The sequence below is a fragment of the Salvelinus alpinus genome, chromosome 3 (genome assembly GCF_045679555.1).
Source record: "Salvelinus alpinus chromosome 3, SLU_Salpinus.1, whole genome shotgun sequence".
Taxonomy (NCBI): Eukaryota; Metazoa; Chordata; class Actinopteri; order Salmoniformes; family Salmonidae; genus Salvelinus; species Salvelinus alpinus.
In genome coordinates this window covers 33,866,082-33,938,170 of record NC_092088.1, presented here as the reverse complement: position 1 = coordinate 33,938,170, position 72,089 = coordinate 33,866,082, and the positions used below count along the sequence as shown (strand labels likewise).

The 72,089-nt window shown below is 42.3% G+C and overlaps 3 long non-coding RNA genes across 3 annotated transcripts; 1 reads left to right on the top strand and 2 right to left on the bottom strand.

Moving 5' to 3' along the window:
* Positions 1 to 37,919: 37,919 nt before the first annotated feature.
* LOC139569722 (uncharacterized) lies at positions 37,920 to 38,283 on the bottom strand. The gene is made up of 2 exons (XR_011673939.1): positions 38,191 to 38,283; positions 37,920 to 38,088 (listed from the first exon to the last, which is right to left on the bottom strand). It is a non-coding gene; the product is annotated as an uncharacterized lncRNA (long non-coding RNA).
* Positions 38,284 to 46,191: 7,908 nt separating this feature from the next.
* Positions 46,192 to 47,950, top strand: LOC139569721 (uncharacterized). The gene is made up of 3 exons (XR_011673938.1): positions 46,192 to 46,408; positions 46,823 to 47,261; positions 47,378 to 47,950. It is a non-coding gene; the product is annotated as an uncharacterized lncRNA (long non-coding RNA).
* Positions 47,951 to 64,043: 16,093 nt separating this feature from the next.
* On the bottom strand, positions 64,044 to 65,083 carry LOC139570585 (uncharacterized). Its single transcript, XR_011674117.1, has 2 exons — positions 64,609 to 65,083; positions 64,044 to 64,203 (listed from the first exon to the last, which is right to left on the bottom strand). It is a non-coding gene; the product is annotated as an uncharacterized lncRNA (long non-coding RNA).
* Positions 65,084 to 72,089: the final 7,006 nt, after the last annotated feature.

Here is a 72,089-nt window from a genome sequence, read left to right as displayed (position 1 = left end):
CGTCCTGACAAGGGGGTGGGGTCAGCTCTCCAATCATCAATGGGGGCCGACCAATCAGCTGCTTGGGGAGAATTTCAGGAAGCACACTCACAAATACACAATCTACAACACAGAAACTGGGGAACGTAACAGTGGGGCAGACAAGAGACAAGCAGTCATCATCATGAATCAAGTCGACAATCTACTGGCAAATCCTTGTCATATGTGACTCATTTCAGGAAACTAGGCGTACGTCGCACATCACTACTTCTTCACAGGAGCAGCATTTGAACGTAAATTTTTTATCAAAATGCATTCTTGGGCAGAAATGCCTTCTGGAACATGTGAACTTTCATGTGCCTTAATAATACACTTGTATTCCATCCATAAATATGAATAACATTTTTAAATTACAAGCCTAGTTGGTTTACCCATGGAAAAAGACAGGAAACTTCCCACTAGCCATGATTGGCTGAGATAATATATGGGCCGGACATGCCGGGATATCAGTTTGGATTGGTCTGCCATGTAGCCCGCTTCTGTCTATAACGTGATCTGTTCAGTATGTGTTGACAATACTTTCTACCGCACCGTTTTTGAAACATATAACATTAGCCATCGAGAACTACAAACGTTTTGCTACTTTTTTCAACAACATTGATGCCCTGAATTTAGCAGGCGCTATCGACAGATCAGTATGAAAAAGTGATGGGCTACTTTCTGCACATGCCACAGTCAGTGTGAACCGGAGTATTTGACACAAAGCTGGCCAAACAAGATGTAGCTACAAACAAAACTGAGTTAAATGGCTCAAGTCTGCCGTAAAGCATTCCTCCATGTATACGGGTAAGATTCTAGCTACATTTTCCAGATATGTTCCTAATTTAGTCAGAAAGTCGTTTTTATTGCAAGTTAGTAAAACATACTGTTAGTTGGCTAGCACACGTTAGCTAGCGAGCCAGCAAGCTAACGTGTGCTAGCCAACTAACAGTATGTTACTGTATGATCTGTGTAGTTATTCAAATCAGAAATCCATTTGCATTGCAAGTTATAGCCTAATGTTAGCTAGTTAACATTGAACCTAGTTTGTTCGCTTTAGCTACCTGCAGATTCATACTACAACTATGACAATGTTTGTATTGGTAGTAGTATGAGTTGAGGTTATGCTGGTTCATTGTATAGCTAGCTAGCAAGCTACGTGTCTAAACAAAAGACTCCATTTCGACCGGATTATTATATGACCTACCAAATTAGCAGGTGTGTCTGGGGGTGATTACGGCCATTGATTGTATTTCATGAACATGTGTACATTTCTAGATAATAGTGACCCATCCACTTAACTAGATGTGGGTGATGGGTGGTTATAGCATTTCCTTCACATCAATTTAGACAAGTGTGTCAGGTAAGCGTCATCTAATAACCATACAATATTTAAGAAAATATTTTTATCGGGACACGGTCAGTCACATATGAAGATAAATAATTGATAAAATGTATCGGTGCTCATCGGCCATTGGACATAAACATTACACAACAAGTTGGAAATCGCAAATTCAACAAATTCAACAAATTCAAGGAATCAGTGGCTAACTGCAAATGTTGCAAAGCAATCACTAGCCTGCTATTCAGTGGAGTGGGAGTGTGGTCCAAGTCTGGGTTTAACTTTTTCATACGGAAATCCCGAGTTTCTCTAACAGTTGCCCAGCGTGAGTTGTTTTATGCACATGATATCAGAATGCACTCACTGTTCCAAAATGTGATTATTAGACAACAGGACAGTTAACACGCGCTGCCTATTAATTATCTATAGGCTATGTTGCAATTTGTCAATTTCAAATGATTTTCTAAGAAGTTGTATTTTCTAACAACAGTTTGAATTGAGGTGTGTTCCGCCTCCTCATTAATTTGCATAGAAGTAGCCCATTTCAGGGACATTTTATGTTTGAAGCTTTACTGAGCCTGGCAAACTACTCTCTTCGAGGAGAGCTCACGCACTTCACCAATGTTTCACCAATGCAGATCAAGTATGCAAACATGTGCGCAGGTTTGCACGAATTGGCACAATTCCTGGCTCACATTGCCTTCTTTGATGTTTTCGTTACTGTAAGAGGTGCGTAACTGGTGGCAGGGAAGTCAAACGCGGAGAGCAGAACTTGGTGAATAGCTGGAGCAGTTTAATATTTGAAACTAACGGCATTCAAAACAACAAACACATGGGTACAAAACTCGTAGCGCACCAGTAACACATAGCACGAGTACTTACAAATAAACAATTCCCAACAAGGACATGGGGGGAAACAGAGGGAAAATATACAACATGTAATTAGGGAATTGAAACCAGGTGTGTGTGAAAACAAGACAAAACAAATGGAACATGAAAAATGGATCAGCGATGGCTAGAAGACCGGTGACGTCGATCGCCGAACACCGCCCGAACAAGGAGAGGAACCGACTTCGGCAGAAGTCGTGACAGTTACAAATAATATTCTTTGGACATGTGTACGTTCCTATCAAAGTAAGTGCCTTATTTTCTGTATATTGTGTTGTCATTTCTACTGTAGCATATGTATGTACACTACTGGTTAAAAGTTTTAGAACACCTACTCATTCAAGGTTTTTTCTTTATTTTTACTATTTTCTACATTGTAGAATAATAGTGAAGACATCAAAACTATGAAATAACACATATGGAATCATGTAGTAACCAAAAAAGTGTTAAACAAATCAAAATATATTTTAAATTTGAGATTCTTCAAATAGCCAACCTTTGCCTTTATGACAGCTTTGCACACTCTTGAAATGTTCCTACCTGGAATGCTTTTCCAACAGTCTTGAAGGAGTTCCCACATATGCTGAGCACTTGTTGGCATCTTTTCCTTCACTCTGTGGTCCAACTCATCCCAAACCATCTCAATTGGGTTGAGGTCGGGGGATTGTGGAGGCCGGTCACCTGATGCAGCACTCCATCACTCTCCTTCTTGGTAAAATAGCCGTTACACAACCTGGTGGTGTGTTGGGTCATTGTCTTGTTGAAAAACAAATGATAGTCCCACTTAGTCCAAACCAGATGGGATGGCGTATCACTGCAGAATGCTGTTGTAACCATGCTAGTTAAGTGTGCCTTGATTCTAAATAAATCACAGACAGTGTCACCAGCAAAGTACCCCCACACCATAACACCTCCTCCTCCATGCTTCATGGTGGGAAATACACATGCAGAGATCATCCGTTCACCCACATCGCCTCTCACAAAGACACAGCGGTTGGATCCAAAAATCGGCAATTTGTACTCCAGACCAAAGGACACATTTCCACCGGTCTAATGTCCATTGCTCATGTTTCTTGGCCCAAGCAACTCTCTTCTTCTTGTTGGTGTTCTTTAGTGGTGGTTTCTTTGCAGCAATTCGACCATGAAGGCCTGATTCACAGTCTCCTCTGAACAGTTGATGTTGAGATGTGTCTGTTACTTGAACTCTTGAACTTATTTGGGCTGCAATTTCTGAGGCTGGTAACTCTAATGAAATCCTCTGCAGCAGAGGTAAGAGGTTTGACTTGCATAAACTTAGGTTTGTTTGATTTTCATGAAATTAACTTCTCTGGATTGCGTGCTTGTCTTTATTGTGAAAAATGTCCCCACTTGGACAAACTGGATCACTTTGTTATATTGTACTGAAATAAACTTGAAAGAATCTGGTATTAAACATGGAATTAGAAACAGCTTCATTTTACAGCCCTCTTACCTCATACAGTATCTATCTGCCCTTTAAGTGTGAAGGTGGTGCCATGTAAGAACAGGTTAAGATCATGGACAGATCCTCCAATGTGCTGGTACTTAACAAGTAACTACATTGCAAATACTGTATGTGGAAACAGACACCATTTCATTTTACAGCCCTCTTATCTCCTACCTACAATGTAAGTGTGAAGGTGGTGCCATGTAACAACAGGGTAAGATCACGGACAGATTTGCTGTTGTCTTCATTGGAATGAAGTCTTCCAATACAGTGGTACCTCACAAGTAACAACACTGAACAAATATACAAATATAAACACAACATGTAAAGTGTTGGTCCCATGTTTAATGAGCTGAAATTAAATAAATCCCAGAAATGTTTCATACGCACAAAAAGTTAATCTCTACCATAAACTGCCCCCAACATCGTTTTAGAGAATTTGCCAGGAGTCCATAATGGCGCCCAGCCTTCCTTCACAGCACCCTTGGGTGAGTGATATATGGCGTGGAGCTATGACATTTTTTACCTCCCTTCTCGCGTCCTCTGTCTCTCCGTGTCTCTTTTGTATGTTATTGCCATCAGTGTAGCAATATACCTTTGAGCAGTTTGAGGGTGAGATTAAAGTTTACATGAGTGTGTACTGTATTGTAGGCCTATGTGTTAAATGTGTCCAATGGTCATCCACATCAATATGCTCTATTACAGTGGCTTGCGAAAGAATTCACCCCCTCCCTTGGCATTTTTACTATTTTGTTGCCTTACAACCTGGAATTAAAATAAACAATTTGGGGGTTTGTGTCATTTGATTTACACGACACTCCTACCACTTTGAAGATGCAAAATATTTTTTATTGTGAAACAAACAAGAAATAAGACAAAATAACAGAACTTGAGCGTGCATAACTATTCACCCAGAAAGTCAATACTTTGTAGAGCCACCTTTTGCAGCAATTACAGCTGCAAGTCTCTTGGGGTATGTATCTATAAGCTTGGCACATCTAGCCACTGGAATTTTTGTCTATTCTTCAAGGCAACACTGCTCCAAGCTCCTTCAAGTTGGATGGGTTCCACTGGTGTACAGCAATCTTTAAGTCATACCACAGATTCTCAACTGGATTGAGGTCTGGGCTTTGACGAGGCCATTCCAAGACATTTAAATATTTCCCCTTAAACCACTCGAGTGTTGCTTTAGCAGTATGCTTAGGGTCATTGTCCTGCTGGAAGGTGAACCTCTGTCCCAGTCTCAAATCTCTGGAAGACTGAAACAGGTTTCCCTCAATAATTTCCCTGTATTTAGCGCCATCCATCATTCCATCAATTCTGACCAGTTTCCCAGTCCCTGCCAATGGAAAAACATCCCCATTCCATGCTTCATTGTGGGGATGGTATTCTCGGGTTGATGAGAGGTGTTGGGTTTGCGCCAGGCATTTTCCTTGATGCCCAATAAGCTCAATTTTCGTCTCATCTGACCAGAGTACCTTCTTCCATATGTTTGGGAAGTCTCCCACATTACTTTTGGCGAACACCAAACGTGTTTGCTTATTTCTTTCTTTAAGCAATGGCTTTTTTCTGGCCACTGTTCCGTAAAGCCCAGCTCTGTGGAGTGTACGGCTTAAAGTGGTTCTATGGACAGATACTCTAATCTCCGCTGTGGAGCTTTGCAGATCCTTCAGGTTATCGTTGGTTTTTTTGTTGCCTTTCTTGATTAATGCCCTCCTTGCCTGGTTTGTGAGTTTTGGTGGGTGGCCTTCTCTTGGAAGGTTTGTTGTGGTGCCATATTCTTTCCGTTTCTTAATAATGGATTTAACGGTGCTCCGCGGGATGTTCAAAGTTTCTGATATATTTTATAACCCAAATCTAATCTGTACTTCTCCACAACTTTGCCCCTGACCTGTTTGGAGAGCTCCTTGGTCTTCATGGTGCTGCTTGCTTGGTGGTGCCCCTTGCTTAGTGGTGTTGCAGACTCTGGGGCCTTTCAGAACAGGTGCATACAGTTGAAGTCGGAAGTTTACGTACACTTTAGCCAAATACATTTAAACTCAGTTTTTCACAATTCCTGACATTTAATCAGAGTAAAAATTCCCTGTCTTAGGTCAGTTAGGATCACCACTTTATTTTAAGAATGTGAAGTGTCAGAATAATAGTAGAGAGAATGATTAATTTCAGCCTTTATTTATTTCATCACATTCCCAGTGGGTCAGAAGTTAACCTGTTTGGGGTGCAGCCCGACACCGGTACACTTATGACAACATCCAGCTCAAGTGCAGGGCGCGCAATTCAAAAGCTATTTTTTTTTTATATTTAACTTTCACACATTAACAAGTCCAATACAGCATATGAAAGGTTTTGAAAATGTTTTACAGGGAAGACAAAATATGTAAATCTATTAGCTAACCACGTTAGCAAAAGACACCACTTTCTAACACCATCAGTTTTTACCTCCATCACCAGCTATCACTAATTCGACCAAATAAAGATATATATAGCCACTAACCAAGAAACAACTTCATAAGATGACAGTCTGATAACATATTTATTGTATAGCATATGTTTTTTTTGAAAAATGTGCATATTTATGGTATAAATCATAAATTACATTTCAGCTACAATCAGAAATTGCACCGAAAGCAGCCATAACATTTACAGACACCAACATCAAATACCTAATTACTCCTCATAAAACATATCTGAGAAATACATACTGTGCAGCAATTGAAAAACAGGATTCTTGTGATTCCAGACAATATTTCCGATTTATTAAATGTTTTACAGCGAAAAACAAAATGTAGCGCTATATTAGCATAGCCACATTAGCCAGACACACTTGGGCGCGCACGACCAGTTGACATGCACGACAGATATATGAAATAACATTATAAATTGGGTCTTACTTTTGCTGATCTTTCATCAGAATGTTGATCAATGTGTCCTTTGTCCAGATGAGTCGTTGTTTGGATTCATAATGGCAACTTTCCACCTTAATTTAGCATGGGTACCGGTCCACTGGCACGGATCTGTCCAACATAAATAAATTCAGAGAACGGAACACGGCAAAACTCCCGAAAAAATTCAAATAATCTGATTAAACTATATTGAAAAAACATACATTACGATGATATGGTCTCATTTATCAACTAAAAACCGAGCCGGAGATTGTTCCCGTCCAAAACGGCAGCAAAACAGAACCCAATGTCACTCCCAAGTCGCGCGTTTCAGACTTCCGGAATTGGTCGGTCACGCCAAAGAAATAGCTATTATTCAACCTCTAAACAAGATGAACACAAAATTCCTTCTCTCACACCCTCTTGACACCCAGAGGAAGGCGTCTGAAGTGTCCGTAGGGTCCTACGTCAAATGACCATGTATAAGCATAACGTTGAAGAGAGCAGAGATTTCTGACATTCTACTTCCTGGTCAGGGAAAGTGCTGCCAAATGACTTCTGTTCCACTCAGAGAAAAAATTAAAACGGTTTTAGAAACTAGAGACTGTTTTCTATCCAATAGTATTAATAATATGCATATTGTAAGAGCAGAAATTGATTAAGAGGCCGTTTGAAAATTGGCACATATTTTCCAGTTTTTCCAATACGCCCCCTGCAGCCATAACAGGTTAACCTCTAATTCCTCCCAAACCCGGATCCGGGAGCACCCCCCACAGTAAAAAAGCTGACTAGCATAGCCTAGCATAGCGTCACAAGTAAATACTAGCATCTAAATATCATTAAATCACAAGTCCAAGACACCAGATGAAAGATACATATCTTGTGAATCCAGCCATAATTTCTGATTTTTAAAATGTTTTACAGGGAAGACACAATATGTAAATCTATTAGCTAACCACGTTAGCAAAAGACACCACTTTTTTTACTCCACCAGTTTTTTACTCCATCAGTAGCTATCACAAATTCGACCAAATAAAGATATAAATAGCCACTAACCAAGAAACAACTTCATCAGATGACAGTCTGATAACATATTTATTGTATAGCATATGTTTTGTTAGAAAAATGTGCATATTTCAGGTATAAATCATAGTTTACCATTGCAGCCACCATCACAACTCTCACCGAAGCGACTAGAATAACTACAGAGAGCAACGTGTATTACCTAATTACTCATCATAAAACATTTCTTAAAAATACACAGCGTACAGCAATTGAAAGACACAGATCTTGTGAATCCAGACAATATTTCAGATTTTCTAAGTGTTTTACAGCAAAAACACAATATAACGTTATATTAGCTTACCACAATAGCAAACATCACAACAGCATTGATTCAAGCAAAAACATAGCGATAAGTATAAGCCACCAAAATATATTAATTTTTTCACTAACCTTCTCAGAATTCTTCAGATGACAGTCCTATAACATCATATTACACAATGCTTATAGAGTTTGTTCGAAAATGTGCATATTTAGCGGTACAAATTGTGGTTATACAATGAGAATAGTGACCAAAACTTAGAGCAATCTGTCCGGCGCCATCTTGGAGAAGCACCTATTCTAATCGAAAACTATTCATAAACTTGACTAAAAAATACAAGTTGGACAGCAAATGAAAGATAAATTAGTTCTTAATGCAATCGCTGTGTTAGATTTTTAAAATTAACGTTACTGCGCAATACAGCGTGCGCTAAAGCGAGACCGCACCATAATTCATGGCGGAATTATTATATGACATTTGTCAACATAAGTACGAATTAACAGCATAAAGACTGCTTACTATTAGCTGAGCTTCCATCAGAATCTTGGGCAAGGTGTCCTTTCTCCAGAACAATCGTCTTTGGGTTGAAAGATGTCCTCTTGTCCTGTCGAAATAGCCGCTAACGTTAGCCACCCACTGGAGAGGTGTCCAACTCGTGAAAGCGCATCACAAAGAAATCCAGGAAAATCGCAATAAACTGCTATAAACTGCTATAAGTCGGTTTAAATTAACTACCTTATGAAGTTTTTAAGACAAAAAACAAATTAAATCAGAGCCGGAGATAAAGAACTGCTGAACCGAAAGCTTTTGAAGAAGCCATGCTGATGTCCTTCATGCGTCAGGCGCCCGGTCGAAAAGGTCGATACTTCCGTTCCAAGAGGTTTTATACTCCCCCAGATGGTGCTATCCGCTCCATTCAAAGTCTCACCGCTTACTGACATCTAGGGGAAGGCGTATGCAGTGCATGTAGCCCCATACCTTATAAGGGAATTTATAAACCGACCCTGGAACAGAGACCTCAATTTCAGAAATCTCACTTCTTGACAGGAAGTGAGCTGCAGAATGACTTCTGTTTCACTCAGAGAAATAATTCAAACGGTTTTAGAAACTAGAGAGTGTTTTCTATCCAATAGTAATAATAATATGCATATTGTACGAGCAAGAATTGAGTACGAGGCAGTTTAATTTGGAACGATAAATGTCGAAGTTGAAACAGCACCCCCTATAGTGGCAAGAGGTTTTAACATACACTCAATTAGTTTTTGGTAGCATTGCCTTTAAATTGTTTAATTTGGGTCAAACCTTTCAGGTAAACTTCCTCAAGCTTCCCACAATAATTTGGGTGAATTTTGGCCCATTCCTCCTGACAGAGCTGGAGTCAGGATTGTACGACTCCTTGCTCGCAAAACACTTTTTCAGTTCTACCCACACATTTTCTATGTGATTGAGGTGATGGCCACTCCAATACCTTGACTTTGTGGTACTTAACCTCTAACGAGCCTCTACCCCGGGTCCGGGATCACCCCTCACCCCCCCACACACTGATTAGCATAGCTAGCATAGCTTCACAAGTAGATAGTAGCATCTAAATATCATTAAATCACAAGTCCAAGACACCAGATGAAAGATACAGATCTTGTGAATAAAGCCACCATTTCAGATTTTTAAAATGTTTTACAGGGAAGACAAAATATGTAAATCTATTAGCTAAACACGTTAGCAAAATACACCACTTTTCTAACTCCATCAGTTTCTTACTACTTCAGGTGCTATCACCAATTCGGCTAAACTAAGATATTGATAGCCACTAACAAAGAAAAAACCTCTTCAGATGACAGTCTGATAACATATTTATGGTATAGGATAGGTTTTGTTAGAAAAAAGTGCATATTTCAGGTAGAAATCACAGTTTACAATTGCACCTACCATCACAAGACGACTAGAATTACTATAGAGAGCAACGTGTATGACCAATTTACTCTTAATAAAACATTTCATAAGAATAGACAAAGCATAGCAATGGAAAGACCCAGATCTTGTGATTCCAGACAATATTTCAGATTTTCTAAGCGTTTTACAGCGAAAACACAATAAATCGATAAGTTAGCATACCACATGTGAAAACGTTACCAGAGCATCGATTCCAGCCAAAGAGCGCTATAACGTAATCACCGCCAAAATATATTAATTTTTTCACTAACCTTCTCAGAATTCTTCCGATGACACTCCTGTAACATCATTTTACAACATACATATACAGTTTGTTCGAAAAGGTGCATATTTAGCCATACAAAACCGTGGTTACACAATAAAAATACTAGGAAATCAAGCCTCAATATGTCTGACGTCATCTATCAGAGTGATCTAGTTTAATTGAAAGCTAATCATATACTTGACTAAAAAATACAGGGTTGACAGGAATCGAAAGACAAATTAGTTCTTAATGCAACCGCTGACTTACATTTTTAAAATTATCCTTACTTTTCAATACAGGGTTCGCCAAGTGACGCGATAACAAACAAAATGGCGAAATATGCGTTTAAAATATTTCGACAGAACAACGATTTATCATATTAAATATTGCTTACTTTGAGCTGTTCTTCCATCAGATTCTTGGGCAATGTATCCTTTCTATGTTGTAATCTTCTTTTGGTCGATAGATGTCCTCTGTCCTTCGAAATATCCACTAACGATCGAACGGGACCACAAAACGTGTCCAAAGTTTCAGAGTGCACAACAAAGAAATTCCTCAAAATCGCACTAAACGGATATAAATTGCTATAAAACGGTTCAAATTAACTACATTATGATGTTTTTAACAACTATAACGACTAAAAACATGACCGGAGAAATATTACTCTCTAAACAACGATTTGGAAGGAGGCAGGTCTGATGCCCATCTTGCGCACGGCGCATGCAGGAAGAGAGCGGTACTTCTACGTTTTCGTGTTTTATAGTGGCTGTGATTGTGCAATCGACTCCATTCAAAACGTGATGACGTACAGACACCCAGAGGAAGACGTAGGCAGTGTCGGTTTCTTCATAGCATTCACTGTCGCCTTAAAAACAGACTCCAGATCAGGGGTAAAAATTTCTGAAATCTGACCCCTGTCATGAAAAGTGCTGTAGATATTGTTCTGTACCACTCAGAGACAAAATTCCAACGGCTATAGAAACTAGAAAGTGTTTTCTATCCAATAATAACAATAATATGCATATTGTACGATCAAGAATTTAGCACCAGGCAGTTTAATTTGGAGACCCAAATATGCTAATGCGGAACAGCACCCCCTATAGTTCCAAGAAGTTAAACCATTTTGCCAAAACTTTGGAAGTATTCTTGGGGTCATTGTCCATTTGGAAGACCCATTTGAGATCAAGCTTTAACTTTCTGACTGATGTCTTGAGATGTTGCTTCAATATATTCACATAATTTTCCTCCCTCATGATGCCATCTATTTTGTGAAGTGCACCAGTCCCTCCTGCAGCCAAGCACCCCCACAACATGATGCTGCCACCCCTGTGCGTCATGGTTGGGATGGTGTTCTTTGGCTTGCAAGCCGCCCCCTTTTTCCTCCAAACATAACGATGGTCATTATCGCCAAACAGTTCTATTTTTGATTCATCAGACCAGAGGACATTTCTCCAAAATGTACGATCTTTGTCCCCATGTGCAGTTGCAAACCGTAGTCTGGCTTTTTTATGGCTGTTTTGGAGCACTGGCTTCTTCCTTGCTTGCGGTTATGTTGATTTATGACTCGTTTTACTGTAGATATAGATACTTTTGTATCTGTTTTCTCCAGCATCTTCACAAGGTCCTTTGCTTTTGTTCTGGGATTGATTTGCACTTTTCGCACCAAAGTACGTTCATCTCTAGGAGACAGAACGCGTCTCCTTCCTGAGCGGTATGATGGCTGCGTGGTCCCATGGTGTTTATACTTGCGTACTATTGTTTGTACAGATGAACGTGGTACCTTCAGGCATTTGGAAATTGCTCCAAATGATGAACCAGACTTGTGGAGGTCTACAATTTATTTTTCTGAGGTCTTGGCTGATTTATTTTGATTTTCCCGTGATGTCAAGCAAAGAGGTACTGATTTTGAAGGTAGGCCTTGAAATACATCCACAGGTACACCTCCAATTGACTCAAATGATGTCAATTAGCCTATCAGAAGCTTCTAAAGCTTAATCCAGCTTGGAATAATCCAAGCTGTTTAAAGACACAGTCAACTTAGTGTATGTAAACTTCTGACCCACTGGAATTGTGATACAGTGAATTATAAGTGAAATAATCTGTCTGGAAACAATTGTTTGGAAAAATTACTTGTGTCATACACAAAGTAGATGTTCTAACCGACTTGACAAAACTATAGTTTGTTAATAACACATTTGTGGAGTTTAAACAGCTTGGAAAATTCGAGAAAATTATGTCATGGCTTTTGAATCTTCTGATAGGCTAATTGACATCATTTGAGTCAATTGGAGGTGTACCTGTGGATGTATTTCAAGGCCTCCCTAGGTTGGGCAAAACTAAACATGGCAGTGCCTCTTCTATTATTCTGACAGTTCACATTCTTAAAATAAAGTGGTGATCCTAACTGACCTAAGACAGGGATTTTTTACTAGGATTAAATGTCAGGAATTGTGAAAAACTGAGTTTAAATGTATTTGGCTTAGGTGTATGTAAACTTCCGACTTCAACTGTATGGACGCACCACTTTTCCATTTTATTATTATTATTATTTTCTCCATTTCACTTCACCAATTTTGAATATTTTGTGTATGTCCATTACATGAAATCCAAATAAAAATCTATTTATATTACAGGTTGTAATGCAACAAAATAGGAAAAACGCCAAGGGGGATGAATACTTTTGTAAGGCACTGTATGTCTGTGTCTGAGCCCTGCCTGCAGCTCTATGTGCTAATGGTATGCAGGCTCTGATCATTCTCTCTCTCTCTCTCTCTCTAGCTCTAGCTCTAGCTCTCTCACAAGTGTACTGTCTCTTTTTGGAGGGTCACACAGGGATAAAACTTAAAATCCTTGAGATGCATTATGTGTAACTCTAACAAAGTTTCGAAACATTCTCCCATTGACATCTATGCATGTGAGGTTCACACACATTTCCCAAATTTTGGATTTGACCCAGAGAGAGAAAGCATTGGGAAATGTTGAACCTGACCACCCAGGGCCACACTAAATTGCAGTTCAATTGCACAACGTCTCCACATAAAACAATGCACAACAAACAAACCCCCCAAAAATTCTAAACATGCAAAGCTATGTGTTAAACAGGACGAATTGACAACACACTGAACGGCAACATTTGCAGAAAGTCTGAAGATCATCCATGCTTATAAATAATGCTGTTGTCAATTCATTTAGTTGGTGGAGTCATACTGACAGACCCCTTAGGCATAAATCACAGCTTGAATATGTGAGAAAGGATGCATGTGTTTTGTGGGATCAATAAAAGTTTATTGGCTTTGAGCAGACCTGGGTTTACGTAGAATTCAAATGTTTTTCAAAAACTTTTAGCATTTGCTTTAGTCTGCATGGAGTGCCAGATGGGCAGGGTTTGCACTTTGCAACTATTCCATTAGTTATATTACATCAGGCAAGCTCAATCAAGCCCAGATACATAATTTTAAATGATTTCAAATAGTATTTGAACCCAGGTCCTGCTTTCAGTATAGGCCTCCCCTTTCATTCTCTAAAGTTCCTGTGGCAACGCTTGTTATCAAATGAGAGACTTCCACTCAGAGCTAACAGAAAAACAGTTTGTGTGCTGGTTAGTGGAAGACACGGAAAGCTGAATTATGAAAAAGACACAACAAAAACATGGCTTGGTAAGTAAAAGGCCATTCATTGAACAAAGGTTTTATGAATAGAGGGTATTTTCAAGAGACTGAGGAGGCAGGGAAGGGAAATGAACTAAGCTTCACTCCGATCAGGCTATTGTTTGTTTAACTTAACCCAATCCAGCCATATCCCTTATCAAGATCGAGAAGATCAGTTTTAACTTAGGCCCTATTCCCATTACGAGATATGAAGGAGAGTCTGAGGAGCGGGGTGGCGAAAGAGAATTCTACTTTTCAATTGACATTACATCTTTGCCTTACCTTTCGTTGTGGCTGGCAACGCAACATTCTTGGAGCGCAGCTCAAATTGACAGGAGCCATCAGCACAAACAATGACAGAAACGTTTCTTCTAAAACATATTATACTATTGAATAATGCAACCAAACCATATTACACTCTTCAATAATGCAACAATTCATAAGCATGTATGTGCAGACAATATAAGGGTTTATTTTCTCATCTGTATACATTTTAATTTTATTTAACCTTTATTTATCTAGGAAAGTCAGTTAAGAACAAATTCTTATTTACAATGACGGCCTAAACCCAGCCAAACCCAAATGACGCTGGACCAATTGTGCGCCGCCCTATGAGACTCCCAATCACGTCCGATAGTGATACAGCCTGGAATCGAAACAGGGTCAATAGTGACGCCTTTAGCACTGAGATGCAGTGCCTTAGACTGCTGCGCCACTCAGGAGCCCTGCATGCATATGTTACACTCATTACATTTTAGCTTCAAGACAAAGTTGCTAGAACATCATGTCTTCATAAAGTAATGTTAGTCTATCAAAAATGAAATTACATGTGGTAATTACATGTGGTAAAACATTTTTTTGACTGAAATTGTGGGTATAAGTGAATTCATCGCAACAAGATGTTTTAAATGGAAGCCCATAGATGTTTTTTATAAAATGTTTCAATATTTGTTAACATGCACAAACAGTCTGATCAACTGAAGCCTACTAATAACAACCACAGCTGCAGGAAGCCATTGCGCTCTGAGCCAGGGGATAATTTAACATCAGGTTTTTAAATAAATGGGCGCATTTAAGCTTATACCTACATAGCGTAGGTTTTGTGTTCTGAGAAATTGTGAATGTGATCAAATTTTATTTATATTCACACTTTGGGTTAGCTAAGCTACCTAGGCCTTTTTAATAAAAAATTATTGACTGGAATTAATCACCACAATAGTGAGGACATACTGTATGAGTATATTTTTTATTGTGGAGGCAAAGGCCTACACGATGCAACTCTGTATACAGCGAGTTCATTTTTGCCCAATTGAAGTTGTCTCTTTATCTGTGTAAAGGGTTTTCATCCTCCCTGCGCCAGGAGCTATTCCAATAGTTTTTTAAAACCATATGACCTGAATAGAAAATTTATCTGGTCCCATCATAGCCATATAAAACGTTTTTACAGCTGATTTATTACTATGACATATGCTACAACTAGAGTCTGGAGTTGGTTATGTACTACTACCAGATCAGGAAAGACTGGGCCCCAGGAATACAATTCCCCCCCTCCACTCTGGGACCTGTTGTGCCACCTCTGAAATCATCACAGAATGTTGAAAAAACATATCCTATTTGTATGGTCTATGTTGCGTTAAGTACTGCAGTGCATCTCCTCCTCATGGACTGCACCAGATTTGCCGGTTCTTGATGTGAGATGTTACCTCACTCTTCCACGAAGGCACCTGCAAGTTCCCAGACATTTCTGGGGGGAATGGCCCTAGCCCTCACCCTCCGATCCAACATGTCCCAGACGAGCTCAATGGGATTGAGATCCGGGCTCTTCGCTGGCCATGGCAGAACACTGACATTCCTGTCTTGCAGGAAATCACGCACAGAACGAGCAGTATGGCTGGTGGCATTGTCATGCTGGAGGGTCATGTCAAGATGAGCCTGCAGGAAGGGTACCACTTGAGGGAGGAGGATGTCTTCCCTGTAACGCACAGCTTTGAGATTGCCTGCAATGACAACAAGCTCAGTCCAATGATGCTGTGACACACCGTCCCAGACCATGACGGACCCCCCACCTCCAAATCGATCCCGCTCCAGAGTACAGGCCTCGGTGTAATGCTCATTCCTTCGACAAATAAACACGAATCCGACCATCACCCCTGGTGAGACAAAACCGTGACTTGTCAGTGAAGAGCACTTTTTGCTAGTCCTGTCTGGTCCAGCGACGGTGGGTTTGTATAGGCGACGTTGTTGCCGGTGAGGACCTGCCTTACAACAGGTCTACAAGCCCTCAGTCCAGTCTCTCACGGACAGTCTGAGCACTGATGGAGGGATTGTGTGTTCCTGGTGTAACTTGGGCAGTTGTTGTTGCCACCCTGTACCTGTCCCGCAGGTTTGATGTTTGGATGTACCGATCCCGTGCAGGTGTTGTTACACGTGGTCTGCCACTGCGAGGCTAACCACGTCCATCTTGTCTCCCTGTAGCGCTGTCTTAGGCGTCTCACAGTACAGACATTGCAATGTATTGCCCTGGACACATCTGCAGTCCTCATGCCTCCTTGCAGCATGCCTAAGGCACGTTCACGCAGATGAGCAGGGACCCTGGGCATCTTTCTTTTGGTATTTTCAGAAAACAGTGACCTTAATTGCCTACCGTCTGTAAGCTGTTAGTGTCTTAACCTTTTGTCAATAGGGGGAGCTGTTAGCATTATTTTTTTTTTTACATTTCCAAATTAAACTGCCTCGTACTCAATTCTTGCTCGTACAATATGCATATTATTATTACTATTGGATAGAAAACAATCTCTAGTTTCTAAAACCGTTTGAATTATGTCTGTGGGTGAACCAGAACTCTTTCTACAGCGAAAATCATGACAGGACATGCGAAGCTCTGAAAAATAGTCTCTGATCTCGGATCAGTTTTAAGCTCTGTGTATGCCCTATGGATCGAAATGAACTGCACCCGCCTTCCCCTGGATGTCAGTAACCAATGAGAAGTGGAATGGCGTCTCTACGTGTTTCTCAGAGTTTATAAAACGCAATGGAGTGAGATTTCCCTTCTTTTGGACGCTCGCCAGGACGCAAGGGAGGACATCAGAATGGCATGCTCAAAAGCTCTCGTTATTGATCAAAGATATATCCGTCTGTGATTTAATTCGATATAGGTGTTAGAAACATCATAACGAAGTTATTTGAAACCGATTTATATCAGTTTATGCGAGTATATTGCTAATTTTCGGAATTTCCTTAGTATTGCGTTTGAGGATTTGGACATGTGTGTGCCGTGTAGCTATCGTTAGCTGCTAGTTCCGAAGTTGAAGAGGTCGTTTTACAACAAAGCAACGATTCTTTTGGACAAAGGACACATTGCCCAAGATACTGATGGAAGCTCGTCCAAAAGTAAGAGTTATTTATGATTTTATTCCGTATTTATGTGGAAAAATGTAAACGCAGTTGTCGGCCATTTTTTGCGGCACTAGTCTGGCTGTAACTCACAATGTATGTCTTGTAACGTTAATTTAAAAAATCTAAATCAGCGGTTGCATTAATAACCAATGCATCTTTCATTAGCTGTCCAACCTGTATTTTTTTTGTCAATCTAATCGATAAATAATCGTAAACATAGGTGCTTTTCCAAGATGGCGCCGGCCAGAATGCATGCCATGTTTTGACAGATTACATTGCATAACCACGATTTGTGATGCTAAATATGCACATTTTCGAACAAACTCTATATGCATTGTGTAATATGATGTTACAGGACTGTCATCTGAAGAATTCTGAGAAGGTTAGTGAAAAAATTAATATATTTTGGTGGCGATAACGTTATCGCCCCTTTTGCCTTGATTCAATGCGGGGGTGATGTTAGCTCATGTGGTATGCTAATATAACGATATATTGTGTTTTCGCTGTAAAACACTTAGAAAATCTGAAATATTGTCTGGATTCACAAGATCTGTGTCTTTCAATTGCTGTATGCTGTGTATTTTTCAGAAATGTTTTAGGATGAGTATTTTGGTAATTGACGTCGGTCTCTGTAATTATTCCGGCTGCTTCCAACGCTATTTCAGATTGCAGCTGCAATGTAGAACTGTGATTTATACCTGAAATATGCACATTTAAAAAAAAAAAAACATATGCTATACCATAAATATGTTATCAGACTGTCATCTTATGAAGTTGTTTCTTGGTTAGTGGCTATATACAGTGGGGAGAACAAGTATTTGATACACTGACAATTTTGCAGGTTTTCCTACTTACAAAGCATGTAGAGGTCTGTAATTTTTATCATAGGTACACTTCAACTGTGAGAGAAGGAATCTAAAACAAAAATCCAGAAAATCACATTGTATGATTTTTAAGTAATTAATTTGCATTTTATTGCATGACATAAGTATTTGATACATCAGAAAAGCAGAACTGAATATTTGGTACAGAAACCTTAGTTTGCAATTACAGAGATCATACGTTTCCTGTAGTTCTTGACCAGGTTTGCACACACTGCAGCAGGGATTTTGGCCCACTCCTCTATACAGACCTTCTCCAGATCCTTCAGGTTTCGGGGCTGTCGCTGGGCAATACGGACTTTGCGGCTCCCTCCAAAGATTTTCTATTGGGTTCAGGTCTGGAGACTGGCTAGGCCACTCCAGGACCTTGAGATGCTTCTTACGGAGCCACTCCTTAGTTGCCCTGGCTGTGTGTTTCGGGTCGTTGTCATGCTGGAAGACCCAGCCACGACCCATCTTCAATGCTCTTACTGAGGGAAGGAGGTTGTTGGTCAAGATCTCGCGATACATGGCCCCATCCATCCTCCCCTCAATACGGTGCAGTCGTCCTGTCCCCTTTGCAGAAAAGCATCCCCAAAGAATGATGTTTCCACCTCCATGCTTCACGGTTGGGATGGTGTTCTTGGGGTTGTACTCATCCTTCTATTCCTCCAAACACGGCGAGTGGAGTTTAGAGCAAAAAGCTCTATTTTTGTCTCATCAGACCACATGACCTTCTCCCATTCCTCCTCTGGATCATCCAGATGGTCATTGGCAAACTTCAGACGGGCCTGGACATGCGCTGGCTTGAGCAGGGGGACCTTGCGTGCGCTGCAGGATTTTAATCCATGACGGCGTAGTGTGTTACTAATGGTTTTCTTTGAGACTGTGGTCCCAGCTCTCTTCAGGTCATTGACCAGGTCCTGCCGTGTAGTTCTGGGCTGATCCCTCACATTCCTCATGATCATTGATGCCCCACGAGGTGAGATCTTGCATGGAGCCCCAGACCGAGGGTGATTGACCGTCATCTTGAACTTCTTCCATTTTCTAATAATTGTGCCAACAGTTGTTGCCTTCTCACCAAGCTGCTTGGCTATTGTCCTGTAGCCCATCCCAGCCTTGTACAGGTCTACAATTTATCCCTGATGTCCTTACACAGCTCTCTGGTCTTGGCCATTGTGGAGAGGTTGGAGTCTGTTTGATTGAGTGTGTGGACAGGTGTCTTTTATACAGGTAACGAGTTCAAACAGGTGCAGTTAATACAGGTAATGAGTGGAGAACAGGAGGGCTTCTTAAAGAAAAACTAACAGGTCTGTGAGAGCCGGAATTCTTACTGGTTGGTAGGTGATCAAATACTTATGTCATGCAATAAAATGCAAATTAATTACTTAAAAATCATACAATGTGATTTTCTGGATTTTTGTTTTAGATTCCGTCTCTCACAGTCGAAGTGTACCTATGATAAAAATGACAGACCTCTACATGCTTTGTAAGTAGGAAAACCTGCAAAATCGGCAGTGTATCAAATACTTGTTCTCCCCACTGTATATCTTTATTTAGTCGAATTAGTGATAGCTACTGATGGAGTAAAAAAATGGTGGAGTAAAAAAAGTGGTGTCTTTTGCTAACGTGGTTAGCTAATAGATTTACATATTGTGTCTTCCCTGTAAAACATTTTAAAAATCAGAAATGATGGCTGCATTCACAAGATCTGTATCTTTCATCTGGTGTCTTGGACTTGTGATTTAATGATATTTAGATGCTTGTATTTACTTGTGACGCTATGCTAGGCTATGCTAGTCAGCTTTTTTACTGTGGGGGGTGCTCCCGGATCCGGGATGAGTACCAAGTAAAAGTTAACGACGGTTTCACAGGTGCATGTATGGGAAACAGTGTTTAACCTCTAATTCCTCCCAAACCCGGATCCGGAAACAGCACCCCCTGTAGTGTCAAGAGGTTTTAAACCCTTTACAATGAAGATCTATGAAGTTATTTGGATTTTTAAGAATTATCTTTGAAAGACAGGGTCCTGAAAAAGGGACGTTTCTTTGTTGTTGAGTTTAATTAAATTTTTTGGGTAATTAAATTTTTTGGGGGGGAATGAGGGAGTAAAAAAACGGGTTATCTCACATGGGTCTATGGGTGGTATTGGCTGGAGTGCAGGTGTTAGCGTTTTAGTTGCTCACTCAAAATACACACGTGAGGTAATGGGACGGCAAAAATAGTTATCAAAATGAAAACAAATGTATGAATAATAGACATGGCCAAAAGAATCATTCCAAAAATGCTCCTCATTCCAAAAATAATGTGCATTAATATGCAGTTGGTCCTCCATTTGCTGCTATAACAGTCTTCAGTCTTCTGAGAAGGCTTTCCACTCGATGTTTTAACTTTGCTGCAGGAACTTGCTTTCATTCAGCCACAAGACCATTACTGAGATCGGGCACTGATTTTGGCGATGCGGCCTGACTCGCAGTCGGTGTTCCAATTCATACCAAAGGTGTTCGATGGAGTTGAGGTCAGGGCTCTGTGCAGGCCAGTCAGGTTCTTCCACACTGATCTAGACAAACCATTTCTGTATGGACCCTACTTTGTGCACGGGGGCATTGTCATGCTGAAACAGGAAAGGGCCTTCCCCAAACTATTGCCACAAAGTTGGAAGCACAGAATCGTCTAGAATGTTATTGTATGCTGTAGCATTAAGATTTCCCTTCACTGGAACTAAGAGGCCTAGCCCGAACCATGAAAAACAGCCCCAGACCATTATTCCTCCTCTACCAAACTTTACAATTGGCACTATGCATTGGGGCAGGTAGCGTTCTCCTGGCATCCGCCAAACCCATATTCGGACTGCCAGATGGTGATGGGTGATTCATCACTCCAGAGAACGCATTTCCACTGCTCCACAGTCCAATGGCAGTGAGCTTTACACCACTCCAGCCGACGCTTGACATTGTATATGGTGGACTTAGGCTTGTGTGCAGCTGCTCGTCCATGGAAACGCATTTCATGAATCCTCCAACGAACAGTTATTGTGCTGACAATTCTTCCAGAGGTAGTTTGGAACTCGGTAGTGAGTGTTGCAACTGAGGACAGTTGATTTTTACGGACTACGTGCTTCAGTACTCGGTGGTCCCGTTCTGTGATCTACCACTTTGAGGCTGAGCTGTTGTTACTCCTAGACGTTTCCACTTCACAATAACTGCAATTACATTTGACTGGGGATGCTCTATCAGGGCAGAAACTTGACAAACTGACTTGTTGGAAAGGTGGCATCCTATGACGGTGCCACATCGAAATTCACTGAGCTCTTTAGTTAGGCCATTCTACTACCAATGTTTGTCTATGGAGATTGCATGGCTGTGTGTGCGATTTCATACAGCTGAAATAGCCAAATCCACTAATTTGAAGGGATGTCCACATACTTTTGTATATATAGTGTATATCAAATTCAGGGAGCCGTAGAGATATTGTAGGTGGACTTCTGGAGTCAACAAAGTTGGACTTGACTGAATCACTATGAAACAAGTGCATGCATACAGTACACACACACAAATTCAGACCAGAAATTGGTCTTGGCATTTCTAACACACTGGCCCATTTTTCCTTTGAAGCCCCCATTATTTATTATCTCTCTCTCTCTCTCTCTCTCTCTCTCTCTCTCTCTCTCTCTCTCTCTCTCTCTCTCTCTCTCTCTCTCTCTCTCTCTCTCTCTCTCTCTCTCTCTCGCTCTCTCGCTCTCTCTCTCGATGCCTAGTATAGACATTCAACACAAGTTCTATAGCACAGTAAGATTTCATTTTTTTGACAGGTAATGTTTCACAGTTTAAGCGACGGTCTGTATTCAGTATTCAGCCAGATCAGACTGTTTTTGCTTTGAATTCTTCAGTACACTCTTAGAATTAGTGGTGATTCGAGGAACCCTGGAGTTCCTCAAGGAACCATTGCAATGGTTCATATTTGCACCTTCGGTTAGTTGAGGGGTTCGTGGAGGAACTGAGCAATCGGGGGCGAAGGGCCTTGGTCAGGGAGGTGACCAAGAACCTGTTGGTCACTCTGACAGAGCTCCAGAGTTCCTCTGTGGAGATGGGAGAACCTTCCAGAAGGACAACCATCTCTGCAGCATTCCACAGAAGCAACTCCTCAGTAAAAGGCACATGACAGCCAGCTTGGAGTTTGCCAAAAGGCACCTAAAGACTCCCAGACTATGAGAAACAAGATTCTCTGGTCTGATGAAACCAAGATTGAACTCTTTGGCCTGAATGCCAAGAGTCACGTCTGGAGGAAATATGGCACCATCCCTACGGTGAAGCATGGCGGTGGCAGCATCATGGTGTGGGGTTGTTTTTCAGCAGCAGGGACTGGGAGACTAGTCAGGATCGAGGGAAATATGAACTGAGCAAAGTACAGAGAGATCCTTGCCAACCTGACAGAGCTTGAGAAGATCTGCAGAGAAGAATGAGAGAAACTCCCCAAATACAGGTGTGCCAAGCTTGTAGCGTCATACCCAAGAAGACTCGAGGGTGTAATCGCTGCCAAAGGTGCTTCAACAAAGTACTGTGTAAAGGGTCTGAATACTTATGTTAATGCAATATTTCAGTGTTTAAAATTTTTTTATCAATGTGCAAAAAATTATAAAAACCTGTTTTTGCTTTGTCATTTATGAGGCATTGTGTGAGGATTGATGAGGGGAAAAACATGTAAGGCTATAACGTAAACAAAATGTGGAAAAAGTCAAGGGGTCTGAATACATTACGAATGCACTATATAGTATGCCTACTTATCTAGTGTATTTCATATAGTTTTTTTCCCTAGTAATACGTTGTTATTGATTATTGCATTGTTTGGCTTTGAGTTTGCAAGAAAGGCATTTCACTGTACTTGTGCATGTGACATGAAAACCTGAAACTATTAAACCCCCTGAGCCAATACATGTTAGAATCCCCTTTCTGGGTTGCTAAGAGCTTTCTACACCCAGATTGTGCAATATTTGCCTATTATTCTTTTCCAAATTATTCAAGCTCTGTAAAATTGGTTGTTGATCATTGCTAGTCAACCATTTTCAGGTCTTGCCATAGATTTTCAAGCAGATTTAAGTCAAAACTGTAACTCGGCCACTCAGGAACATTCACTGTCTTCGAAAGCAACTCCAGTGTAGATCAGGCCTTGTATTTTCGTTATTGTCCTGTTGAAAGGTGAATTCATCTACTAGTGTCTGGTGGGAAGCAGACTGAACCATGTATTCCTCTAGGATTTTGCTTGTGCTTAACTCCATTCTGTTTGTTTTTTATCCTGAAAAACAACCCAGTCTTTAATGATTACAAACATGCCCAAAACATGATGCAGCCACCACTATGCTTGAAAATATGGAGATTGGTACTCGGTAATGTGTTGTATTGGAAAGTTAATTGCTTTGCCAAAATGTTTTGACGTATTACTTTAGTGCCTTGATTCAAAATTGGGAAAACTAGAAAACAGGAACAATAGAAAAATGGGGAAAACGTTGGTAGGTTTGATGGACAAAATGAACTGGCAACAGACAGAGAACAAATCTATAAATAGTCATTCAGTCTCCTCAATTTGTTCAAAACCCACACCATTCATTACCAGATTCAACTGAGGTCTAGCACTTGATGATTTGTACCAAAATACAATGCTCTTAGTTTTAGAGATGTTCAGGACCAGTTTATTTCTGGCCAACCATTCCAAAACAGACTGCAAATATTTTGTTAAATTCTCTGGGATAGGTGGGACGGTAGCGTCCCACTTGGCCAAAAGCCAGAAAAAAATGTAGCGCGCCAAATTCAAATATATTACTATAAAAATCTATCTTTCATGAGATCACACATGAAAGACACCAAATTAAAGCTACACATGTTGTGAATCCAGCCAACATGTCTGATTTAAAAAAGGATTTACGGGGAAAGCACACCAAACAATTATGTTAGCTCAGTACATAGCCACAGAAAAACACAGCCACTACACAGTAGTCAGAAAAAGCAGAAATAGAGATAAAATGAATCACTAACCTTTGATGATCTTCATCAGGTGACACTCATAGGACATAATGTTCGATAATGTTCGATAATGTGCATATTTATATCCACAAATCTCGGTTTACATTGGCGCCATGTTCAGAAATGCCTCCAAAATATCCAGAGAAATTGCAGAGAGCCACGTCAAATAACAGAAATACTCATCATGATGAAAGATACATGTTTTACATATAATTAAAGATACACTTGTTCTTAATGCAACCGCTGTGTCAGATTTCAAAAATACTTTACGTAAAAAGCACACCATGCAATAATCTGAGACGGCGCTCAAAAATAACAAAATTTCTCCGCCATCTTGGAGTCAACAGAAATACGAAATTACATCATAAATATTCCCTTACCTTTGATCATCTTCATCAGAATGCACTCCCAGGAATCCTAGTTCCACAATAAATCGTTGTTTTGTTCGATAATGTCCACTACTTATGTCTAAGTAGCTACTTTTGCTAGCATGTTTAGTGCACATGTCCAAACGCTCTTGCAGATGCAGGCGAACTCGGACGAAAACTTAAAAAAGTTATATAACAGGTCGAATAAACTGGTCAAACTAAGTAGAGAATCAATCTTCAGGATGTTGTTATCATATATATCCAATAACGTTCCAACCGGAGCATTCCTTCATGTCTGTAGAAGTTATGGAACGCAAGGCGATATCATGAGGAAAGCGCATGACCAGGAAGTGGTAATCTGCCAGACCACTGACTCATACCCCTCTCATCCATTCCCACAACACAGCATAAGCTTCATTCCACGTTCTACAGACTGTTGACATCTAGTGGAAGGCGTAGGAAGTGCAAACAAATCCATATCTTACAGGGAATTAAATAGGCGATGAGTTGAACGTTGACCAGTCAGAATTCTCACTTCCTGTTTGACATTTTTCTCAGGTTTTTGCCCGCCATATGAGTTCTGTTATACTCACAGACATCATTCAAACAGTTTTAGAAACTTCAGAGTGTTTTATATCCAATAGTAATAATAATATGCATATATTAGCATCTGAGACAGAGTAGGAGGCAGTTCACTATGGGCACACAATTCATCCAAAAGTGAAAATGCTGCCCCCTATATCAAAGAAGTTAAATTGTTTAACTTGGGTCAAATGTTTCGGGTAGCCTTCCACAAGCTTTCCACAATAAGTTGGGTGAATTTTGTCCCATTCCTCCTGACAGACCTAGTGTAACTCAGTCAGGTTTGTAGGCTTCCTAGCTCGCACACGCTTTTTCAGTTTTGCCCACAAATGTTCTATGGGATTGAGGTCAGGGCTTTGTGATGGCCACTCCAATACCTTGACTGTGTTGTCCTTAAGCCATTTTGCCAAAACTTTGGAAGTATGCTTGGGATCATTGTCCATTTGGAAGACCCATTTGCGACCAAGCTTTAACTTCCTGTCTGATGTCTTGAGATGTTGATTCAATTTATCCACATACTTTTCCTACCTCATGATGCTATCTATTTTGTGAAGTGCACCAGTCCCTACTGCAGCAAAGCACCCCCACAACATGATGCTGCCACCCCCGTGCTTCACGGTTGGGATGGTGTTCTTCGGCTTGCAAGCCACCCCCTTTTTCCTCCAAACATATCGATGGTCATTATGGCCAAACAGTTGTATTTTTGTTTCATCAGACCAGAGGACATTTCTCCAAAAAGTACGATCTTTGTCCCCATGTGCAGTAGTGTGGCTTTTTTATGGCGGTTTTGGAGCAGTGGCTTCTTCCTTGCTGAGCGGCCTTTCAGGTTATGTCAATATAGGACTCATTTTACTGTGGATATAGATACTTTTGTACCTGTTTCCTCCAGCATCTTCACAAGGTCCTTTGCTGTTGTTCTGGGATTGATTTGCACTTTTCGCACCAAATTACATTCATCTCTAGGAGACAGAACGCGTCTCCTTCCTGAGCGGTATGCCGGCTGCGTGATCCCATGGTGTTTATACTTGCGTACTATTGTTTGTACAGATGAATCTGGTACCTTCAGGCGTTTGGTAATTGCTCCCAAGGATGAACCAGACTGGTGGAGGTCTACAATTTATTTTCTGAGGTCTTGGCTGATTTCTTTTGATTTCCCCATGATGTCAAGCAAAGAGGCACTGAGTTTGAAGGTAGGCCTTGACATAGATTTACAGGTACACCTCCAATTGACTAAAATTATGTCAATTAGCCTATCAGAATCTTCTAAAGTCATGACATCATTTTCTGGAATTTTCCAAGCCGTTTAAAGGCACGGTCAACTTAGTGTATGTAAACTTCTGACCCACTGGAATTGTGATACAGTGAATTATAAGTGAAATAATCTTTCTGGAAACAATTGTTGGAAAAATGACTTGTCATGCACAAAGTAGATGTCCTAACCGACTTGTCAAACTATAGTTTTTCAACCACTCCACAAATTGCTTGTTAACAAACGAGTCTTAATGACTCCAACCTAAGTGTATGTAAACTTCCGATTTCAACTGTAACTCTGAATCCACGATATCGCTTTTCAACAACAGGTTATGGTAAATAATATCAAAGGCTGCACTGAAATCTTAAAATACAAAGATGAGTCTGTGACAGTAGTTTTTGGAGGACCCTTGCCTTTTGGCTGATCCATTTGTGGTATCAGGGTGGGTGAAAACAGAGTTGGGTGCTGTGGAATCAGTGAAGGTAACCAGAAGTGGTCTTGTGATAATTGTTTGTGTTTCTGCTGGTTAGATGGAGAAGGCGCTCTGCGTTAAACGAATGGGGGCAAGAAATGTGAATTGTTTTGCTCTCAATTAAAGGGCGCCATTGAAAGGAATGATTACTAGGGTAGCAGTACATTTAAAAGTTGACCAACTGAAGGGGATTCCCGTTGTTTGTGATGCTCGTCATTAGGTGCAACGCAGACAGGGTGGCGTGAGTGGTGAAACAAAAGAGTCATTGTCTGTTCTTTTGAGTTTTGATGTTGAGTCTTTGCCTGACAAAGTGATGTTAGTGTATATATAAGTTATCCTATACAAGCTTTTGTGCCGAATACATTAAGTTGTTACAGGTGTCAAGCTTATGGGCATGTGGTAGCAGTGTGTAGGAGGGAGGTTCCTAGGTGTGATAACTGTGCAGAAGGGCATGAGACAAAGGAATGTGTAGCATTGGGGAAAGTAGTGTTATGTGTTAATTGTAGGGGTGCCCATGGGGCTGGGGATCAGAAATGTCCTGTGTGAGAGAGGCAGGTTGAGGTTTCCAGGGTTAGACTAGTACAGAAGTTGTCATATGCTGGGGCAGTGAAGAAATTAGAGGATGATGGGTCAACGGGGAGAGATCCTGAGTGGAGTGGTGTGAGTAGTAGATCTGTACCAGTACAGAGGCCAACAAGTAATAGATATTTCAGTAAGATTGGATTTTTATCATTTATAGCAATGCTTATCAACTGTACATCAGGGATGGAACATAAGTCGCAGAAAATTGAGGTTGTGGTGGCAGCTGCAGAGAAGTACTTGGGTGTGCGAGACTTGACATCAGAAGAGTTACAGGGTGTGTTAAGTGGTGGTGTCCCATCCTTTCATGTTGTTGTCCTGAGGTAGGACTAAATAGATTTAAACCTAAATATGTATGGCCTAGTGGAGTAGGGTGGTGTTATTTTAAATGATATATGTATATATGAATTTTTTTATATTGTATTTAATTTTTTTCGTTATTATTTGTTGGGGTGAGTGTTGTGTTAGATGGAAGGGTATTTGTTTATTTATTTTTTTCAAGCAAAGTATAAGGGAGTTGTACTCCAGTCTAGGGGCCTCCCGTGTGGCGCGGTGGTCTAATGCAGTGCTAGCTGTGCCACTAGAGATCCTGGTTCAAGTCCAGGCTCTGTCGCAGCCGGCCGTGACCGGGTGACCCCTGGGGCGGCTCATAATTGGCCCAGCGCCGTCTGGGTTAGGGAAGGGTTTGGCAGGCAGTAGTGGCAGGCAGTAGTGTTCCTGTCCCATTGCGCACTAGTGACTCCTGTGGCGGGCTGGGCGCAAGGCACACTGACACAGTCTCCAGGTGTGTGGTGTTTCCTTCAACACATTGGTGCAGCTGGCTTCTGGGTTAAGCAGGCGTTGTGTAAAGAAGCAGTGCGGCTTGGCTGGGTTGTGTTTTAAAGGACGCACGGCTCTCGACCTTCGCCTCTCCCGAGTCCTTACGGGAGTTGCAGCGAGTTCTACAGCAAGTTCTACCACTTGGGGAGAAAAAGGGGTACAAAAATAATTATAATAATAAAAAATAAATAATATTAAGTCCAGTCTAGTAGATGGCGGTAATGCAACATTTATTGGATGCCAACCGCCATTAAACCTCAAAGAAAAAGAAGACAGTGAAACTCAATCTCCAATGATTCAGTAGTACCTGAACTGACGTTTTATAATTTGTACGGGAACTGACTGTTGTGTTCGTTCTTATTATACCTGTGGTTGTATTGAATACCGCACCCAACTTAAAATAAACAATTACTCTGCACAGAATACATAACATATAACAGAAAAAAATATTTTGCCTTTTAATTAGATTTTTGATGTCGTAGCTAGTTTATTTCTGGCCGGTGTGTATCCCATAGAAATATGATTACATAGCTACACAGGTGTCTGCACATTCTAAACTGTGATTCTCTTTTTGCTGTCTGTATACCAATTGTGTAAATACACATCTAGTTCATAAATAATAATAGCAGCTTTGTTCGCACCTGAGATGTTAATGAATTTGCTGGTAAACCTAGCTTAGGTGGCTGGTTGTAGCTTGCCTTTTAGTAGTCATATCTACGACTAAAAAGAGAATACAATCGAGATACAAAAGATCTCAGATTATAAAACCTCCTCTATTTTTTGTCATAGATATGGCTACTGGCGGTAGTTCGCCCAGTAGAACAATTTTTCGATTTCCCTCCACACTGTAACACATTAGTATGTTCGCAATAACACCTGAGATGTTAATGAATTAAAGCAGATAAATAACAAAACCATTTGAGTGTTAACTGTGGAGGCATTGCCTTTTGCTTTGGCACAATATAACGCAGTTCCCACGATAATGAAAATCAACCATCCACAATGTATATCAATTTACTTGTATCATGTGTGAATCTACTATATACACTGCTCAAAAAAATAAAGGGAACACTAAAATAACACATCCTAGATCTGAATGAATTAAATATTCTTATTAAATACTTTTTTCTTTACATAGTTGAATGTGCTGACAACAAAATCACACAAAAATTATCAATGGAAATCAAATTTATCAACCCATGGAGGTCTGGATTTGGAGTCACACTCAAAATTAAAGTGGAAAACCACACTACAGGCTGATCCAACTTTGATGTAATGTCCTTAAAACAAGTCTCAATGAGGCTCAGTAGTGTGTGTGGCCTCCATGTGCTTGTATGACCTCCCTACAACGCCTGGGCATGCTCCTGATGAGGTGGCGGATGGTCTCCTGAGGGATCTCCTCCCAGACCTGGACTAAAGCATCCGCCAACTCCTGGACAGTCTGTGGTGCAACGTGGCGTTGGTGGATGGAGCGAGACATGATGTCCCAGATGTGCTCAATTGGATTCAGGTCTGGGGAACGGGCGGGCCAGTCCATAGCATCAATGCCTTCCTCTTGCAGGAACTGCTGACACATTCCAGCCACATGAGGTCTAGCATTGTCTTGCATTAAGAGGAACCCAGGGCCAACCGCACCAGCATATGGTCTCACAAGGGGTCTGAGGATCTCATCTCGGTACCTAATGGCAGCCAGGCTACCTCTGGCGAGCACATGGAGGGCTGTGCGGCCCCCCCAAAGAAATGCCACCCCACACCATGACTGACCCACCGCCAAACCGGTCATGCTGGAGGATGTTGCAGGCAGCAGAACGTTCTCCACGGCGTCTCCAGACTCTGTCACGTCTGTCACATGTGCTCAGTGTGAACCTGCTTTCATCTGTGAAGAGCACAGGGCGCCAGTGGCGAATTTGCCAATCTTGGTGTTCTCTGGCAAATGCCAAACATCCTGCACGGTGTTGGGCTGTAAGCACAACCCCCACCTGAGGACGTCGGGCCCTCATACCACCCTCATGGAGTCTGTTTCTGACCGTTTGAGCAGACACATGCACATGGAGGTCATTTTGCAGGGCTCTGGCAGTGCTCCTCCTTGCACAAAGGCGGAGGTAGCGGTCCTGCTGCTGGGTTGTTGCCCTCCTACGGCCTCCTCCACGTCTCCTGATGTACTGGCCTGTCTCCTGGTAGCGCCTCCATGCTCTGGACACTACGCTGACAGACACAGCAAACCTTCTTGCCACAGCTCGCATTGATGTGCCATCCTGGATGAGCTGCACTACCTGAGCCACTTGTGTGGGTTGTAGACTCCGTCTCATGCTACCACTAGAGTGAAAGCACCGCCAGCATTCAAAAGTGACCAAAACATCAGCCAGGAAGCATAGGAACTGAGAGGTGGTCTGTGGTCACCACCTGCAGAACCACTCCTTTATTGAGGGTGTCTTGCTAATTGCCTATAATTTCCACCTGTTGTCTATTCCATTTGCACAACAGCATGTGAAATTTATTGTCAATCAGTGTTGCTTCCTAAGTGGACAGTTTGATTTCACATGAGTGTGATTGACTTTGAGTTAAACAACACAATGCAAGTGTTCCCTTTATTTTTTTGAGCAGTGTACATTTGATTGTGTCTCACAGTATACAGTGGTTCCTCCTTTAAAAGTTGCGAGCTTGCCTCGCAGGACTTAGAGGTACCCAGCGTCACGGCTTCATTGCTCCAGACCACCACAAGGGGGAGTTAGAGCACTCATTATGCATTTGGGTTCCAAGGTTTTTATATGACCGATCATATCGAGTGGTTCCAATGACGAATTTAATGTGAGCCCCCCGTGCCTGCTGGCGTTCTTCAACAAAGATGGCTGACAAAACATTATGGTGGAACCAAATGTAAGTAGTTATAACGTCATAACGAGTCAAGCAAAACATTTACAATTGAGAGGTATATGTTAGTTAATGTAGAGACAAACATTTGCATATTTTTTTGTCATAAAGTGAATTTCCAAAAATCGCTATTTAGCAAGTTATCTGACTAGCTAACATTAGCCAGCTAGCTAGTGTTATGACATGAGAATTAATTTGTAATTCGTGTTGTTTAATGTTTTAGCGACTCCTGAGAAAACCAGCAAAACAGGCTGTCGTCTTGTGAAACAGTGGATGTAAAGAATCTAGCTAGCTAAAGCATTTACTGCAAATTGAATGTACAGTTTTGTAAGCTTGCCTTGCAATGCAGCTGAAGTAACATAGCTAGCTAACTATTTACTTGCCTATTGTGTAGTGGAGGATAAAAATAACTGTATGCCTATGGATGTGTAGCTGGCTACAGTATGTAGCCGATCTGTGTATGGACCCTTAAACTTTAGGTTCTGAACTAATATTCATACCAATCTATGTACCTCAGTTATCATAGTTGTTGTATCAACTTCAAGTCTGAATGGCATTAATGAAGCCTATGGATAGAGTAGAATATAATAACTTTATTGTGCCAAGGATGCAAGTCCTATATAAATGTACTGTAGTTATTATCATGCGTGAGATTCCCACATTGTAGCCTGTACATTGAATATATTAATTGATCATGTACTCTTCCTTGGCAAATAAAGGTGCAGTTCAGGTATGAATCTCTGAAGACATTATTTTTCAGTCAAATCAAACTATTATTTGAATTATGCTGTGTCTGCATGTACAGTATGTATTACAATTATACACTTCAACAGTGTTTACCACTCCTGCTCCTGGGACAAAAATGATTACACATTGTAACTATGCAATAGACTAGAAACATGATTGATTTGTAATTCATATATACAGAAAAACCTATGCATATCTAACTCCCTTCATCTGCATTAATCTGAGGACACAGGATACTATTTCAACCAGTGGAGAATGTGAAACGCTTTATTGAAAGAAGTTCATTATCCAGGTGTTATAAATACATAAACACATTATTATATTATAAATACAAGTTCAATCTGTACTTCAATGCACATATGGTGTGCATTATAAAACGAGTGTCACGCCCTGGCCTTAGTATTCTTTGTTCTTTGTTTGCTTTATTATTTTAGTTAGGTCAGGGTGTGACATGGGGAATGTATGTGTTTTTGTATTGTCTAGGGTGGTTGTATGGTTTAGGGGGTTAAGTAGAGTAGATGGGTTTGTGTTTAGTGTAGGGGTCTAGCTGTGTCTATGGTTGCCTGAATGGTTCTCAATCAGAGACAGATGTCATTAATTGTCTCTGATTGGGAGCCATATTTAAGACAGCCATAGGCACTAGGTTAATGTGGGTAATTGTCTATGTTGTACGTTTGTAGCTTGTGTGTGCACTTACGTCTTTAGCTTCACGATCGTTTGTTGTTTTGGTTTCAGTTTGTTAAAGTGTTCGTTGCGTGTTTTTCCTTTTCTCTAAAATAAAAGAGAATGTATTTTGCACACGCTGCGCCTTGGTCTACTCTCTCTCAGCAAGACGATCGTGACAGAATTACCCACCAAAGGACCAAGCAGCGTGTGAAACAGCAACAGGACCCACCTACACAGGATTCATGGACATGGGAGGAGATATTAGATGGAAAGGGACCTTGGGCACAACCGGGAGAATATCGCCTCCCTCGTGAAGAGCTGGAGGCAGCTAAAGCCGAGAGGAGGCGATATGAGGAGGCAGCACGGAAGCAAGGCTGGAAGCCCGTGAGTACAACCCAAACATTTCTTGGGGGGGGGGCTGAAAGGGGGTGTGGCGAAGTCAGGTAGGAGACCTGCGCATACTCCCTGTACTTACCGTGGAGAGCGAGAGTACGGGCAGACACCGTGTTACGCAGTAGAGCGCATGGTGTCTCCTGTACGTGTTCATAGCCCGGTGCGGGTTATTCCACATCCCCGCACTGGTAGGGCTAGATTGAGGATTGAGCCGGATGTCATGAAGCCGGCCCAACGCATCTGGCCACCAGTGCGTCTCCTCGGGCCGGCTTACCTGGCACCAGCCTTACGCATGGTGTCCCCGGTTCGCCTACATAGCCCGGTGCGGGTTATTCCACCTCCCCGCACTGGTCGGGCGACGGGGAGCATACAACCAGGTAAGGTTGGGCAGGCTCAGTGCTCAAGGGAGCCAGTACGCCTGCACGGTCCGGTATTTCCGGCGCCACCTCCTCGCCCCAGCCCAGTACCACCAGTGCCTACACCACGCACCAGGCTTCCAGTGTGTCTCCAGAGCCCTGTTCCTCCTCCACGCACTAGCCCTGTGGTGCGTGTCTCCAGCCCATTACCACCTGTGCCTACGCCACGCACCAAGCCTCCTGTGTGTTCCCAGAGTCCTGTGCGTCCTGTTGCTGCTCCCCGCACTAGCCCTGAGATGCGTGTCCTTAGCCCGGTACCTCCAGTTCCGGTACCACGCACCAGGCCTACAGTGCGCCTCAGCCAGCCAGAGTCTGCCGTCTGCCCAGCGCCATCTGAGCTATCCATCTGCCTAGCGCCATCCGTCTGCCCAGCGCCATCTGAGCCATCCGTCTGCCCAGCGTCGTCTGAGCCATCCGTCTACCCAGCGCCGTCTGAGCCATCCGTCTGCCCAGCGCCGTCTGAGCCATCCGTCTGCCCAGCGCCATCTGAGCCATCCGTCTGCCCAGCGCCATCTGAGCCATCCGTCTGTCCGGAGCCATTAGAGCCGCCCGTCTGTCCCGAGCCGTCAGAGCCGTTCGTCAGTCAGGAGCCGCTAGAGCCGCCAGTCAGCCAGGATCCGCCAGAGCCGCCAGTCAGCCAGGATCCGCCAGAGCCGCCAGTCAGCCAGGATCCGCCAGAGCCGCCAGTCAGCCAGGATCCGCCAGAGCCGCCAGTCAGCCAGGATCCGCCAGAGCCGCCAGTCAGCCAGGATCCGCCAGAGCCGCCAGTCAGCCAGGATCCGCCAGATCCGTCAGTCAGCCAGGAGCAGCCAGATCCGTCAGCCAGCCAGGAGCAGCCAGATCCGTCAGCCAGCCATGAGCAGCCAGATCCGTCAGCCAGCCATGAGCAGCCAGATCCGTCAGCCAGCCATGAGCAGCCAGATCCGTCAGCCAGCCATGAGCAGCCAGATCCGTCAGCCAGCCATGAGCAGCCAGATCCGTCAGCCAGCCATGAGCAGCCAGATCCGTCAGCCAGCCATGAGCAGCCAGATCCGTCAGCCAGCCATGAGCTGCCAGATCCGTCAGCCAGCCATGAGCTGCCGTCTCTCAGTCCGGAGCTACCCCTCAGTCCGGAGCTACCCCTCAGTCCGGAGCTACCCCTCAGTCCGGAGCTACCCCTCAGTCCGGAGCTACCCCTCAGTCCGGAGCTACCCCTCAGTCCGGAGCTACCCCTCAGTCCGGAGCTACCCCTCAGTCCGGAGCTACCCCTCAGTCCGGAGCTACCCCTCAGTCCGGAGCTACCCCTCAGTCCGGTGGCGCCCTCCGGGATGGTCTTCAGTCCGGGACTTGCTACAAAGGTCGCCGCTCCAGAGGCGCCACCAAAGCGGGTATTGACAATGGTGGAGTGGGGGCCTCGTCCCGCGCCTGAGCCGCCGCCTTGATGGGGACCACCCCGGACTCTCCCCGTCTGTTTCAGGTTCTGCGGCCGGGGTCCTCACCTTTGGGGAGGGGTACTGTCACGCCCTGGCCTTAGTATTCTTTGTTTGCTTTATTATTTTAGTTAGGTCAGGGTGTGACATGGGGAATGTATGTGTTTTTGTATTGTCTAGGGTGGTTGTATGGTTTAGGGGGTTAAGTAGAGTAGATGGGTTTGTGTTTAGTGTAGGTGTCTAGCTGTGTCTATGGTTGCCTGAATGGTTCTCAATCAGAGACAGATGTCATTAATTGTCTCTGATTGGGAGCCATATTTAAGACAGCCATAGGCATTAGGTTAATGTGGGTAACTTACGTCTTTAGCTTCACGATCGTTTGTTGTTTTGGTTTCAGTTTGTTAAAGTGTTCGTTGCGTGTTTTTCCTTTTCTCTAAAATAAAAGAGAATGTATTTTGCACACGCTGCGCCTTGGTCCACTCTCTCTCAGCAAGACGATCGTGACAACGAGGAAGAAAGACGAGGTGGGGAGAGAGGTGTAGAAGACAGAAAGGGAAAGAGGTAAGAACAGCGGCAGACAGCATGTGATTCATGAATTACAGTGCTGCACTAATATTCTTTCAGTTCATCACAATTGCGGTGTCTCCTAACCAGCCTTGGGCCCCCAGTTGGCCCGAAGGTTATCTTAAGAGCGGGTGAGGTGGCGATGATGGGACTGGCTTCCTCTCTCACATCAAAACATGTCTGCAGCTGAGAGACAGATGGATAGAGAGAGAGCATGATTAAGCCTAGTTTTTTTATTCAAACACGGTCAGTCATCATAATCAGGAGGTGAAATGCAAAACTGACCTTGGATCATTAACTCTGGGACTACTACATCTCTGTCTGTATTTCAATGTAAAGCATCCCTTTAATACTTCCTGTTGACCGGACCAAGTGACATCTCACCTATGATCATGCTGTGCCCTCTGTCAGCCAGTTCAGATGTGGGAGTGGTTCACCAAAACAGCTGATATGACCTAGAGGATTTAGGGGGAGAGGGATGAAGTGAAGAAGAGAGACTGTTATTGTGTGTGTGTGTGTGTGTGTGTGTGTGTGTGTGTGTGTGTGTGTGTGTGTGTGTGTGTGTGTGTGTGTGTGTGTGTGTGTGTGTGTGTGTGTGTGTGTGTGTGTGTGTGTGTGTGTGTGTGTGTGTGTGTGTGTGGACCTGTTTAACTATTCTTGTGGGGACCAGAAGTCCCTACAAGAATAGTAAACGAACAAAAAGTTGACCAGCTGGGGACATTTTGTTAGTCCCCACAAGGTCAAATGCTATTTCTAGGGGGTTTAGGGTTAAGGTTAGAATTAGTGTTAGGGTTAGAATTAAGTTAAATATTAAGGTTAGGAGCTAGGGTTAGTTGTAAGGTTAGGGTTAGGAGCTAGGGTTAGGTTTAGGGTTAGGATAAAGTTTAGGTTTTTGGGTTAGGGTTAGGGTTAGGGTTAAGGTTAGGGTAAGAGTACGGGTTAGGATTAGGGTTAGGGAAAATAGGATTTTGAATGGGACTGAATTGTATGTCCCCACAAGGTTAGCTGTACAAGACTGTGTGTGTGTGTGTGTGTGTGTGTGTGTGTGTGTGTGTGTGTTCTCACCTGGTGTCCACACTAAGTGGCTACAGAGTACTTTATGCTGAAAAACAGACACATGATGACAAACAATAGAAGATACTGTATGTGAAGCAGACACCTATCGGAGTGTACCTGAAACATTTAAATATAGAGGGCTATGTGTCTCACCACTTGATTATTGCAAGGCTAACCCCCAGGGAAATCATGACTTGGCAGCAACAGATAAACACAGCCATTTTCACTGGACTATGTAGTGTAAATCTGAAAAATAGCAGCTGGCACCATAAGGGTTTTTAAATGAATGCATGTGAGACAGGTTCCATATACAACAAGGAAGGCAGAGATGGAGAAAAAGAACACAGAACAGTTTAATTACCTCTGGTTATGAACACTTTTGCCAGCAATAAAGCTTCCACGGCCTGTCCCTCGGACAGTGAACACCTGGCAATATCTACATTTTCGACCCCTTGATCAGCTCGCTCTCTGAAAGTAAAGAAAACAGATGATTTTTTATAGATATGAAAACTATAACTGAGATATGACCGTTCAATCTAAAGCAGCTGTAACGGCTGTCTTCGGGTGAAAGAGAAGAGGACCAAAGCGCAGCGTGGTACGTTTCCATATTTATTGGAATACTTTTTTAAACACGAACAAAAACAATAAACAGACGAAAACCAAAGAAGCTACAGTCCTGAACATGGGAACACAAAATACATGAACACAGGAACAGGAACAATCACCCACAAACAAACAGTGAAAACAGGCTACCTTAATATGGTTCCCAATCAGAGACAATGACAAACACCTGCCTCTAATTGAGAACCATATTAGGCCAAACAACAAACCCAACATAGAAACACAAAACATAGAATGCCTACCCAGCTCACGTCCTGACCAACTAAACAAAGAATAAACAAAGGAAATAAGGTCAGGAACGTGACAGCAGCAGATGTCATTTTCAGGATACGTCAATACAGACCAGTGCTACTATCTTCGTAGGTGTCCGCTTTGACTTCCTTTGTGTCGGAAAAAATTTGCTTTCAGAACAATTATTTTTGATTGAAAATAAAAAAAGGTTTTGTTCTCGACAAAAAGACAGAAATGTACCTCCATAGCAAAACAATTTGCCTGTGAATAACCACACCTTCGTACAAACGTGCTACTGTATGCAGAATTCTTGACGCACAACCAAAGATGCTGCCATATCCTGCCAGCACGCACACAAGCGAGCCACTCAGGAGCAGAATAATGATGCGTGGAAGAGGAAAGGAATGAGATGGGAACAATAATTTGTTGCAAGTTGGGGATGGGGGCTAATAGCTGAACAATAGACTACCTTTACTAAAGAATAGTCTAATAGATGAACAATAGACTATTCAACCTTTACAAAAAAATGGTCTAATAGCCAAGCTAGGTGTGAAAAATCCCCCTCATACCACAGACCAGATTTGCCTTAACGACCAAGGGGTAGCTTGCTACTCAATGTAATAAACAAATGACTTTTCAAATAATTTACCTTACACGTCATGTTGGCTGACAATTTGTTAGCTACGCTGTCCTTACGAACCACATAGCATATCATTACAACAGTATGTGCCGGTATGTTAGCTAGCTACCTAACGTTAGTAGTTATACATCAAACTTGCCAGTATATTAATGTCACGGTTTTCTAAAATCGAACCCAGAAGCAGACCAGGACAAGGAGAGTAGGACGAAGGTGAGTATTTATTTACAAGTTTAAACGTAGAGGTAGAAAGATCCAGGTGGCGGAGCGGGCAGCGGAGGTGAGTTGATGGGAGTGAATAGGCAGATCCAAGGGAGTAACAGAAGCCACCGACGACCAGGCAGGGATGGGGTGAGTGTTCCGGGTGAATGACTGTAGACAGAACAAACGGAGGTAAGTTCAAGGCAAGCAAGACGTACAAAACAACAAAACAAACTCTATCAAACTGGAGGCTGATACGCTGGCACAACATACTGTTCATGGCTAACGATCCGGCAGGGAATGGATGTCAGGTCAGAGCTTATGAATTGGAGGGGTGATGATCAGGACCAGGTGTGCAGATAGCTGATGGGATACAGGTGCGGGTAATCAGAGATCTCCCAACTAGCTACGTCGCCCGGCAACCAGACAGGGTGCGTTCCAGGACACCGGAACAACACTCCAGGACAGAACACAGGCAAAAACAGACTCAGGAAGCGGGATTCGTGACAATTAACTATAGGCTATCTAACTACCCAACGTTTATTGACTTGATTATTCCCGTCATTCTTAACTTAGCTAAATGGTATAGTCGTTGTGCTTTCTCAATGGAAATCGGGTGCTTTCGTAAATTCGCTCTGGCTATAGAACAATAGAAAGACAAAGGACAATAGAAAGAGTCAAAATTCACCCAAGGCTGGAAAACGGCTTAACTTCTCTAGGGTATGTGGGACGGTAGCGTCCCACCTCGTCAACAGCCAGTGAAACTGCAGGGCGCCAAATTCAAAACAACAGAAATCCCATAATTAAAATTCCTCAAACATACAAGTATTTTACACCATTTTAAAGATACACTTGTTGTGAATCCAGCCAAAGTGTCCGATTTCAAAAAGGTTTTACGACGAAAGCACACCAAACGATTATGTTAGGTATGAGCCAAGTCACAGAAAAAGACAGAACGCATACAGCCATTTTCCTGCCAAAGAGAGGAGTAACAAAAAGCAGAAATAAAGATCAAATGAATCACTAACCTTTGATGATCTTCATCAGATGAAACTCATAGGACTTCATGTTACACAATACATGTATGTTTTGTTCGGTAAAGTTCATATTTATATCCAAAAATCTGAGTTTAGGCGGGACGCTACTCTCTCACTTGGCAAAAAGCCTGAGAAAATGCAGAGCGCCAAATTCAAATGAATTACTATGAAAATTACTATAGAATCAAACTTTCATTAAATCACACATGAAAGATACCAAATTAAAGCTACACTGGTTGTGAATCCAGCCAACATGTCAGAATTCAAATATGCTTTTCGGTGAAAGCAAACGATGCTATTATCTGAGGATAGCACCATTGTAAACAAAGAGAGATAAGCATATTTCAAGCCTGCAGGCGCAACACAAAACGCAGAAATAAAAATATAATTCATGCCTTACCTTTGACGATCTTCTGTTGTTTGCACTCCAATATGTCCCATAAACATCACAAATGGTCCTTTTGTTCGATTAATTCCGTCGATATATATCCAAAATGTCAATTTATTTGGTGAGTTTGATCCAGAAAAACACAGGTTCCAACTTGCTCAAACGTAACGACAAAATATCTCAAAGGTTACCTGTAAACTTTCCCAAAAAATGTCAAACTACTTTTGCAATAGGTATTACTTTTAGGTACAACCTAAATAGGTACAACTTTAGGTATTTTTTAACGTTAATAATTGATCAAATTGAAAACGGGATGATCTGTGTTCAATACAGGATTAAAACCAACTGTAGACAGCTTTCTGCTCACGCGCTTCTATCTAACAGGACACTTAATGTGACTCTCATTCAAGATGGCCGTACTTCTTCATTACACAAAGGAATAACCTCAACCAATTTCTCAAGACTGTTGACATCCAGTGGAAGCGGTAGGAACTGCAAGCATGTCACTTAGAAATCTGGTTTCCCAATGAAAATACATTGAAAAGAGAGTGACCTCAAATAAAATAAATCTGAATGGTTTGTCCTCGGGGTTTTGCCTGCTAAATAAGTTATGTTATACTCACAGACATGATTCAAACAGTTTTAGAAAATTCAGAGTGTTTTCCATCCAAGTCTACTACTAATATGCATATCTTATCTTCTGGGGATGAGTAGCTGGCAGTTTAATTTGGGCATGCTTTTCATCCAAAATTCCGAACGCTGCCCCTAGAAGTTAAGAACGTTGGCTAAACTGGAACACTAGCGCGAGCCCATAGCAAATTAATGGAATCAAACGTTTGCAGAGCCTGTTTTGACTTTGACTGGAGTGATGCTTAGAATTCCATAAAAAAATGTATCCCTTTTCATTTTACCACTACAATCTGTTCGTTGGACGAAACTGGAAAAAAACGACTTGTGTATTAACTTAACATCCGCACCTCAATGGTGACAACTGTGCTTATGTCTGCGTAATGAGAAAGTAGGGAAAAAATTTAAACTTCTGACTATTTCTGGTCTAGCGATCGATGACAAGCGAGCTCGCTGCCGAGACCTATATAATTACAAAGAGGAGATTCTCCTGATAAAAATGGTGCCCGACTTGAAAAAAAACAAAATATACAGTGAGATATTTGGCGAAATAGACCGGCATGCCTCTCCATAGGAAAACACTGGGGTGAGCTAGGTGTTCCATGGACAAAAAGTATTTTGGGGCAAGCATTTGATGACAAGCTGCCCAGGCTTACATAATTAGAAAGAGGAGATTCTCATGATTTAAAATGGGGTCTGACTTGAAAAAAAAATCTAAATATACACATTGCGAGATATTTTGCAAAATAGACAGACATGCCTATATCTCCCCCATAGGAAACAATGGGAAGACCACAGAGTTCCAATATTATTTTTGTTGTTTACATTTTAACCATAAAACAACGTGAGCACGTCTCATTGCCAACAATACCGAAGCAGGCATTGTGATGTTGAACAATAAGCTGGGAATAGAACGTTCGAAAGGCGAGTTGGTGCCACGGTGCTCAATAGAACTAATAGGAGCTGGCAGGGTGAAAAATGCACTAAAATAAGGCCTGTTTTTTTCCCGATTACTTCAAAACGACAGCAAGCAGCTGGGAAATATGGTCATATTATGAAACTGGGCTCCTCGGCGGATGCAAGGAACTAGTTTTTATCAGAAAAGAACGTTGTTAAAAATGTCATGTGTCCAGCCTACTATCTACACGGATTTCAGAGCACTCTCGTCTGAGCATACCAGAGGGCAGAATAATTACTTTACGAGCACTCAACACCCACTGAATATGGCTGGTGTCAGTAAACGTTGGAAAAAAGCGTAATTACATTTATTCCAGCAGCACATTTACAGTCACCAACGCTCTGGTTAACACAAACTGCCTTACCAGCTCTGCTAGGGCGAGTAAAATGGTCAGAGGGGTCTCATTTGTGTTTGGAAGTAGCTAGCCAATGTTAGCCTGGGTGCTTGACTGCCGTTGTAAGTGCATTCTGTAGTACAGACATGGCCTGCTCTCCCTTATGTAAGAAATTAGGCACTTTCCCATGTTTACTACAGTATGTATTCTAGACTGCCACAGTAGCCTAATAAACAAATAACCACATTCCGTTAATGAAATAAAGATTTAAAAAAATACTTTTTCAAAATGCAGATGTTGATTTAGTTATGGATACATAGCGAATTACTATGGGAATAAAGATCACTGATTTACAGAAATATTGGTTGTCAAAGTTATCTAATGAAGGCAAACCATTTAGAATACTCCAATCCTGTAGCCTACATTCGACAATCACGTTATACAGCGCCATATTTTCCATTCCATCCTCACGGAAACCCTTAGGGTTTCATTTTTTTCTGAATTGGAACACCATAATATTAATCAAATTAATTAAACCAAATTTCTTAAAATCAATCCCATATACTATGTTATTACAAAAAATGTTTTAAATTCTCTAGTATTGCCAATACGGAATACCATCAAATGCTTCTCAAAGATGCCCTCTGGTGGTCAAACTAACAATAACTTGCAGTAACAAAGAAAAATGTCTGAGAATTAAATGACGTGCCACAGAAGGCTGCAGCATCACGCAAGGTGTGCCACAGTATGACGCAACTTTTAAAGGAGGAACCACTGTATGATCACACATTTTGGTACTTTTTAAAAACTTTTTTGCTTTCTCATTCTTTATCTATTACATGTCTGCAATCCTGGCTCAGTTTTCTGTTGGAAAACATCAAGATGACTGTATACAATTCAAATCTTTTAGTGTGATTCACTTGAAAATGTCACGTCCTGACCATATAGAGCCTTTATTTTTTATGGTGGAGTAGGTCAGGGCGTGACTGGGGGGTGTTCTAGTTTATTATTTCTATGTGGGGTTCTAGGTAAAATTTTCTATGTTGGTGATTTGTATGATTCCCAATTAGAGGCAGCTGGTATTGTTGTCTCTAATTGCGGATCATATTTAAGTAATGTTTGTTCCCACCTGTGTTTTGTGGGATATTGAATTTTGTATTTTGAGTAAGTGTATGTAGCACCTCTGTAGTCACGGTTCGTTGTTAGTTTATTGTTTGCTAAGTTTCACTATTAATAAATTATGTGGAACTCAACATTCGCTGCGCCTTGGTCCTTCTCAATGTCAAAAGACTGGAGGAGACCAGCCTCGAAGAAAAGCGGGCAGAGCTAGACAACGCTGTGTTTCATGAGTGTGTTGCTGAGGTCCAGCAATGGCCTGAAGGTCAACAAGGCAGAGTTCATCTCAGCCTATGCTTCCCTCCAGTCCCTCGACTTCTTGGCACTGACGGAAACATGGATTACCACAGATAACACTGCTACTCCTACCGCTCTCTCCTCGTCTGCCCACGTGTTCTCGCACACCCCGAGAGCTTCTGGTCAGCGGGGTGGTGGCACTGGGATCCTCATCTCCCCCAAGTGGACATTCTCTCTTTCTCCCCTGACCCATCTGTCTATCGCCTCCTTTGAATTCCATGCTGTCACAGTTACCAGCCCTTTCAAGCTTAACATCCTTATCATTTATCGCCCCCCAGGTTCCCTTGGAGAGTTCATCAATGAGCTTGAAGCCTTGATAAGCTCCTTTCCTGAGGATGGCTCACCTCTCACAGTTCTGGGTGACTTTAACCTCCCCACGTCTACCTTTGACTCATTCCTCTCTGCCTCCTTCTTTTAACTCCTCTCCTCTTTTGACCTCACCCTCTCACCTTCCCCCCCTACTCACAAGGCAGGCAATACGCTTGACCTCATCTTTACTAGATGCTGTTCTTCCACTAATCTCATTGCAACTCCCCTCCAAGTCTCCGACCACTACCTTGTATCCTTTTCCCTCTCGCTCTCATCTAACACTTCCCACACTGCCCCTACTCGGATGGTATCGCGCCGTACCAACCTTCGCTCTCTCTCCCCCGCTACTCTCTCCTCTTCCATCCTATCATCTCTTCCCTCTGCTCAAACCTTCTCCAACCTATCTCCTGATTCTGCCTCCTCAACCCTCCTCTCCTCCCTTTCTGCATCCTTTGACTCTCTATGTCCCCTATCCTCCAGGCCGGCTCGGTCCTCCCCTCCTGCTCCGTGGCTCGACGACTCATTGCGAGCTCACAGAACAGGGCTCCGGGCAGCCGAGCGGAAATGGAGGAAAACTCGCCTCCCTGCGGACCTGGCATCCTTTCACTCCCTCCTCTCTACATTCTCCTCTTCTGTCTCTGCTGCTAAAGCCACTTTCTACCACTCTAAATTCCAAGCATCTGCCTCTAACCCTAGGAAGCTCTTTGCCACCTTCTCCTCCCTCCTGAATCCTCCTCCCCCTCCCCCCCCCTCCTCCCTCTCTGCGGATGACTTCGTCAACCATTTTGAAAAGAAGGTCGACGACATCCGATCCTCGTTTGCTAAGTCAAACGACACCGCTGGTTCTGCTCACACTGCCCTACCCTGTGCTTTGACCTCTTTCTCCCCTCTCTCTCCAGATGAAATCTCGCGTCTTGTGACGGCCGGCCGCCCAACAACCTGCCCGCTTGACCCTATCCCCTCCTCTCTTCTCCAGACCATTTCCGGAGACCTTCTCCCCTACCTCACCTCGCTCATCAACTCATCCTTGACCACTGGCTACGTCCCTTCCGCCTTCAAGAGAGCGAGAGTTGCACCCCTTCTGAAAAAACCTACACTCGATCCCTCTGATGTCAACAACTACAGACCAGTATCCCTTCTTTCTTTTCTCTCCAAAACTCTTGAACGTGCCGTCCTTGGCCAGCTCTCCTGCTATCTCTCTCAGAATGACCTTCTTGATCCAAATCAGTCAGGTTTCAAGACTAGTCATTCAACTGAGACTGCTCTTCTCTGTGTCACGGAGGCGCTCCGCACTGCTAAAGCTAACTCTCTCTCCTCTGCTCTCATCCTTCTAGACCTATCGGCTGCCTTTGATACTGTGAACCATCAGATCCTCCTCTCCACCCTCTCCGAGTTGGGCATCTCCGGCGCGGCCCACGCTTGGATTGCGTCCTACCTGACAGGTCGCTCCTACCAGGTGGCGTGGCGAGAATCTGTCTCCGCACCACGTGCTCTCACCACTGGTGTCCCCCAGGGCTCTGTTCTAGGCCCTCTCCTATTCTCGCTATACACCAAGTCACTTGGCTCTGTCATATCCTCACATGGTCTCTCCTATCATTGCGATGCAGACGACACACAATTAATCTTCTCCTTTCCCCCTTCTGATAACCAGGTGGCGAATCGCATCTCTGCATGTCTGGCAGACATATCAGTGTGGATGACGGATCACCACCTCAAGCTGAACCTCGGCAAGACGGAGCTGCTCTTCCTCCCGGGGAAGGACTGCCCGTTCCATGATCTTGCCATCACGCTTGACAACTCCATTGTGTCCTCCTCCCAGAGCGCTAAGAACCTTGGCGTGATCCTGGACAACACCCTGTCGTTCTCAACCAACATCAAGGCGGTGACCCGTTCCTGTAGGTTCATGCTCTACAACATTCGCAGAGTACGACCCTGCCTCACACAGGAAGCGGCGCAGGTCCTAATCCAGGCACTTGTCATCTCCCGTCTGGATTACTGCAACTCGCTGTTGGCTGGGCTCCCTGCCTGTGCCATTAAACCCCTACAACTCATCCAGAACGCCGCAGCCCGTCTGGTGTTCAACCTTCCCAAGTTCTCTCACGTCACCCCGCTCCTCCGCTCTCTCCACTGGCTTCCAGTTGAAGCTCGCATCCGCTACAAGACCATGGTGCTTGCCTACGGAGCTGTGAGGGGAACGGCACCTCCGTACCTTCAGGCTCTGATCAGGCCCTACACCCAAACAAGGGCACTGCGTTCATCCACCTCTGGCCTGCTCGCCTCCCTACCTCTGAGGAAGTACAGCTCCCGCTCAGCCCAGTCAAAACTGTTCGCTGCTCTGGCACCCCAATGGTGGAACAAACTCCCCCACGACGCCAGGTCAGCGGAATCAATCACCACCTTCCAGAGACACCTGAAACCCCACCTCTTTAAGGAATACCTAGGATAGGATAAAGTAATCCTTCTAACCCCCCCCCCCCCCCCCTTAGAGTTAGATGCACTATTGTAAAGTGGTTGTTCCACTGGACATCATAAGGTGAATGCACCAACTTGTAAGTCGCTCTGGATAAGAGCGTCTGCTAAATGACTTAAATGTAAATGTAAATGTATATTAGGTTCTGAACAAATAGTGCAAAAACTGAAACGGACAACCAGAAAAATCTCAAACCAAGTTTATTCTACCCACAAGCATATATTTATACCTTCCGACTAGGCGGGAGTTGCCACCTTGCATTTCTAAGAAACACTCCTTCTCTGTTAGGCAGAAACACAATAGGTTCCTCTCACTGGTATTGTCATGGCCTGCCTAAGTCTAGGACCCTCATGGACGTGTGTGTGTGTGTGTGTGTGTGTGTGTGTGTGTGTGTGTGTGTGTGTGTGTGTGTGTGTGTGTGTGTGTGTGTGTGTGTGTGTGTGTGTGTGTGTGATAGGACTGTAGTCAGATGGTTTTCGGGGTGGGCCCCCCTCCCAGCAGTGTCTTCTCTCCAACTGATGACCTTATCGAGTTGAGTTCCACATCCCTCATTGTCCTAATTCCACAGCAACTGGTCTGCCTTATCAGGAACTGAAACCAAACTGCTACCCTTTGCCTCCTTACTTAGAAATATGAATATTCAGCAATAACATGTTTGAACAGAATATGAACTTTCTGCACTTCCCCTCGTCTCACTCAGTAACTTTCCGTACCCAAAGTTCCTATTCACCCTTCATTGACACCTAACATGATGAGAGGAATAAGTATGTTTCAAGCCAGAATCAAACAGGTAGAAACATGAATGTTTCTGTCTCTCAACTTCATAATTGATTTGATGACAGTGGAGTCATGTTTGACACACACTTCAGGAGAGTCAGACAGGGCATCTCCAGAAGAAGCTTGAAGGGCTTTACCTCAGTGTGAAAGAGGAAACACTACTTCTACCATTTGACAGGTAAGCCCCAACAACAGTATGACCTCAAACACATTATTAATCAAGCAGTAAAAGTGATTTGTGAAAGAAAATTCATTAGTCATACACATCAGACCATGTTTATGATCAAATGTAGGCATGACTTATGTTATTCATTGATCTAACGCAAGACATTTCCTTAAACTGAGAAATGTTATTAATTGATCTAACGCAAGACATTTCCTTAAACTGAGAAATTACATGACCATAAACAACAGAGTATCTTGTGAGCCACAACTCTGCATGCCTTGTATAATGTTAACTACATGACGACAAATGCTTTAGAAATGAGTTTGCTTGCTTTGTACTCTTTGTTTGTGCCTCTATAGTAGCTCTAACTTATAGTCATGTAATATATCTGAATATACAGTCCATCTAATCACCCTTTTTATTTAGACGGCAACAAGAGGCGGCATCAGATTCGGAGAAATTGAGGACAAAGCACCCTTGACAGCTTCCATTGTTCAACTTCACGAGCAGCAGGCAGAGTTTAAGCTCCCCACAGGGGATGATCTGTTCAATACTGATAACTTTGTGTGGCCATGGGAGAGACTTGGCACCAGTAAATATATGATTGCAAAATATATCTATTGTGATTGAATGTTTACCTTCTACGTAGCTTGCAATCATTGCTGTTCTGTTATATACCTCTGAGTTTACAGCTCACAGGCAACAGCCATCTTGCCATCAAAAGGCAATCTTCAACAGACTGATGTTAGTGAACAGACTGCAGGAGGAAGAGAGGATCCTGGTGCAAGAGATGAAGAGGCACTGGGGAGCCTACAACGAGAAGCGGGAACTCTGGAGGCACTGTCCCAGCAGCTGCAAGATCAGAGTAAGTTGAGGTTTATACTATTTTTGGACTGAACTTTTTGTCTTGCTTTACAAATACCCTCCACACTATTTTGTGTAATGTAATTGTAAATGTACTGCTTTACATGTGACGTTTAGGCAATGCAGTGGAGTTTTCAGAGGGAGGGAAGAATGGCCTTCTCTGCCACCTGAAGAGAAGATTAAGTGAACTGACACAAGACCAAGTCGACACCAGGAATACCTACCACAAGCTGATTCTGGGAGAAGGGGATATTTTTTATGACTGATGTAGGCGAGAACTCCGATGAAGATAGAAGTCCTATTGCTGAGAGCTCAGATGACAACTGCCATACTTTTTGAAATCATACACCACCCCTGCCTCGTTCCACCACCACCCCTGCCACCTCCCTTGGGAGCAGCCTGGTCTCCTGACATTGACCCCTGACCCCTCACCTAATGAAGTCATCCAGGGAAATGTAATTTCCTCTCCTCACCACCTCTCTTCCGGTCCTAAACTATGGCAACTCATACTGTTAGTGAGGACCTCTTTACTGAGGAATGTGGTGTTTCATTATTGTTTATTTGTATTTTCTTCAAGTATTTTCTATGCTGCCATGATTGGGGTTTTTGTAATTGTGAGTTGCAAAAGAGTCCTTTGTCTCAATGGGCCTGCTAAAGTAAGGTCTAAATAAATGCATTAAGCACAGTGTGTGTGTGTGTGTGTGTGTTGTGTTTCAATTACATAGTATGAAGTTATTTTGATGTAATAAAGTGTTGGTGCAGACCCAATTCAGGAAGTACCCGTGCTAAGGATTATTCAATGCTGATCTGACCAATCAGAATCCACGCTTCAAGATTGTTTTGATCACGCAGACTGGGATATGTTCCGGGTAGCCTCCGAGAATAATATCTACGTACAGTGGGGCAAAAAAGTATTTAGTCAGCCACCAATTGTGCAAGTTCTCCCACTTAAAAAGATGAGAGAGGCCTGTAATTTTCATCATAGGTACACTTCAACTATGACAGACAAAATGAGAAGAAAAAAATCCAGAAAATCACATTGTAGGATTTTTAATGAATTTATTTGCAAATTATGGTGGAAAATAAGTATTTGGATTTTTTTTTCTCATTTTGTCTGTCATAGTTGAAGTGTACCTATGATGAAAATTACAGGCCTCTCTCATCTTTTTAAGTGGGAGAACTTGCACAATTGGTGGATGACTAAATACTTTTTTGCCCCACTGTATATACGGTGACTGAGTTTATCAGAAAGTGTATAGGAGATGTTGTACCTGCTGTGACTATTAAAATGGCAGCATTTGCGCAAAACTGAAAGTGCAAACATCGCATTTAACCATGGCAAGGTGACTGGGAATATGGCCGAATACAAAAAGTGTAGATATTTCCGCCGTAAGGCAATCAAACAGGCAAAACGTCAGAGACAAAGTGGAGTTTCAATTCAACGTCTCAGACACGAAACGTATGTGGCAGGGTCTACAGACAATCACGGACTACAAAGGGAAAACCAGCCTAGTCGCGGACACCAACATCTTTCTTCCAGAAAGTTAAACATCTTCGCCCGCTCTGAGGATAATACAACTCCATTGACGTGGCCCGCTATCGAGGACTGTGGGTTCTCCTTCTCCGTGGCTGACCTAAGACATTTAAACATGTTAACCCTCGCAAGGCTGCCGGCTCAGACGGCATCCCTAGCCGCAACCTCAGAGCATGCGCAGACCAGCTGGCTGGGGTGTTTACGGACATATTCAGTCTCTCCCTATCCCAGTCTACTGTCCCCACATGCTTCAAGATGTCCACTATTGTTCCTGTACCCAAGAAAGCAAAGGTAACTGAACTAAATGGCTATCGTCCTGTAGCACTCACTTCTGTCATGAAGTGCTTTGAGACTAGTCAAGCATATCACCTTACCTGACACCCTAGACCACTTCAATTTGCTTACCGCCCAAATAGATCCACAGATGATGCAATTGCCATCACACTGCCCTATCCCATCTGGATAAGAGGAATACCTATGTAAGAATGCTGTTCATTGACTGTAGCTCAGCATTCAACCCCATAGTAACCTCTAAGCTTATCATTAAGCTTGAGGCCCTGGGTCTGAACCCCGCCCTGCGGAACTGGGTCCTAGACTTACTGACGGTTTGCCCCCAGGCGGTGAAGGTAAGAAAAAACAACACTTTGCTGATACTCAACACTGGGGCCCCACAAGGATGCATGCTCAGCCCCCTCCTGTACTCCCTGTTCACCCATGACTGTGTGGCCTCGCACGCCTCCAACTCAATCAAGTTTGCAGATGACACAACAATAGTAGGCCTGATTACCAACACTGATAGGGAGAAGGTGAGGGCCCTGGGAGTGTGGTGCCAGGAAAATAGCCTTTCACCAGGGGTCTTTTCACAGTCCCCAAATCCAGAACAAATTCAAGAAAGTGTACAGTATTATATAGAGCCCTAATTGCATGGAACTTCCATCTCATATTGCTCAAATAAACAGCAAACCTGGTTTCAAAAAACAGATAAAGCATCAAAGCACCTGTACTGTTAGGTTAGATTACTTGTTGGTTATTACTGCATTGTCGGAACTAGAAGCACAAGCATTTCGCTACACTCGCATTAACATCTGCTAACCATGTGTATGTGACAAATAAAATTTGATTTGATTTGATTTGAAAGCTGGGACCAAGAGACTCAAAAACAGATTCTATCTCAAGGCCCTCAGACTGTTCATTTCTGTTAAATAACCATCACTAGCACATTAGAGGCTGCTGTCCTAGACTTGTAACCACTGGCCACTTTAATAATGGAACACTAGTCACTTTAATAATGTTTACATATTTTGCATTACTCATCCCTGACATTGCTCGGCCAATATTTATATATTCTTAATTCCTTTACTTTAGATTTGTGTATTGTTGTGAAATTGTTAGATATTACTGTTAGAGTTAGAAACACAAGCATTTCACTACATTCGCAATAACATCTGATAAACACCTGTATGTGACAAATAACAATTTATTTGATGCTGTAAGCCATTGCTGCCCCTTGCAACATTGTAAGTACAACATCAACTTTCTAATCGGATATTGAGTGGAATGTACTGGTGCCCAACCCATAAATTTTAGCAGTGCGTTGTACCCTACACCATCATTTCAAATGGTAGGACATGTGTCCTGTTAAAGCTTACTAGCTGATGAAGGACAATAATGTAGTATGCCTATTAACAGCAACATATGATTTAATAGTTATTTCACCTAAATGAATTGATGTTAATTGATATATAAATCGTATTATTTATTTTTTTGAATTTTACATTATGAAGTTCAAACTATAGCCTACTAAAATAGGCATCTGGCACAATTCTGATTGATATAGGTTATGAGCAGTGGATTGGTCTGAATAACTTTAGTAGGCCTAATGATTTTATCGTGAGTAATGAGAAAACAGGATACGTAGGCAAATTCCGACATCAGTGGACCTGCGTGAGGGGTGTCATGAAGAATTAGGGCATTTTGAAGGGGCTGATACAGCGTTAACTATTTAGGCCGCGCAGGGCTCCTTTTACCATTTGTAACAGGGAACAACTTATTATAGCTTATTATATTGCCGACTGACCTTCAAATAGGCTACGCAATATAGGGTTATTTGCGATAATAAGCTTATCTTCATATAGGCCTATAATAGGCTAGGTGTAGCTATAGATTCAAATACATATAGGCCTACGTGTATTTCATCATAGTTTATATGTCTATTACCTTACCTGCATTCTTTCTGTAGGCTACCATTGCAAAATATTAACACGGAGCATGTTTTGCGACAGGTGCGTTTATCTGCTTGGGTTCTGTGGGCTATGTATTTTCTGAAGGTGAAAGACAAATCATGGCACAGCTGCTCGATTTAGATAGGTAGTGAGAATTCAGTGCATAATTGTCTTGCTCATCAGAAATATGCTGTGCCGAAGACCATGGTAGTTGTCACGGCCGTTTGTAAGGAGGAGACCAAGGTGCAGCGTGGTATGCGTACATTCTTCTTTATTTAAGAATGAACACTGAACAAAATAACAAAACGAACCGTGAAGCTAATATGAGTAGTGCAGACAGGCAACTAAACATAGAACAAGAACCCACGAACACCAAAAGGAAAATGGCTACCTAAATATGATCCCCAATCAGAGACAACGATAAACAGCTGCCTCTGATTGGGAACCATATCAGGCCACCATAGACATACAAATACCTAGACCTACAAAAAACCCTAGACTTACAAAAAACCCTAGACAATGAAAAAACTAACGTACCCACCCTAGTCACACCCTGACCTAACCAACATAGATGAAAAAACAGATGAACATATCCAAACATTATTTGACATGGCTTACTAAGGGACCCTAATTAAATCATGAGGCTCCCACATTTCAAGCTTAAATATGAAGGACTGAAAAACACATTTTAAACATTAAGTTGGAATGTACTGATGCAGCACAGTGTTATGTAGGTTTTAATGAAGGTACATATCAATTTACAGGCATAATTTGGTATTTCTTTGGATTAGGATCCCCATTAGCTGTTGCAAAAGCAGCAGCGACTCTTCCTGGGGTCCAAACAAAACATGAAACATAATACAGAATGACATAATACAGAACATCATTTGACAAGGACAGAACTACATACATTTTTAAAAAGGCACACGTAGCCTACATATCAATGCATACACACAAACTATCTAGGTCAAATAGGGGAGAGGCATTGTGCCACGAGGTGTTGCTTTATCTGTTTTTTGAAACCAGGTTTGCTGTTTATTTGAGCAATATGAGATGGAAGTTCCATGCAATTAGGGCTCTATATAATACTTTATATTTTCTTGAATTTGTTCTTGATTTGGCGACTATGAAAATGCCCCTGGTGGCATGTCTGGTGGGATAAGTGTGTGTGTCAGAGCTGTGTGTAAGTTGATTATGCAGACAATTTGGGATTTTCAAAACATGAATGTTTCTTATAAAAAGAAGAAGTGATGCAGTCATTCTCTCCTCAACTCTTAGCCAATAGACTGGCATGCATAGTATTTATATCAGCCCTCTGATTACAATTAAGAGCAAAACGTGCCGCTCTGTTCTGGGCCAGCTGCAGCTTAACTAGGTCTTTCATTGCAGTACTGGACCACACGACTGGACAATAATCAAGATAAGACAAAACTAGAGCCTGCAGAACTTGCTTTTTGGAGTGTGGTGTCAAAAAAGCAGAGCATCTCTTTTTTTGCGGCTAGACCTCTCCCCATCTTTGCAACCATTGACTCTGTAAATTGTCATGGACAAGACATATAATCTAAGGTAACACCAAATAATTTAGTCTCCTCAACTGGTTCAACAACCACACCATTCATTACCAGATTCAGGTGAGGTCTAGCACTTAAGGGGAAACATTTAAATGGCTTGGAATGGCCTAGTCAAAGCCCAGACCTCAATCCAATTGAGAATCTGTGGTATGACTTAAGATTGCTGTACACCAGCGGAACCCATCCAACTTGAAGGAGCTGGAGCAGTTTTGCCTTGATGGATGGGCAAAAATCCCAGTAGCTAGATGTACCAAGCTTATAGAGACATACGCCAAGAGACTTGCAGCTGTAATTGCTGCATAAGGTGGCTCTACAAAGTATTGACTTTGGGGGGGTAAATAGATTCATGCACGCTCAAGTTCTGTTTTTGTTATATTTTTTGTTTGTTTCACAATAAAAAATATTTTGCATCTTCAAAGTGATTTGTAAAAGATACAAATCCCCCCAAAATCTATTTTAGTTCCAGGTTGTAAGGCATGAAAATAGAAAAATTCCAAGGGGGTGAATACTTTCGCAAGCCACTGTAAATCTGGAGTATTTATCCTGTGCCCTTTGTGAATTTAAGTACGGTCCCTCTAATTATTTCTCTCTATCTCCCTCCCCTCCTGGAGGACCCGAGCCCTGGGACCATGCCTCAGGTCTTCCTGGCCTGATGACTCCTTGCTGTCCCCAGTCCACCTGGTCGTAATGCTGCTCCAGTTTCAACTGTTCTGCCTGCGGCTATGGAACCCTGACCTGTTCACCGGCCATGTTCTGTTATAATCGCCACCTGGCACAGCCAGAAGAAGACTGGCCACCCCTCATAGCCTGGTTCCTCTCTAGGTTTCTTCCTAGGTTCTGGCCTTTCTAGGGAGTTTTTCCTAGCCACCGTGCTTGTACATCTGCATTGCTTGCTGTTTGGGGTTTTAGGCTGGGTTTCTGTATAGCACTTTGTGACATCGGCTGATGTAAAAAGGGCTCCATAAATCAATTTGATCGATTGAGTTCGATGGTGTGGTTGTCAAGAGGTCAAGAACCTTGAGGATTTGGGCCTCCCGGGTGGCGCAGTGGTCTAGCGCACTGCATCGCAGCGCTAGCTGTGCCACCAGAGTCTCTGGGTTCGCGCCCAGGCTCTGTCGCAGCCGGCCGCAACCGGGAGATCCGTGGGGCGACGCACAATTGGCATAGTGTCGTCCGGGTTAGGGAGGGTTTGGCCGGTAGGGATATCCTTGTCTCAGTATGTAAAAAAAAAAATATATATATATATAAAAAATATATATATAAAAATAAAAAAATGTAATAAAAATGTATGCACTCTACTGTAAGTCGCTCTGGATAAGAGCGTCTGCTAAATGACTAAAATGTAATGTAAAAATGTAAGAGTAAAGTGACAGTTATAAATGTATGTATATATTACTGACGGTGGCTCCTGATAGTGGCTAATATTTTAACATGATACAAATTGTAAAATAAAGCCCCGGAATATACTTAATCTTCTAAAGTGCATAAATCAACTCGTCAGATTCTGTGCTACAGAAGCATATAGCTTGGGTCTCAGAATTTTATCCCTGCAAATTATGAGGGCATACAGTTAAAAACGGCACAGCTATTTATAGCCTACTTCAATGTGGAAAAGGGGTCACAATATGTCATATTGATATGATTATCAGTTTGCTTTCATATGACTGGTTTCCCATTTGTCTCCAGAGATCATAAGGGAAAATCATCTAAAAACAATTGCTATGTGTATTTACAATCTCTTCTCCAAACGGATTACTCATTTACCTAGCTCTTATCAATGTATACATTACAGTGCATGGAGAATTCTGTTTTTTCTATCGGAAAAAAATAAAGTAGATGCTTTTTCAGCTTGGAATCATCAGGTTCGCTCTACGTTATTCATGGTTTCCTTGCACGTGAAGGTGGGGTTATTAGGGAATTAAGATAAGGTCAGAATATGGCGTATCTGTCACAGGAGGCTGCTGAGGGGAGAATGGCACATAATAATGGCCAGAACGGCGCAAATGGAATGGCATCAAACACCAGGAAACCATGTATTGATACCATTCCAGTCATTACCACCATCCCGTTCTCCTTAATTAAGGTGCCACCAACGTCCTGTGTTATCGGTACAGTCGTAGCCAAAAGTTGACAATGACACAAATATACATTTTCACAATGTCTGCTGCCTCAGTTTGTATGATGGAAATTTGCATATACTCCAGAATTTTATGTAGAGTGATCAGATGAATTGCAATTAATTGCAAAGTCCCTCGTTGCCATGCAAATGAACTGAATCCCCCAAAAACCTTTCCACTGCATTTCAGCCCTGCCACAAAAGGACCAGCTGACATCATGTCAGTGATTCTCTCATTAACACAGGTGTGAGTGTTGACGAGGACAAGGCTGGAGATCACTCTGTCATGCTGATTGAGTTCGAATAACAGACTGGAAGCTTCAAAAGGAGTCATTGTTTGGAATCATTGTTCTTCCTCTGTCAAACATGGTTACCTGCAAGGAAACATGTGCTGTCATCATTGCTTTGAACAAAAGTGCTTCACAGGCAAGGATATTGCTGCCAGTAAGATTTCACCTAAATCAACCATTTATCGGATCATCAAGAACTTCAAGGAGAGCGGTTCAATTGTTGTGAAGAAGGCTTCAGGGCGCCCAAGAAAGTACACAAGCGCCAGGACCATCTCCTAAAGTTGATTCAGCTGCGGGATCGGGGCACCACCAGTACAGAGCTTGCTCAGGAATGGCAGCACGCACAGTGAGGCAAAGACTTTTGGAGGATGGCCTGGTGTCAAGAAGGGCAGCAAAGAAGCCACTTCTCTCCAGGAAAAACATCAGGGACAGACTGATATTCTGCAAAAGGTACAGGGATTGGACTGCTGAGGACTGGGGTAAAGTAATTTCCTCTGAGGAATCCCCTTTCCAATTGTTTGGGGCATCCGGAAAAAAGCTTGCCAGGAGAAGACAAAGTGAGCGCTACCATCAGTCCTGTGTCATGCCAACAGTAAAGCATCCTGAGACCATTCATGTGTGGGGTTGCTTGTCAGCTAAGGGAGTGGGCTCACTCATAATTTTGCCTAAGAACACAGCCATGAATAAAGAATGGTACCAACACATCCTCCGAGAACATCTTCTCCCAACATCCAGGAACAGTTTGGTGACGAACAATGCCTTTTCCAGCATGATGGAGCACCTTGCAATAGTGGCTCAGGGAACAAAACATCGATATTTTGGGTCCAAGGCTAGGAAACTCCCCAGACCTTAATCCCATTGAGAATTTGTGGTCAATCCTCAAGAGGCGGTTGGACAAACAAAAACTCACAAATTCTGACAAACTCCAAGCATTGATTATGCAAGAATGGGCTGCCATCAGTCAGGATTTGGCCCAGAAGTTAATTGACAGCATGCCAGGGCGGATTGCAGAGGTTATGAAAAAGAAGGGTCAAATATTGACTCTTTGCATCAACTTCATGTAATTGTCAATAAAAGCCTTTGACACTTATGAAATGCTTGTAATTATACTTCAGTATTCCATAGTAACATCTGACAAATATCTAAAGTCTCTGGAGCAGCAAACTTTGTGGAAATTAATATTTGTGTCATTCTCAAAACTTTTGGCCACGACTGTAGACACACCTCCATTTCTTTGATATCCATCTCATACGTGTACCTTTCTGACACTGGCCCATGCTTAAATGGAAGAAGTTTGGAACCACCAAGCTGGCCGCCCAGCCAAACTGAGCAATCGGGGAGAGGGGCCTTGGTCAGGGAGGTGACCAAGAACCCGATTGTCAATGACAGAGCTCCAGAGTTCCTCTGTGGAGATGGGAGAACCTTCCAGAAGGACAACCATCTCTGCAACACTCCACCAATCAGGCCTTTATGGTAGTGCCCAGACGGAAGCCACTCCTCAGTAAAAGGCATATGACAGCCCGCTTGGAGTTTGCCAAAAGGCACCTAAAGGACTCTGACCATGAGAAACAAGATTCTCTGGTCTGATGAAACCAAGATTGAACTCTTTGGCCTGAATGCCAAGCGTCACGTCTGGAGGAAACCTGGGACCATCCCTACGGTGAAGCGTGGTGGCAGCATCATACTGTGGGGACTGGGAGACTGGTCAGGATCCAGGGAAAGATGAATGAAGCAAAGTACAGAGCGATCCTTGATGAAAACCTGCTCAGGACCTCAGACTGGGGTGAAGGTTCACCTTCCAAAAGGACAACAACCCTAAGCACACAGCCAAGACAATGCAGGTGTGACTTCGGGACAACTCTCTGAATATCTTTGAGTGGCCCAGCCAGAGCCCGCACTTGAACCCAATCATACATCTCTGGAGAGACGTGAAAATACTGTAGCTGTGCAGCAACACTCCCCATCCAACCTGACAGAGCTTGAGAGGATCTGCAGAGAAGAATGGGACAAACTCCCCAAATACAGGTGTTTCAAGCTTGTAGCGTCATACCCAAGAAGACTCAAGGCTGTAATCACTGCCAAAGTTGCTTCAACAAAGTACTGAGTAAAGGGTCTGTATACTTACGTAAGAGTTTTGTTAATACATTTGCAAAAATGTCTAAACCTGTTTTTGCTTTGTCATTATGGGGTATTGTGTGTAGATTGATGAGGAGAAAAAACGATTTAATACATTTTTGAATCAGGCTGTAACATAACACAATGTGGAAAAAGTCAAGGGGTCTGAATACCTTCCGAATGCACTGTATATAACAGTTGACCAATGGGACTGCTGTATGGTCTATCCGTCATATCTGCATGCACAAACGTACCATTGATCTTCTCTTTGTATTGAAGAGAAGATCATGACTGTTTCAACGCTGGGTCAATGGCTATAGAAGGAAGGGAGGGCTCTAGTTGTTTTAGGGTTTGCAAGGCACCGTGTCTGGTTCTTCATGGAAGGGTAAACAAATCGACTGTTTGTGGGTGAGTGCATGTGTGTGGTTTGTTGCCCATTGGGGTCCTCCATTACATTTGCTAATGGCACAATTGTGACATAGCAGTTGTAATTCAGAAGACTAAAAGGCCTTACAATTTCATCAGCTGCGGTTTTTGGTATCACTTGAGAAAACTCACAAATGGAAACACAAGACATAGGTGTAGAACTATACAGTTTGAAGTAAAATAATAATCTCCATGAAAATATACTGAACAAAAATATAAACGCAACATGTAAAGTGTTGGTCCCATGAGCTAAAATCCAAAATCCCTGAAATTTTCCATATTCATAAAAATATTATTTCTCGCAATTTTTTTGCAAAGATTTTGTGTTCATTTCTCTAACGCCCCTCCAACTTCGTTTTAGAGAATTTGGCAGTAAGTCTTCCCGGCCTCACAATCGCAGATCACGTGTAACCACGCCAGCCCAGGATCTCTACATCTAGCTTCTTCACTTGCGGTATCGTCTGTCTCCAGCCAACTGGCCAGCTGATCAAACTGTCAGAAACCATCTCAAGGGAGCTCATCTGCGTGTTCGTTGTCCTCCCCAGGGTCTTGACCTGATTGCAGGTCGGCATCGTAACCGACTTCAGTGGGAAAATGCTCACCTTCATTGGGCGCTGGCTTGCTGCACGAAGTGTGCTCTTTACGGATGTATCCCGGATTTAACTGTATTGGGCAGATGGCAGACAGGATGTATGGCGTCGTGTGGGAGAGCGGTTTGCTGATGACAACGTTGTGAACAGAGTGCCCCATGGTGGTGGCGTTATGGTATGGGCAGGCATAAGCTACGGACAACGAACACAATTGCATTTTATCGTTGGCAATTTGAATGCACAGAGATGCCTTGACGAGATTCTAAGGCCCATTGTCGTGCCATTCAGCCACTATCATCTCATGTTTCAGCATGATAATACACAAGCCCCAGGATCTTTACACAATTCCTGGAAGCTATAAATGTCCCAGTTCTTCCATGGCCTGCATACTCACCAGACATGTCACCCATTGAGCATGTCTTGGATGCTCTGGATCAACGTGTACAAAAGCGTATTCCGGTATCCAGCAACTTCGCACAGCCATTGAAGAGTGGGACAACATTCCACAGGCCACAATCAACAGCCTGATCAACTCTATGCAAAGGAGATGTTGCGCTGCATGAGGCAATTGGTGGTCACAACAGATACTGACTGGTTTTCTGATCCACGCCCATATCTTTTTTTTTTAAGGTATCTGTGACCAACAGATGCACATCTTTATTCCCAGTCATGTGAAATACATAGATTAGGGCCTAATGGATTTATTTCAATTGACTTATTTCCTTATGAACTAACTCAGTAAAATCTTTTGAAATTGTTGCATGTTGCGTTTCATATTTTTGTTCAGTCAGTCAGCACCTAAATAGAGTGCCTTCAGAAAGTATTCATACCCCTTGACTTATTCCACATTTTGTTGTTACAGCCTGAATTCAAAATGGATTCAATATGTTTCACAACTTCTACTCACAATACACCATAATGATAAACATGTTTTTATAAATGCTTGCACATTTATTGAATATGAAATAAAGATATCAACATTTACATAATTATTCAGACACCTAAGTCAATACATGTTAGAATCTTTGTGGGCAAGTCTCGGAGCTTCTAGTTCTGTCAAGTTGGTTGTTGATCATAGCCATTTTCAAGTCTTGCCATAGATTTTCAAGCAGGTTTAAGTCAAAACTGTAACTAGGCCACTCAGGAACAGTGTTAATTTGGCCTTGTGTTTTAGGTTATTTTCCTGCTGAAAAATGAATTTGTCTCCCATTGTCTGTTGAAAAGCAGACGAAGCCAGGTTTTCCTTTAGGATTTTGCCTGTGCTTAGCTCTATTACGTTTATATTTTATCCATAACTACCTAGTCCTTGCCAATGACAAGCATACCCACAACATGATGCAGCCTCCACCATGCTTAAAAATATAAAGAGTGGTACTCAGTGATGTGTTTTTATTTGCCCCAAACATAATGTTTGTATTCAGGACATAAAGTTAATTTCTTTGCCACGCCCTGGGTCTGAACCCTGCCCTGTCCAACTGGGTCCTGGACTTCCTGAAGGCCCGCCCCAGGTGGAGAAGGTAGGAAACAACAACTCTACTTCGCTGATCCTCAACACTGGGGCCCCACAAGGATGCATTCTCTGCCCCCTCCGGTACTCCCTGTTCACCCATGATTGCATGGCCACGGACGCCTCCAACTCAATCATCAAGTTTGCAGAAGACACAACCTGATTACCAACAATGACGAGACAGCCTACAGGGAGGAGGTGAGGGCCCTGTGAGTGTGGTGCCAGGAAAATAACCTCTCACCCAACAAAACAAAGGAGAGGTAGCACCCCCCCTATCAGGAGGGGGCTGAGCATGCATCCTTGTGTGGCCCCAGTGTTGAGGATTCACAACCTTCTTAAAAATAAATTTCTTCTTAACTGGCATTTTTACTATAGACCTAAGAAGAAAGTTAAGCAAAGTTGCTATTCCTCAATAAAGTTATTGGAAATGTTCTTAAGGTTTATCTTACATTTCTTCCTTAGAAAAAAGTTAAGAAGAAATGGAATTCTTGAAAATAATGCTTTAGGATTTCTTCTTGGAATTTTACTTAACTTTAGAACAGCTAAACCCTCGCCTTGAGACGAATGGGTACTTTTGTAACCAATAATGTTTTCTTGCGTCACAGAAACAGTTGGCTACCGGATATTTAAATACAGCAAGAATACAAATTTAACACACATTATCTAGCTAGCTAGTAATTAACAATATATTACAATATTCTAGATGTGTTAAATAGCTAGCACTAACTCGTCAATTTGCAAAGAAGAACTTGGCGAACTTAGCTAATGACGTTAACGTTAGCTATGTTAGCTATAATGTCTTTACATGTTAGCTAGCTAATGTAGCTAACTAACTTACCAGTCGTGCAGTCCCTCTACCACCATCTCTATGATGGATGACACCTTCTCCTCAAGCTGGTCCACATGAATGGTCTCAGCTCCATTCTTCTTAGCAGCCGACTTGATGTCGGAACACTTCTTTTTTACTTGGTGCACTGTCCCTCGGCCATTCTCGCCCATCCTCTCTTTTTGGTCTCTGCAGTGAATCTGCAGTTATCAAGTCTCCCCAACAGCAACTTTTTCCTGGCTGCTATTTCTTCCACCATCACTTCAAGCTCTTGTTTACTGAAGTTTTTATTGCACTTTCCTTGGTTATCCATTTTTGGTTTTGATGTACAGTAGCTAACATTAGTCTGATTGTAACGCTCATCGTTGGAATGAGAAGAGGAGGACCAATGCGCAGCGTGGTAAGTGTCCATATTGATAATTTATTATCATGAACACAAAACAAAATAACGAGAACGAAAACGAAACAGTCCTGAACGGTGAATACCAAAAAAAATACTGAACAGAAAATAATCACCCACAAAACACAATGAAAAACAGGCTACCTTAATATGGTTCTCAATCAGAGGCAGGTGTCAGTCTATGTCTCTGATTGGGAGCCATATTTAGGTAGCCTGTTTTCCTTTGTGTTTTGTGGGTGGTTGTTTCCTGTGTCTGTATTTGTTACCATACGGGTCTGTTTCGATTTTCGTTTGTTCTTTCACGTTGTTATTTTTGTATTTTTGTAGTGTTCAGTTGTATTATTAAAATGGACACTTACCACGCTGCACATTGGTCCGACATTTCATACTCCTCTTCAGACGAGGAGGAAAACCGTTACACTGATGGCTATAATATATATATTTTTCATATGTGTGTAAGGGGTTCGCAAGCCAAATAAAACATTTTTATTCTCGAGACATAAAGCAAAAAAATAAATATAATAAAATTGAAATAAACACTTTATTATAGTGGGCCAAATACTATTTTTCCTGTCACATAGGCTTATTTATTGGTTTCAAGCATGTCACTAATGCCACATAAGAAGATATTTAGTTCTTAAGAATAATATTTATGAATTCCTAAGAACATTTTGAGGAATTGCATTTACGAACTAATTAACTAATTTTTTTGTTAAGCAGATCCTTACATTTTTTCGGAAGTAATGTTTCATGAATGGCCCCAGGACCCAGTTGCACAGGGCAGGGTTCAGACCCAGGGCCTCAAGCTTAAATTATGAGCTTTGAGGGAACTGTGGTGTTGAATGCCAAACTATAGTCAATGAACAGCATTCTTACATAGGTATTCCTCTTGTCCAGATGGGATAAGGCAGTGTGCAATGCGATGGCGATTGCATTGTCTGTGTACCTATTGGGGCGGTTAGCAAATTGAAGTGGGTCTAGGGTGACAGGTAAGGTGGTGGTGATATGATCCTTGACTAGTCTCTCAAAGCACTTCATGATGACAGAAGTCAGTGCTACGAGGCGATAGTCATTTAGTTCAGTTACTTTTGCTGTATTGTGCAAAGTTGTCATCAAGGCAAAGGGTGGCTACTTTGAAGAATCTCAAATAAACTATAAACTATATATAAACTATATATTTTGATCTGTTGAACAGTTTTTGTGGTTACTACATGATTCCATATGTGTTATTTCATAGTTTTGATGTCTTCATTATTATTCTATAATGTAGAAAATAGTATACTTATCAGCAAACTCAACAGCCTTGGTATCTCAAATGACTGCATCGCCTGGTTCACCAACTACTTCTCAGACAGAGTTCAGTGTGTCAAATTGGCGGGCCTGTTGTCCGGACCTCTGGCTCTATGGGTGTGCCACAGGGTTCAATTTTCAGGCCAACTCTTTTCTCTGTATACATCAATGATGTCGCTCTTGCTGCTGGTGATTCTCTGATCCACCTCTACGCAGACGACACCATTCTGTATACTTCTGGCCCTTCTTTGGACACTGTGTTAACCTCTCTGGGATCGCGGGACGCTTGCGTCCCAACAGCCTGTTAACCCTTTCACACGTACCATCACACGGGTGTGATCGTTCTACAGTGGTCCCTGAAGCGTACGATCACACCCATGTGATTAGAACACTCATTTAGAACGCTCGTTTAGAACGGCCAGTTTCGAATGACGCAACAATCAGCGTTTGAGCTGGCCACACTTTTTTCAGAAACTATTTACACAAACACAGTCCTTACAAAGTTATGTCCAGAATGTGAGCAGTTTATTTTTGGATTCAATGTTCAGATATTCACAGAAGAATATATAGCATAACACAATCATCCTAACCGGAAAAATGTAGGCTACATTTGTCCTAGCGCTGAGGAAAGATTGACCCAACACAAGCAGTCATATTTTCTAACTCTCGGCTGACATAAACTACAATATGAATTAGCTAATAGCAATTACTATGTATAATTAATCACATCACGGGTGAGCACACCATTGATCGAAATAATTAGGTAAAGCACTTTTTAGAAATCGAAAGTAATCCGACGATTAGTTTCAGCGCGCAGCCATGAATTTTTTTCCTCACAGAAACCGAAGATAATAAGAGAAGACGAGATGAGTTTGGTCTGTTTATAGTATGCATGTTGAAGGGGTGTGTCGTCTACATCCCACCATTCATTTCCGGAAGTTCTCAAAAAACGAGTGAACTCTTACTCACCTCATTTTGTTATAACATCTTTAGTCAAACAGACGATTACGTGAACCCAGAATGCATTGAATGTCAACAAACATGACTACACAGCTGGAATTAGCTTAGCTCATCATAATCAGTACAACCTTCAAAAAAGTATTTTACACACATAATATGTGCCCATTACAATCTGTGCAAGAATCGGAATGCATGATTTGTCATCTAGATTTGAAAACATGTGAATAAAACCGTAAATACACAAATAATTGCCACAAAACATTTTCTGATAGTGATTTATTGATACAAGTGGCGCGTGCCGGCAGTCAACCACGTACCCTCTCACTCTAAACCATTCAGTGTTGTTGTTTATGTATGTAGCTAGTGAGATGAGCTGAAGCATTAGCAATGTCTTTCAAAAGGAGACAACAAACAAATGTGGAAATTCTGGAATTTTTTTAAAATTCTGACAATGAGTCTGAGTATGAAAGTCAGGAATCAGATTCTGACAGTGACAGTGAGGAGCTGCCCCCCAACCTTGTAGCCATTGAGAACCCTGAATCTGAATTTCCCTTGTCCACTGACAAAGTCCCAGTTCCCTTTGAAGATGCTGGTGGTGATGGAGGCATACCAACAGTGGATGAAGTACAGGAGTTCTGTGGTAGCTGGAAGGCCACCAGTCATTTCACCCCTCCTGGCCCTGCTGTTTCACCCCTCCTGGCCCAGGTGTTTGCTTTGATGAGTCCCAGTCTGGAGTGCAACGCCCCTTGCCATTTCCAACTGAGGCAGAGTGCTTCAAGTTGTTTCTGACAGAGGAGCTGGTGGGAGACATAGTAGAGACCAATCGCTATGCCTTGGAGCTACAGGATAAGAGAGAGCCAGGAGTGGGGGACAACCACAATTAGTGAAATGTATACATTCCTGGTGACAGTAAAGACTGCTTTCTAGTTCTGCTGCTATGACTGCATTTCATCAACGCTACTACCATCCTAAATGACCCGTTATACAAAATAAGAAATGTTAACAGCTGGCAGTAAAGTGGCATGACAAACGAAACGTCCATGTCCTCTCCACTGTCCATACAGCAACCATGTCGGCCACAGGGAAGGTGGACCACCTGACGGGAGAGAGAAACAAACCAGACAGAGAAACATGAAACCAGACTGCGTGCTTGACTATTACCTCAAAATGGGGGCAGTGGATGATAAACAGCTTTGTGGAATGCACTCAGAAAACGACCAAGTGGTATAAGATATTTTTCAATTTTTCCAGGGTAGCGTCAAAATACAACATGCCAATACTTCTGACGCATTTAGCATTGTTTTACAGAACTAATAGAATAATGTAACTAGCTACATAAGCACGATTGAATATAACACCATAAAAGGTGAGTAACATGAGTAACGTTACCTCGCGTGTCCGCGGTTATAAGGAATATATACAAATATATTATGCTCCATTCACACAGTGAGCTATAGTAGAAACGGTATAACACGACACAATAACGTAATTAGGCACTTACTTTGATAGAAACGCAGTCTTGATTTGAAGATGGGTGTCTGGAGTGACGCCTCTAGCACTGAGACGCTGTGCCACTTGGGAGTCATAAGGCCAGGGTAGCTTCAAAATACAACACATGCTAATACTTCCCTGACGCAATTAGCATTGTTTTCCAGAGCTAATAGGAGAATGTAGCTAGCTACCTAAGCATTGAGTATAACACCATAAATGTTATGAAATGAGTAACGTTACATCGCGTGTCCGCGGTTATAAGGAATATACACAAAAACATGATGCTACAGTAGAAACGACATAACACGACATGCAGAAACTATTATAACGTAATAAGGCACTTTGATAGAAACGCACACATTTCCAAAGGTATTATTGGTAACGAAAACAACGTTGATTTCGATGCAGGCGACAGGTGGAATAATATGAACACGTGTATGCAGGACGGCAGATGAGTAAATGTCCTGCACAAACAATTGAGAAGTGTTTGGGGAATTTTGTCCGGGTCAGAAATGTCAAAAAAATTAATTGGTCCGCAAAAGTAAAAATGACTACTTTTATGTGAATGAATGAGGCGGAACACACCTAATTTCAAACTGTTATTAGAAAATAAAAAACTTGTTAGAAAATAATTTAAAATTGACAAATAAAAACAGGCTGCGTGCTTTTGTTTGAGGGCAGCGCGGATGAAATGTACTGTTACATAACAAACACATTCTGGAATGGAGAGAACTTTCTAATATCACGTGAATAAAAAAACTCACGCTGGGGCGACCGTTAGAGATATTTGGAACTCACGCATGAAAGGGTTAAAATGTAGAGCGCCAGATTCAAAAAAAAATCTATAAAATCAAACTTTATTAAATTACACATATAAGATACCAAATTAAAGCTACACTCGTTGTGAATCCAGCCAACATGTCAGATTTCAAAAAGGCTTTTCGGCGAAAGCATAAGATGCTATTATCTGATGATAGTTCAATGGCTACACTCTCTTTGTTGACAATTTCAACCATGCCGGCGCTACTCAAAACGCAGAAATAAAATATAAAACATGCATTACCTTTGACGAGATTCTTTTGTTGGCACTCCAATATGTCCCATAAACATCACAAATGGTCCTTTAGTTCGATTAATTCCGTCCATATATATCCAAATTGTCCATTTATTTGGCGCCGTTGTACCAGGAAAAACAGCGTTCAATTTGCGCAAAATCACAACAAAATATCTTAAAAATTACCTCTAAACTTTGCCAAAACATTTCAAAGTACTTTTGTAATACAACTTAAGGTATTTGTAAACGTTAATAATCGATCAAATTGAAGACCGGTCAATCTGTTTTCAATACAGGATATCAACAAACTCACGGTACTTTTCAAGTCTTGCTCAACTCTCAAACATAAACACAGACGTCACTCCACTTCCGGGTCATTATCTTTCTCAGTTTACTAATGAAAAACCTTAACCTTTTTCCATACAATGGCGACATCCAGTGGAAGCAGTAGAAACTGCGTGGATAGTGATTAGAATTCTGGTTTGCCCATGATAACCCATTGAACATACAGGAACTTAACAATAAAAAAGTTAGTCCTCAGGGTTTTGACTGCTATATAAGTTCTGTTATACTTGCAGATATGATTCAAACAGTTTTAGAAACTTCAGAGTGTTTTCTATCCAAATCTACTTATAATATGCATATCTTATATTCTGGGGATGAGTAGCACGAAGTTGAAATTGGGCACGCTATTTTTCCCTAAGTGAAAACTCTGCACCTTATCCTCAAGAAGTTAACTAACCTCCAGACGAGCTTCAAAGCCATACAACTCTCCTTCCGTGGCCTCCAACTGCTCTTAAATGCAAGTAAAACTAAATGCATGCTCTTCAACCGATCGCTGCCCTCACCTGTCCGCCCGTCCAGCGTCACTACTCTGGAAAATTACATATACCTAGGTGTCTGGTTTGACAGTAAACTCTCCTTCCAGACTCACATTAAGCATCTCCGATCCAAAATTAAATCTAGAATCGGCTTCCTATTTCGCAACAAAGCATCCTTCACTCATTCTGCCAAACATACCCTCGTAAAACGGACTATCCTACCGATCCTTGACTTCGGCAATGTCATTTACAAAACAGCCTCCAAAACTCTACTCAGCAAATTGGATGCAGTCTATCACAGTGCCATCTGTTTTGTCACCAAAGCCCCATATACTACCCACCACGGCGACCTGTATGCTCTCGTTGGCTGGCCCTTGCTTCAAATTCATCGCCAAACCCACTGGCTCCAGGTCATCTATAAGTTTTGCTAGGTAAAGCCCCGCCTTATCTCAGCTCACTGGTCACCATAGCAGCACCCACCCGTAGCACGTGCTCCAGCAGGTATATTTCACTGGTCACCCCCAAAACCTATTCCTCCTTTCCTCCCATTTCTCTGCTGCCATTGACTGGAACGAATTGCAAAAATCACTGAAGCTGGAGACTCATATATCCCTCACTAGCTTTAAGCATCAGCTGTCAGAGCAGCTCACAGATCACTGCACCTGTACATAGCCCATCCAACTACCTCATCTCCATATTGTTATTTATAGTTTTTTTGCTCTTTTGCACCCCAGTGTGTCTACTTGCACATTCATCTTCTGCACATTATCACTCCAGTATTTAATTGCTAAATTTTAATTACGTCGCCACTACATCCTATTTAGTGCTTTACCTCCCTAATCTTACTTCATTTGCACACACTGTATCTAGATGGTTTTCCTATTGTGTTATTGACTGTACGTTTGTTTATTCCATGTGTAACTCTGTGTTGTTGTTTGTGTCGCATTGCTTTGCTCTATCTTGGCCAGGTCGCAGTTGTAAATGAGAACTTGTTCTCAATTGGCTTTCCTGGTTACAGTGGGGCAAAAAAGTATTTAGTCAGCCACCAATTGTGCAAGTTCTCCCACTTAAAAAGATGAGAGAGGCCTGTAATTGTCATCATAGGTACACTTCAACTATGACAGACAAAATGAGAAAAAAAAATCCAGAAAATCACATTGTAGGATTTTTTATGAATTTATTTGCAAATTATGGTGGAAAATAAGTATTTGGTCAATAGCAAAAGTTTAATCTCAATACTTTGTTATATACCCTTTGTTGGCAATGACAGAGGTCAAAGGTTTTCTGTAAGTCTTCACAAGGTTTTCACACACTGTTGCTGGTATTTTGGCCCATTCCTCCATGCAGATCTCCTCTAGAGCAGTGATGTTTGGGGCTGTTGCTGGGCAACACGGACTTTCAACTCCCTCCAAAGATTTTCTATGGGGTTGAGATCTGGAGACTGGCTAGGCCACTCCAGGACCTTGAAATGCTTCTTACGAAGCCACTCCTTCGTTGCCCGGGCGGTGTGTTTGGGATCATTGTCATGCTGAAAGACCCAGCCACGTTTCATCTTCAATGCCCTTGCTGATGGAAGGAGGTTTTCACTCAAAATCTCACGATACATGGCCCCATTCATTCTTTCCTTTACACGGATCAGTCGTCCTGGTCCCTTTGCAGAAAAACTTCCCCAAAGCATGATGTTTCCACCCCCATGCTTCACAGTAGGTATGGTGTTCTTTGGATGCAACTCGGCATTCTTTGTCCTCCAAACACGACGAGTTGAGATTTTACCAAAAAGTTATATTTTGGTTTCATCTGACCATATGACATTCTCCCAATCTTCTTCTGGATCATCCAAATGCTCTCTAGCAAACTTCAGACGGGCCTGGACATGTACTGGCTTAAGCAGGGGGACACGTCTGGCACTGCAGGATTTGAGTCCCTGGCGGCGTAGTGTGTTACTGATGGTAGGCTTTGTTACTTTGGTCCCAGCTCTCTGCAGGTCATTCACTAGGTCCCCCCGTGTGGTTCTGGGATTTTTGCTCACCGTTCTTGTGATAATTTTGACCCCACGGGGTGAGATCTTGCGTGGAGCCCCAGATCGAGGGAGATTATCAGTGGTCTTGTATGTCTTCCATTTCCTAATAATTGCTCCCACAGTTGATTTCTTCAAACCAAGCTGCTTACCTATTGCAGATTCAGTCTTCCCAGCCTGGTGCAGGTCTACAATTTTGTTTCTGGTGTCCTTTGACAGCTCTTTGGTCTTGGCCATAGTGGAGTTTGGAGTGTGACTGTTTGAGGTTGTGGACAGGTGTCTTTTATACTGATAACAAGTTCAAACAGGTGCCATTAATACAGGTAACGAGTGGAGGACAGAGGAGCCTCTTAAAGAAGAAGTTACAGGTCTGTGAGAGCCAGAAATCTTGCTTGTTTGTAGGTGACCAAATACTTATTTTCCACCATAATTTGCAAATAAATTCATAAAAAATCCTACAATGTGATTTTCTGGATTTTTTTCTCTCATTTTGTCTGTGATAGTTGAAGTGTACCTATGATGAAAATTACAGGCCTCTCTCATCGTTTTAAGTGGGAGAACTTGCACAATTGGTGGCTGACTAAATACTTTTTTGCCCCACTGTAAATGAAGGTGAAAGAAAATAAAAAATTTAAGCAAAATTAAAGGAAAAACATTTGAATGAGTAGGTGTGTCCATACTTTTGACTGGTAACTTTTGTACATACTTTGTTCAACTAAGTGTAGACGTAGCCTATGACAAATTATTTGAAATGAAATGAACAGTGAAATTATGTAAACACATGACTATAGAAAGACAAAGGAATAACGTAAGGCAAGTTTAAAATAGAAGAAAATGAAAAAGGGACTATAGAAACAAGGAAGAGTGAATCAGCAGTTAGTGAGGCGTTTGCACATGCTCAAATGCTTCATTGTGTGTGTGGGTTTGCCCCCAGCTTTGTCAGGCTGACTGTTTTTATAATCCAAATGATTGATTGCCATAACAATGCCATGGTGATAGACGTGGGATATAAATCACGGTGTATAACCCTCCTCCTACATACATCCCTTTTTCCAAGCTAACAAGCAGCCCAGTGTTTCTCTCAATACTATGGCTGCTCATTTAACATAGGCGTACATTCAAAAAAAGGTCTCTTTCTCCCAGTCAATTTCAAATATGTTTCAAAGTTCTCCCTCTCTCTCGCTCTCTCCCCTGAAAGCCTAGGTACTGTTTCTTCTTTCCCAGGGTAATTGCGTGTTGCTGATTCTTTTGAGGGCAGGTAAAGAGAATGCATCTGAATGTCTTGGTCTGCGTTCCAAATGCCACCCATTTCCCTATATGGTGCACAGCTTTTGATCTGAGCCCTATGGCTCGGCCTATGGGCCTTGGTCAAAAGTAGTGCACTATAAAGGGAATAGGGTGCAATTTGGGACACACACCTACTCTATACAGTAGGGAGGAGGTAATTAAAGAAAAGCGTTCCCTCACTACCTACCTGCCCGCCCTGCTCCAACAGAAACCCGCTCTGTCTTGCCCAGGCAAGAGAGGTAATTACAGTTTGACTTAAATGCTCACCTTCAAGCTCTTCACTTTATTCTCTCTCTCTCCATCTCTCCCTTTCTTGCCAAGAGTCAAGATGTGTAACTTTGTGGATTGTTACTTTTTAAAATCATAGACAATAAAGGGTTGGGAGAGATCAATACAGTAGTTCTGACATGTAAACAAGCAAACAGTGCAAGCAGCGCTGGAAGCTATGCTTAGAGATAACCTTTACATTTATTTTAAGGTTATTAATAAGATCCATCTTTAGGGCTCCTGAGTGCTGCAGCAGTCTAAGGCACTGCATCTCAGTGTTAGAGGTCTCACTACAGACCCTGGTTCGATTCCAGGCTGTACCACAACCAGCCTTGATTGGGCGTCAAACAATTGGCTCAGCGTCGTCCGGGTTAGGGTTTGGCCGGGGTAGGCCGTCATTGTAAATAAGAATTTGTTCTTAACTGACTTGCCTACTTAAATAAAGGTTAAATATGACTACTACATATGTCTCAAAGGTGTGTGTATGCAAAGTAACGTAAACTCACCCCATTCCGTACGAATGTGCGCAACCGCAACATTCAAACGAGGCTACAAAGAAAACTAATGGGACTGTAGCGACTGTGTTGACTTCAAAATCGGGGGTGTGAACTAGTTTCTATTCAAGCGTTGATCGACATGGTAATGGCTCTAGTATTGGAGAAAAGTTGAAAAAAACGGACCCTCCGTTACATCTAGACGTGTCATGTCGTAAGTACAGCACGCATAAAGCAACTATTTCTGTCTTACAATCTCTCTCCACCAGGTGTAGCACAAAACAAGAAATGAACAGGGTAAGGGGGGGAATACCTAGTAATTTTTTGCGTCTTCATTGCATGCGATCATCATTCTCAAAGCCGCTGTTTACTTCTAAGATCACTTTAGCACCGCCCTAAAAACCTGATTCAAATTCGACACAAACCTTCAAATAGGTATGTAATGACACATTATATCAACTCTTTATAGTGTTTTATTTACATTTTAGAGGCGATAAGGTGATAAGTTGGACAGATCAAGTGAAAAAAAGCTATTTTCCCACACAATATCTCTCCTTCTCACTCATTAGTTTCGCTTCCCCAACCGCCATTTTTTTTAAAGACCCGAAACGGGCTGCCTTTAGGTCATGTAATTTATTCTGTTGGAAAGGGGAGAAATTGTGCTTTACAATGGTATTGACATTACAGTTGATCTGGAAGTATTACGTTTTGGGGCGCTAAAATAAGGGCAATTGTACGGACCAAGGCGATGTACGAGTTTACATTAAAGCAAAGCTGCTGTAGTAATGAAACAGTATGTTTATCTGCACAAACCATTAGAGACAGAGGTTCTCTTTTCTAAACATTGTTGTACAGTATTCAAACATGCATCTTACAGCATATCCATATTTTCATTTAAGTCTCTGTGGCCCTCACAATCCTTCAGCTAGAGAGTTAGGGGGGAAAATATGAATGTGAAATCCTGAACCTCAGCCCATTTTTCTGCACTGAAAGCATTCCCTCCCAGGCTTTATGAGGTGACTGGACCCTGGCTGAGGGGAGAGAGGGAGAGGGGGTGAACGGGCCCCTGAAAAGGTACTTTGTGCAGGGCTAGACTCTGGCCAGCTCAACTCCATCAGAGGTTGTGGTTCTAGGCCAGAGGCCAGACCCCCTCCGCTGGTACCAGCAGAGCCACCATCTGGGCCAAGGGGGGGATGGGTTGGCCCTCCCTGAGCTGGTCCGGCCCAGGCTGGGCCCTCCACACTGAGTCCAATCCTCCAGTCCTTCAACCCTGCATTTCCATTCCCATGGGAGGGTTCCAGACTTTGAGAAGGCTCCACGCGGAACTTACAGTGGTGTATTTCCTATTTTGTTGCATTACAACCTATAATTGAAATTGATTATTATTTGGATTTCATGTAACGGACATACACAAAATAGTCCAAACTGGTGAAATTAAATGTAAAAAAGAACGGAAAACTGGTGCGTGCATATGTATTCACCCACTTTGCTATGAAGCCCCTAAATAAGATCTGGTGCAACCAATTACCTTCAGAAGTCACATAATTAGTT